Source organism: Macrotis lagotis, chromosome X (assembly GCF_037893015.1).
Source record: "Macrotis lagotis isolate mMagLag1 chromosome X, bilby.v1.9.chrom.fasta, whole genome shotgun sequence".
NCBI classification, from domain to species: Eukaryota; Metazoa; Chordata; class Mammalia; order Peramelemorphia; family Peramelidae; genus Macrotis; species Macrotis lagotis.
Window position 1 is genome coordinate 531,910,978 of NC_133666.1, and position 51,295 is coordinate 531,962,272.

General features: G+C 35.6%; 1 protein-coding gene and 1 long non-coding RNA gene across 2 annotated transcripts in view; both read left to right on the top strand.

Moving 5' to 3' along the window:
- LOC141503413 (uncharacterized) overlaps window positions 1–378 on the top strand; it is an 8,850-nt gene extending 8,472 nt beyond the window's left edge. The window contains exon 2 of the long non-coding RNA XR_012472833.1: window positions 1–378. This exon is cut by the window's left edge and continues 1,899 nt beyond it. This is a non-coding gene — a long non-coding RNA (uncharacterized LOC141503413).
- Window positions 379–25,756: 25,378 nt separating this feature from the next.
- Window positions 25,757–43,146, top strand: FAM217A (family with sequence similarity 217 member A). Its single transcript, XM_074208628.1, has 5 exons — window positions 25,757–26,403; window positions 27,831–27,936; window positions 29,776–29,860; window positions 30,747–30,852; window positions 41,582–43,146. Exons 1-5 carry the CDS (start codon window positions 26,288–26,290, stop codon window positions 42,747–42,749), a joined length of 1,581 nt encoding a protein of 526 aa, XP_074064729.1. The 5' UTR covers window positions 25,757–26,287; the 3' UTR covers window positions 42,750–43,146.
- Window positions 43,147–51,295: the final 8,149 nt, after the last annotated feature.

The following is a 51,295-nucleotide window of genomic DNA, read 5'->3' on the forward strand; positions in this document are numbered from 1 at the left end:
TCCATTTGATACATATTAAGTTAGAGACACATATGAAAAATTATGATGGACAAGAGAAAAAAATACCAGAATCTGAATGCATACTATGTCCACTTTTTTAAACCTTCTCTTATGTTTTCCTTCCTTTCTCATGGTTTTTTTTTCTTTTCCCTTAGTTCTAATTCCTCTTTGATAAAATGACTAATATGTAAATACGTTAAAACACAAATGTACATATACAACTTTTACTAGACTGGCATCATGGGGAGGGGGGAGGGGAGAGGAAAGAGGGTGGAAGAAAAATGTGGAACTTATAAATTTTAAAATGAATGAATGTTGAAAAACTACATGTAATTGGAAAAACAAAATAAAATTTCAATTTAAAAAAGAAAAAAAATATACTGGAGTCACCCTGAAAGCAATTATTGAGAATTAAAGGAGAAAGATGAAGGCTGAATATAAAGATTTGTGAGCTATATGGAAATACATGCTAGATGAAACCATCATGACAAATAAGATCAAGGGAAAAGATACATAAAGAAAACACAAGTCCTAGGACAGAACCCTGGAAAACAGCTATAATAGAGGGAAGGAAAGGATATCCTGCAAAGGAGATTGAGAAGGACTGATAAAATTCAAAAGGAGAACTGAGAGAATGAAGTGTCAAGAAAAACCAGAGAGGAGAAAATATATAGAAGGGAGTGAGTAGTCCATAGTATCCAAAGTTGCAGAGAGAAATCAAGAGGAGGAATGAAACAAGTCATCAAATATAATGTTTGCTTGGAAACCTTGGAGAGAACAGGAATAAAAATGCAAAGATCATCAGCCAGAAGGAAGATACATGCACTAATGCCCTCAAACTTTCAGTATGACCCCTGAGGGAGGAAGGCATTCAAGGGGTCACACTAGGTATTTTTCATGTTGTGGAACAACCATTTCCATTTGTACCAGCCCAAGGCGCCTTCCACTTCCTGCTGCTTCTCAGCTGTAATGTCTCACAAGATGAAACTGCCTTCCTCCTGACCAAAGCTAAGCCCTCTGCTTATTCAAGTCAATCCATTCCATCTCATTTCTTCCAACATATCTTTCTATCATCCTCACTTATCCACTTATTTTCAATCTGTCTCCCTTACCATTTCCTAGTCTTCAAAAATATGTCTTCCCATCTGAAAAAAATCCTTTACTTGATCCTTCCAAATTCACTATTGACCTAAATAAATTTCTTATATCCTTTGTGATTAAACTAACTTAAATAAATCTCTTCCACCCTCTGTGATTAAATTTCTTGAAAAGACTTTCTATAAGTGCCTCCATTTTCTCTCCTCCCACTCTTTTCTTAACCTCTTATAATCTGTCTTCTGACATTATCATTCCACTAAAACTAAAACTAATCTCTCTAAAGTTACTAATGGTTTCTTAGTTGCCAAATCCAATGGCCTTTTCTTATCCTTATTCTCTTTAACCTATCTGCAGCCTTTTGGCACTGTTGATCACTCTTGCCTCCTTAATAATCTCTTTTCTCTGGGTTTTCAGGTCAGGTTTTCAGGATTGTCATTTATTTCTGATTTTCCTCATACTTAATCTAACTGTTCCTTTCCTATCTTCTTTGCTGGTTTCTTCACCAGATCATGCTCTCTGATAATGGGTGTCCCTTGGGTTCTGTCATGAGTTCTCTTCTCCATCTCTATTCATAGATTTAATTATCTCTATGATGATGATTTTCAAATCTATCCTGCCCCTAGTCTAGCATCTCTAACTGCCTTTCATTTAAATATCCAGTAGACATCTTAAATTCAATATGTCCAAATCATAACTTGACTATCCTCAAAATCCTTTAAGCTAAGGCAACTAGGTGGTGCAGTACATAGAGCACCATCCTTGGAGTCTGGAGGACCTGAGTTCAAATTTGATCTCAGATATTTAACAATTGCCTAGCTATGTGACCCTGGGCAAGTCACTTAACCCCATTGCCTTGCAACCCCCCCAAAAAAATCCTTTAAGATAATATGTAGCTTTAGACAGATATTGCTTATCATTTTAAGGAAAATTCCCAGATTTTTCTATGCTATCAAGTGTTAACTTAAAAAAAAAGACAAAATAAGAATGGTGTTATATTTCATGAAAACTTTTTATGCATTATTTATTCTGTATTATATTATTAAAATAATCTGAATTGCTGGTATAAATCCAGACTTGTCATTGTGTTTGATCTTTGTGATAAGTTGCTATTATTTCTCTGCTAATATTTTATTTCTAATTTTTTTCATTAATGTTAGGTAAATTGATCCATAGTTTTGTTTCTGTTTTGACTGATTTATATATCAAGTCTATTTTTGCTACTTAGAAAGAATATGGTGAGACTTTTCTTAGCCTACTTTTTCAAAAGTTTATGTGGTTTTAAAGCAGTTAGGTGATATAGTAAATAAAGTGCCAGGTCTGGAGTCAGGAAGATCTGAGTTCAAATTTGAACTCAGATTCTCACTGTGCAGTCATTTATCCTCTGTCTCACTTTGCTCATTTATAAAATGAAGATAATAGTAGTACCTACTTTGCAGTGTTGTGATTAAATGGGATAATTATTATAAAGCATTTGGCATACTTCCTGTTTGGCATACTTCTTGATACACATGGTAGGTACCATATAAATGATCATTATTCATATTGGAATTTTTTAAAGGTTGGATTGAATTTGCTTGTAGATTCATCTGTTCTAGTTTTTTTTTTCTTTGAAAGTTCATTTATTACTTGATAAATTTGTTTTACTAAGCTAATATCATTTATGTATGTATTTATGTTCTGCTAATCAGAACAATTTATATTTTTGCAAATATCCTTAATTTCATTTAGATTGTCAGTGTTTTTGGCATATGTTGGCAGGTTTCTTAATAATTTATTTTTATTTCTTCATTCATTGTGAATTCACCTTTTTGAATTTTTGGTTCTATGAATACAATGTTCTTTTAAAATCACATTAACCTAGTTATATTTTTAAAAATTATTTCTAGTTTTATTAGTTCAATACTTTGAATTTTATTACTCTCTACTTGGAATTGTCAGCATTTGGTGTTTAACCAGTAGTTTTTAATTTGTTGATTTTCTAGGATTTTTAGTTGCCTGTCTAATACACTGGGCAGCTAGATGGTACTGGGAATAGATTACCAGGTCTGGATTCAGAAATACCTGAGTTCAAATCCAGCCTATGAAAATCCCTACCTGTGTGAATCTGGGCAAGTCACTAAACCTCTATTTGTCCTAATCTACTGGAGAAGGAAATGAAGAATCATTCCAGTATCTTTATTAAGAAAACTCCATTGACATCTTTGATGTGCTTTGGTCCATTGGGGTCATGAAGAGTCAGACATGACTGAACAACCATTGATCTAATAGTTATTTTACTGATGAGTTTTTAGAGATATAAATTTTACTAAATACTGCTTTGGCTGCATATTATCTCATTGTACCCATTCTCTTTAGTTTAATTCTTTCTATGATTTGTTCATTGACTCATTCATTCTTCAGGATTATCATTTATTTTTCAAATTATTTTAAATCTTTGCTTCTTTTAGTCAATGTAATTTTTATTGCCTTTTGATTAGTTATAGAGGCATTCAGTAATTTTGCTTTTGTGCATTTTTTGAGGTATTCATACCCTAAAACATTGTCAGTTTTTGTGAATGTATCATGTGCAGTTCAAAAATAAGTATACTCCTCTCTATTTCCATTCATTATTTGGCAGAGGTTTAGCATATCTCACTTTTTTAAAACTCTTTTCAGGTTCTTCGTGTTCTGGTTAAATTTATATTGGATTAAGGAGGATTCATTTGAGATGGCCACTATTATAGTCTATTGTCCCTATAACTCATTTAACTTTTCCTTTAAGAATGTAAATTTTCTGCTATTTTAGTGAACATATGTCTAATATTGATATTGTCCATGATAACTTTTAACAAAATGTTGTTTCCTGTTTGTCTCTGTTAGATCTATTTTTACTTTTGCTTTGTCAGAGATGATGCTACCTTAGTCTTTTTTAACTTCAGCTGAAGCAAAATAAATTCTGTTCCCTTTTCACACTGTATTTATATTGCTAGCATTTACTGTAAGCTAATTATTAGGTTCTGGTTCTAATTCATTTTGCTATCCTCTTCCATTTTATTCTCTATTCATATTCACTGTTATAATTACTAGCTATGTATTTCCCTCGATTTTATTCTTAATACTTTTTTTCTTGCCCCACTCTTTAAGAGTATGTTTTGTGGGGGCAGCTAGGTGGTATAGTGGCTAGAGCACCAGCCCTGGAGTCAGGAGGACCTAAGTTCAAATCCAACCTCAGACAATCATTACCTAGCTGTGTGACCTTGGGCATGTCATTTAGCCCCATTGCTTTGCAAGAACAAAAACAAAAAAAAGAGTAGGTTTTGCTTCTCCCTTAAATTTATCCTTCTTCCCCTTCCATTTCCTTTAACCCCTTTCCTTCTATTTTTTGAGTTGGATAAGAGTATTTTTGTAACTAGTTGAGTGTATGTATTGCCTGCCTTCCTTTGAGTTCTCTCAAGAACCACTTGCTCTCCCTAACTTCCCCCTTTCTTGATTTATAAATACTTGTGTATTTCTTTTATCTGAGATTTTTCCCTGCCTTCCTCTCCTTACCCTCTTCTCCTAGTATATTCCTCTTCCTTACCCATTACATTCTTCTTTTAAGAACTTCAAAATAGACAGGACTCTGGGGCTCTGAACACATTCAGATCCTGATCGCAGTTTAGGCCCCCCCATAGAACAGCAGGGCCCCCCCACCTCAGCCCCGTGGCAGAGGGTGAGGCGCATATGGTCACTCACAGACCAGGAGGGAGGACAGAGCCTCACACACTGAGACCCTTGTAGGCGTTTCCCAAAAGCTCAGGAAGCACCCTAAAACCAGGCTTAGGCTTGGAAAATGAGCAAGCAGAGAAACAAGAGGAACACCATTGAGAAATATTCTGCATATGAGCCCAAGAAGGATCAAAATACTCAGTCTGAAGATGAGAAAGCATAAGCTCCTGTATCTAAAGAGTCCAAGAAAAACAGAAATTGGGCTCAGGCTATGACAGAGCTCAAAAAAGACTTTGAAAATCAAATGAGGGAGTTGGAAGAAAAACTGGGAAAAGAAATGAGAGAGATGCAGGAGAAACATGAAAATGAAGTCAGCAGCTTAGTCAAGGAAATCCAAAACAAATGCTGAAGGAAAATAGCATGCTAAAAACCAGCTTAAGTCAAATGGATAAAACAGTTCAAAAAGTTATTGAGGAGAAGAATGCTTTAAAAAGCAAAATTGGCCAGATGGAAAAAGAGATAAGAAAACTCTCTGAGGAGAACAAATCCTTCAGACAAAGAATAGAATTCAGGGAGATTGATGAATTTACGAGAAACCAGGAATCAATACTTCAAAACCAAAAGAATGAAAAATTTAGAAGAAAATGTGAAACATCTCATTGAAACTTATATGGAAAACAGACTTAGAAAAGATAATTTAAAAATTATTGGAATACCTGAAAGTCATGATCAGGAAAGGAGCCTTGACATCATTTTCAAAGAATTACTACAGGAAAATTGCCCTGATATTCTAGAAGCAGAGGGCAAAACAGAAATGGAGAGAATCCACCAATCCCCCTGAGAAAGAGATCCACAAAAATCAACCCCTAGGAATATTATAGCCAAATTCCAGAACTCCCAAGTCAAAGAGAAAATCTTTCAAGCAGCCAGAAGGACACAGTTCAAATAACGTGGAGCTGCAGTCAGGATCACACAGAACTTAGCAACAACTACATTGGAAGCTCGTAGGGCTTGGAATATAATATACTGGAAGGCAAAAGAGATTAGAATGCAGCCAAGAATGGACTACCCAGCAAGGCTGAATGTCCTCTTCCAGGGAAAATGATGGACTTTCAATGAACCAGGGGAATTTCAAATGTTCCTTTTGGAATGGCCAGAGCTGAATAGAAGGTTTGATCTTCAGATACAAGACTCAGGTGAAGCATAGAGAGTGGAGGAGAAGGGGAAAATATGAGGGACTTAATGATGATGAACTGCATGTATTCCTGCATAGAAAAATGACACTGATAATACTCATATGAAGCTTCTCAGTTAATAGAGCAGGTAGAGGGAGCTTTTACAGTTGAAGCACAGGAGAAAGCTGAATTTGAAGATAAAATATGGTGTAAAAATGGAGTCAATAGAAAAAAGGGAAATGTAATGGGAGAAAGAAAAAGGAGAGGGGGAATAGGCCAAGATATTTCATATAATAAGATTTTTCTTTATTACAATGAGCTATTACAATGATATGAAAGGGGGGGAAGGCAGGAATCTTTGCTCTCATCAGAGGTGGTTAAGAGAGGAAACAGCATATATACTCAATGGGGTATAGGCATCTGAAGTAAGAAGGGGGGGGGACAGGGGGAAGGGGGGTAATGTGAGTGGTGGAGGAGAGGATGGACCATGGGGGGAGAGTGGTCAGATATAACACATTTTCTTTTTTACTTCTTGCAAGGGACTGGGATTGGAAGGCCTGTCCAGGACCATAGGGCCAGGTGGATGCTGGGCCTAAGGGGTGGTATGGGAGCTCGGGCCCTCTTGGCCCCAGAGCCGGGATCTGTCTGCTGTGCCATTCAGATACCCTACAGCAGAGTCAGAGTGAAAGGAGAGAGAAAATATAGTACATGGTAGTGGAGAAATACGAAAGGAGGGAGTTGCAATCAGCAATGTCAACAGTGGAAAAATATGGAAGTAACTTTTGTGATGGACTTATCATAAAGAATGTGATCCACACGCGACAGAGTTGTTGGTGTTGGAACAAAGACTCAAGCACATTTTTTATTATTATTATTTTGGGGGTGTGCAGGGCAAATGGGGCTGGGTGGCCTGCCTGGAGCCGCATAGCAGGGGGATCTTTGGATGTCTGAGGACGGAATCGGACCCGGGTGCTCCTGGCTCAAGGGCTAATGCTCTGTCTGCCACCCAGCCACCCCTACTATTATTACTATGTTATTTTATTTTGGGTCTTTTTTTCCCCTTTTTTTTGGTTTTTGCAGGGCAGTGGGGTTCGGGTGGCTTGCATGTCACACAGCTGGGTGATTGTTGGGTGTCTGCGGCCAGATGTGGGCTTGGGTGCTCATGGCTCCAGGGTTGGTGCTCCGTCCATTGCGCACCTGGCCATACCTACAATTATTACTATTATTCTTTTCTCTCCCCTTTATTGCTGAAGTGAGTCTATATTTATGGGGGGAGGGGGTATTTCGTTTACTCTTAAACAAGAATATTTTATTAATGCATAAAAAAAATTTGTACAACATGAGAATAAATATTAAACAAAAAATAAATAAGAAAAAAAGAACTTCAAAATATAATAGAATCACATCCCCCCCCCAAGTCTTCTAATTAGATTTTTGATGATCTACTTCTAAAGATAAATTTCTGAAGGGCTACATGTTATATTTTCTTATATAAGAAGATAAACAGTTTAGCCTTAATTATTCCATTATCACTATAGACTCATAGCTACCTTTTTTTTCTGCTTCTCTTGATTCCTGTGTTCTATTTCAAATTTTCTACTCACTTATGACCTTTTACATCAGGAATGTTTGAAAGTCCTTTTATTCCATTAACATTTCATTTTCTACTTCATAATATAAGAATCAGTTTTGCAGGGTATGTTATCTTTATAGTAAGCCTAGATTCTTTGACTTCTTATTCTGCTAAGATACTTCCATTACTTTTTTCATTAGTTCCTTTGATATTCCTGACTTTTCAGTCTTCCAAATGAATTATTTTGGCCTAATTTAGCAAAATTCTTTGTTAATTTAATTGGGATGGCAATGCATATATATATAAATTAGTTTAGGTAAAATTGTCATTTTTATTATATTGGCTCTGCCTACACATGAACAATTCTTTGACTTTTAATCTGATTTCAATGGTATAAAAAAAGGTTGTTGTTTTTTTTTAATTCTGTTTATATATCTTGGGTATGTTCCCAGGTTATTTTATACTGTCTGATGTTTGCCCTTTTTCTGAAGAAGAGCATGACATCAGGGAAGTGATGCAATGTGAAGCAAGTGAATTGGCTCTGAGTGAGGGAGTAAATCTCAAGGCTCACTTTCTCCTCTGGTGTCATCCATGTCCAGTGGTTGAATATGAGTCAGGACAACTGGAGATGGCCCTGGTTGCAAGGCAGAGTTAAATGTCACACAACTTCCAAGTGTCAAGTGTTTGAGGTCAGGTTTGAACTCAAATCATCCCAACTCCAGGCCTACCTTTTTACTCTCAGATTTTAAATTCTTTAAACTAATTTTTCATTTGAATCTTTGGAACTCTATCAGTTTATAATCATATCTCTAAAAAGAGAGAGGTTTTTATTTCTTTATTCTTTATTAGAATTCCTTCGATTTCTTTTTTTATTGCTATCACTAGATTTTCTTTTTTTTAATTTATTTTATTAAAGATATTATTTGAGTTTTACAATTTCCCCCCACTATCTTACTTCCCCACCCCCAACATGGAAAGCAATCTATCAGTCTTTACTTTGTTTCCATGTTGTACCTTGATCCAAATTGGGTGTGATGAGAAATCATATCCTTAAAGAAGAGACAAGAAGTCTAAGAGGTAACAAGATCAGACAATAAGATATCTGTTTTTTTCTAAATTAAAGGGAATAGTCCTTGAACTTTGTTCCAACTCCACATCTCCTTAACTGGATACAGGTGGCACTCTCCTTTGCAGACAGCCCAAAATTGCTCCCGATTGTTGCACTGATGGAATGAGCAAGTCCTTCAAGGTTGATCATCACTCCCATGTTGCTGTTAGGGTGTACAGTGTTTTTCTGGTTCTGCTCATCTCACTCAGCATCAGTTCATGCAAATCCCTACAGGCTTCCCTGAAATCCCGTCCCTGCTGGTTTCTAATAGAATAGTAGTGTTCCATGACATACATATACCACAGTTTGCTAAGCCATTCCCCAACTGAAGGACATTTACTTGATTTCCAATTATTTGCCACCACAAACAGGGCTACTATAAATATTTTTGTACAAGTGATGTTTTTACCCTTTTTCATCATCTCTTCAGGGTATAGACCCAGTAGTGGTATTGCTGGGTCAAAGGGTATGCACATTTTTGTTGCCCTTTAGGTGTAGTTCCAAATAGCTCTCCAGAAGGGTTGGATGAGTTCACAGCTCCACCAATAGTCCCAGATTTCCCACAACCCTTCCAACAATGATCATCATCCTTCCTGGTCATATTGGCCAATCTGAGAGGTGTGAGGTGGTACCTCAGAGAAGCTTTAATCTAATAATTAATGATTTAGAGCATTTTTTCATATGGTTATGGATTGCTTTGATCTCCTCATCTGTAAATTGCCTTTGCATATCCTTTGACCATTCGCCAATTGGGGAATGGCTTTTTGTTTTAAAAATATGACTCAGTTCTCTGTATATTTTAGAAATGAGTCCTTTGTCAGAATCATTAGTTGTAAAGATTGTTTCCCAATTTACTACATTTCGTTTGATCTTGGTTACATTGGTTTTATCTGTGCAAAAGCTTTTTAATGTAATCGAAATCATCTAATTGGTTTTTGGTGATGTTCTCCAACTCTTCCTTAGTCATAAACTTCTCCCCTTTCCATAGATCTGACAGGTAAACTACTCCTTGATCTTCTAATTTGCTTATAGCATTGTTTTTTATGTCTAAATCCTGTAACCATTTGGATTTTATCTTGGTAAAGGGTGTGAGGTGTTGGTCCAATCTAAGTTTCTTCCATACTAACTTCCAATTATCCCAGCAATTTTTATCAAAGAGGGAGTTTTTATCCCAATGGCCAGGCTCTTTGGGTTTATCAAACAGCAGATTACTATCATCATCTCTTGATTTTACACCTAGTCTATTCCACTGGTCCACCACTCTATTTCTTAGCCAATACCAAACTGTTTTGATGACTGATGCTTTATAATGTAATTTTAGATCAGGTAGGGCTAAACCCTCTTCTTTTTCACTTTTTTTCATTAAGCTCCTGGCAATTCTTGACTTTTTATTTCTCCATATGAATTTACTTACAATTTTTTCTAACTTGTTTAAGTAATTTTTTGGAATTTTGATTGGTAGGGCACTAAACAGGTAGTTTAGTTTTGGTAGAATTGTCATTTTTATTATATTAGCTCTACATATCCATGAGCAGTTGATATTTGCCCAGTTATTTAAATCTGGTTTGTGTGAGAAGTGTTTTATAATTGTTTTCAAAAAGATTCTGAGTCTGTCTTGCCAAATAGACTTCCAGATATTTTCTATTGTCTGAGGTTACTTTGAAGGGGATTTCTCTTTCTAGCTCTTCCTGCTGTATCTTGCTAGACATATATATAGAAAAGTTGAGGATTTATGAGGGTTTATTTTATAACCTGCAACTTTGCTAAAATTGCTAATTGTTTCCAGTAGTTCTTTGGATGATTTCTTGGGATTCTCTAGGTAGACCATCATGTCATCTACAAAGAGTGAAAGTTTTGTCTCTTCCTTCCCAATTCTAATTCCTTCAATTTCTTTTTCTTCTCTAATTGCTGACGCTAACATTTCTAATACAATATTGAATAGTAGTGGTGATAATGGGCACCCTTGTTTCACCCCTGTTCTTATTGGGAATGCCTCTAGCCTCTCCCCATTGAATATAATACTTGTTGATGGTTTCAGATAGATACTGCTAATTATTTTGCAGAATTTATTTATTCCTACACTCTCTAGTGTTTTTAATAGGAATGGATGCTGTATTTTGTCGAAAGCTTTTTCAGCATCTATTGATACGATCATATGATTTCTGATAGGTTTGTTGTTGATATAATTCAGTATACTAACAGTTTTCCTAATATTGAACCAACGCTGCATTATTGGAATAAATCCTACTTGGTCAAAATGTATTATCCTAGTGATAATTTGTCGTAATTGTTTTGCTAAGATTTTGTTTAAGATTTTTTGCATCTGTATTCATCAGGGAGATAGGTGTATAATTTTCTTTCTCTGTTTTAACTCTTCCTGGTTTAGGTAACAGCACCATATTGGTTTCATAGAAAGAGTTAGGCAGAGTTCCATCTTTCCCTATTTTTCCAAAGAGTTTATATAGAATTGGAACCAATTGTTTCTAAAATGTTTGGTAGAATTCACTTGTGAATCCATCAGGCCCTGGAGATTTTTTTTTTAAGGAGTTCAATGATGGCTTGTTAAATTTCTTTTTCTGAGATAGGGTTGTGTAGGTATTTAATCTCTTCATCATTTAACCTGGGCAACTTATATTTTTGTAAATATTCATCCATTTCACTTAGATTATCAAATTTATTGGCATAGTTGGGCAAAATAATTTCAAATTATTACTTTAATTTCCTCCTTATTGGTGGTGAGTTCACCTTTTACATTTATGATACTAGCAATTTGGTTTTCTTCTTTCTATTAATCAAATTGACCAGAGGTTTATCAATTTTATTGGTTTTTCATAATACAAATTTTGGTTTTATTAATTCAATAGTTTTTTTGCTTTTGGTTTTATTAATTTCTCCTTTAATTTTTAGAATTTCTAATTTGGTATTGGGGATTTTTGATTTGTTCTTTTTCTGTTTTTTTAGTTGCATATTTAGTTCATTGATTTCATCTTTCTCCAACTTATTCATGTAAGCATTTAGAGCTATATCCCCTGAGAGTCACATTGAATGAATCCCATAAGTTTTGGTATGTTGTTTCATCATCATCATTATCTAGAATAAAATGGTTAATTCTTTCTATAATTGGTTTTTGGTCCACTCCATTTTTAAAATGAGGTTATTCAGTTTCCAATTTGTTCTGGGTCTATATCTCCTTGGCCCAGTATTGCATATGACTTTTATTGCATTGTGATCTGAGAAAGATGTATTCACTATTTCTGCCTTTCTGCAGTTGATCATTAGGTTTTTATGTCCTAGTACATGGTCAATTTTTGTATACATTCCAAGTACTTCAGAGAAAAAGGTATATTCCTTTCTGTCCCTGTTCAGTTTCCTCCATAAGTCTACCATATCTAATTTTTCTAACAATCTACTTACCTCCTTAATTCTTATTTTATGATTCGATTTATCTAGATGGGAGAGTGGGAGGTTGAGGTCTCCCACTAGCAGAGTTTTGCTGTGTCTTCCTGTAGTTCTTTCAGCTTCTCCTCTAAGAATTTGGGTGCTGTCCCACTGGGTGCATATATATTCAGTATTGAAATGACTTTATTTTCTATGGTACCTTTTAGGAGGATAAAGTTTCCTTCCTTATCTCTTTTAATGCTATCTATTTTTGCTGCTGCTTTGTCTGAGATAAGGATTGCTACCCCTGCTTTTTTTACTTCAGCTGAAGCACAATATATTTTGTTCCAACCTTTTACCTTTATTCTATATGTATCTCTCTGCTTCAAATAAGTTTCTTGTAAGCAACATATTGTAGGATTCTGTTTTTTAATCCACTCTGCTATTTGCTTATGTTTTAAGGGAGAGTTCATCCCATTCACATTCAAAGTTATGAATACTAATTCTTTATTGCTCTCCATGCTATCTATCTTCCCTCTATTTGTTATTTTCCCCCTCCCCCCCTTATCCATATTCCCCAGTATTTTGTTTCTGAATACCACCCCTTCAGTGTATTTGCCCTCCTATATCACACCCTCCCCTTTCTTTCTCCTTTCCCTTTTCCCCTTTTCCCTTCCCTTCCCCCCTTTCCCCCCACTCCCTTTCCCTTTCTCCATCCCCCCTCCCCTTTTCCCCTTTTAATACTTGAAAGGTTAGATGTTTTATAAGTTAACTGAGTATGTGTAGGTTGACTTTTAGCCAAGTCTGATGAGAAGATGATTCAGGTGTTTCTCATCTACTCCCTTCTTCCCCTCTATTACCATAGGTTTTTTGGTACCTCTCAGTGTAATGAGATTTACCCCCATTCAATCCCCTCCCTCCTCCCGTCTCTTTCCTGTCCCCCTTTTTAAGGAGGTAGTGTTTTTTAGATCATTCTGTCTAAGTCATAGAAAATTCTGAGTGTCTATCCCTTCTAGTTCAGTATATTCTATCAAATAGAGTCAAAATTCCTGAGACTTATTAGAGTCTTTCTCCCGAGTGGGGTTAAAGCCAGTTACATACCATTAGATAGCAGTCTCATTGATAGGTCATGAATGTCCATCATTTCTGGCTAGGTATATTCTCTCTGTTAGAGTAACAATTCTCAAGATTTATGAGAACTTTTTTCCCCATGCTGGGATATAGCCAGTTTTAACTTACTGGATAGCAGATTTTTTTCCTTTTACCACCCCCCCCCCTTTTTTTTTACCTTTTCATATGTCTCTTGAGCCTCCTGTTTGATGTCCAAATTTTCTGTTTAGCTCTGGTCTTTTCATCAGAAAATTTTGGAATTCTTCCATTTCCTTAAATGTCCATCTTTTTCCCTGGAAGAGAAGGCTCAGCTTTGCAGGAAAGTAGATTCTTGGCTGCATTCCAAGCTCCCTTGCTCTTTGAATTATCTCGTTCCAGGCCCTTCGATCCCTTAATGTTGATGCAGCCCGGTCCTGCATGATCCTTACTGTGGCTCCTTGATATTTAAATTGTTTCTTTCTGGCTGCTTGCAGGATTTTCTCTTTTATCTGATACTTCTGGAATTTTGCCACAACATTCCTTGGTGTTTTCATTTTCTTTTTTTTTTTCATTTCTTTCACTAACTACTTGCCTTCTGATTCCATGATATCAGGGCAGTTTTCCATCACTAGATCCTGTAATATTAAGTCTCTTCAATGTTTTCAGGAAGTCCTATAATTTTCAGGTTGCCCCTCTCGATCTATTCTCGAGGTCGGTGGTTTTGTCTCTCTGAGTTAGGGTCTTTCCCTTCCAAGAATTTTTCTATGGATCCACCTTTCCACTGACCCTTCTTCATTTTGCTAAGACCTTGAGTTGGGGAGGGGCTGGTTCACAGGGGCTTGGGATCGCTAGAGGCTTTACTCACTGAGTGAAATTTCTCTGGCTGGCCAGTAGGAGGTGTTGGTTGCTTTCTCTGGAGTGTCTGTGACCTTGATTGAGGCCTTTGCTTGAAGTGAGGAGTTGGAGCTATTGAATTTTTCTGCCTTCAATTAATGGTGCTCTTTACCCTGGCCTGAGGTCATTCCTCAGCTGAGCTGGTTCTTCTGCTCACACACCTGGGCCTGAGGCAGTAGTTTGCATTTGTTTGTTCTAGGAAGAGGTCTGAGCTGTAATGGAGGCTGGACTCTGAGTTTCTCAGACCAGAGGAGCCCAGGGATGGTGTCCGCAGTTCTCCTGCACTGCAACTCTCCCTCCATCCCTGTCCACAAGCTCCCCTGGGGACAGCATCAACACCAGTGCCTCTATTCCCTAGTTGACTCAAGCTCCTGCCATCTAGCCCCACCACTGATCCAGCAGGTCCGGATCTCGGGCCCTCAGACTCCCGGTTCTAATTTAGCTGTTAATCTGGTTGATCTGGGGCTGATCCTCTCTCTGAGCCCAGACTCACCTGCCCCAATTCGTCCAGTGCTGCTGGGGGAGACAAATACTGAGGTAGATGTTCTTTCTCCTGGCTTTTCTTTCTGGGTTTTGTGGGTCGGATTTCTTTGAAGAGGTTTGTTTCATATGACAGATGGGGAAAGATCAGGAGACTTTAGAACTGTGCCTGTCTTCTCTCTGCCATCTTGGCCAGAAGTCCCTATCACTAGATTTTAAATAAAAATGGTGACAGTTGGCACCCTTATTTCACATCTGATCTTATTGGGAAGACATCTAGCTTAACCTTATCATCAATAATGTTTGCTGATAGTTTTAGATAAATTTAAGGAAAAAATTCATTTATACAAATACTTTTAAATGATTTTTAATAGAAATGAGCCCTCTTTCTGCCCCAGTGCCTTCTTTCAGTCCTTAGGTCTGAAAATGCTCCATTTTTTGTAGTCCTGGAAAGACCCTAATCTCTCTTTCTCTTTAAGCTTCCTGGGTTGAAAAATTAGTCATTGTGACTTTTTTTGGGCTTTCTCAATTAAGAATTTGGTATAGTATTTTCTAGATCTGTGTGGAGATATATGCTTCTTTTGTAAAAATATTACCACAATAATGTTTTTAAATGAGTAAATATAGCCCCCCCAAGAAAAAATAGAGTTTAAAAAATAGTATGCAGTGATCTGTATTCAGATACCATCAGCTCTGTCTTTGGTATGGATAGCATTTTTTACCAAAGATCCTTCAGAATTGTCTTAAGTCACAGCATTACTGAGAAAAGGTAAATCATTCACAGCCAAACATCCTACAATATTGCTGTTACTTTGTATATAGTACATTTCCCACTGCCTCTGCTCATGTAAATTTTTTACTGAGAACATCCTGTTGATCATTTCTTACAGAATAGCTTTTCTTCATAATAACATACCATGATTTATTCAACCATTCTCTAACCCATGAGCATCCCCTCAATCTCCAGTTTCTTATCACCAGAGAAGAGCTGCTATAAATATCCATATATATAAATATAATATATATATATATATATATATATATATATATGTCTTTTTTCCTTTCTGTTTTTCATCTCTTCTGGTATGCAGACCTAGTAGTGGTTCTGCTAGGTCAAAAGGTAGGCATGGTTCTATAGCCCTTTGGGCATAGTTCAAAATTGTTTTATCATTTCATATCTCCTCCAATAGTGCATTAGTCTAATTTTTTCATCCCTTCCAACATGTCATCTTCTCTTTCTGTCCTATTAGTGAATCCATTAAGTATAAGATAGTACCTCAGAATTGTCCCATATTTCTCCTATCAATAGTGAGTTAGGACATTTTAAAAAATGATTTAGATAGCTAGCATTGCTGACTTCATCTGAAAACTGTTCAGACCATTTGCTCATTTATCAATTATACCATGACTCTTATTTTTTATAAATTTGAGGGGTGGCTAGGTGGCACAGTAGATAAAGCACCGGCCCTGGAGTCAGGAGTAACTGGGTTCAAATCCGGTCTCAGACACTTAATAATTACCTAGCTGTGTGGCCTTGGGCAAGCCACTTAACCCATTTGCCTTGCAAAAACCTAAAATAAATAAATAAACAAACAAACAAATAAATAAAATTTGACTCATTTCTCTATGTTTGAGAAATGAGGTCTTTTATCACAGAAACCTGCTTTAAAATTTTTCCATAGTTTCTATTGTTAACTATATTTCCCTCCATCCTGTTCTCCCTACCCCCATTTATTCTCTCCTTTCACCTTGTCCCTCCCCAAAAGTATCTGACTTCCACAATCTTCCTGCCCTTCTATCACCCCCCACACACTTTCTTTCATCCCTTTCCCCTCTTACTTTCCTCTAGGGTAAAATAGATTTCTATACCCAATTAAGACAATTCGATGAGCGTAAGGCTCACTCATTCCCCCTTATCTCCCTCTCTTCTGCTCCACTGCAAAAGCTTTTTTTTTTGCCTCTTTTAGGTGTAATAACTAACCTCCCTATTCTGCCTCCCTCTTTCCCTTTCTCCCAGTACATTCCTTTCTTCCAGTACATTCCTTTCTCACCCATTAACTCCATCCATTTAATATATTATACCTTCAAATTCCACTCCTACCTGTGCCTTGTTAATATATGCTCCTTCTAACTGTCCAATAGATAAGGAAATTCATATGAGTTATCCACTGCAAGAATATAAGCAGTTCAATATCATTAAGTCCCTTATGATTTGCCTTTCTTGGTTACTTTTTTTATGCTCTACTTGAGTCTAATATTTGAAGATCAAATTTTCTTTCCAGCTCTGATCATTTCATCAAGAAATTTGAAAGCTTGGGGAAGCTAGGTGGCGCAGTGGATAGAGCACCAGCCCTGGAGTCAGGAGTACATGGGTTCAAATCCGACCCCAGACACTTAAAAAAATAAATAAATGAATGAATGAAATTTGAAAGCCCCTATTTCATTGAATGCTCATCTTTTTCCCTGAAACAGCATGTTCAGTTTTTTTATTATATTTTTTTTTAGATTTTTTTTTTTGCAAGGCAAATGGGGTTAAGTGGCTTGCCCAAGGCCACACAGCTAGGTAATTATTATTAAGTGTCTGAGACCGGATTTGAACCCAGGTACTCCTGACTCCAGGGCCGGTGTTTTATCCACTGCACCACCTAGCCACCCCTAGCATGTTCAGTTTTGCTGGGTAATTGATTCTTGGTTTTAGTTCAAGCTCTTTTGCCTTCTGAGCTATCATATTCCAAGCCTTACAATTCATTATCGTAGAAGCTGCTAAATCTTGTGCTATCCTAATTGTGGCTCCATAATGTTTGAATTGTTTCTTTCTGGCTGCTTGCAATATTTTCTCCTTCGCCTAGGAGCTCTGAAATTTGGCTATAATATTCCTTGATGGTTTTCATTTGGGGATCTCTTTAAGGAAGTGACAGTGGATTTTTTCAATTTCTATTTTTAGGCTATCAGGGCAGTTTTCCTTGTATATTTCTCAGGTACTCTTGACTCCAGGTCCGGTACTCTATCCATTGTGCCATGTAGCTGTCCCTTCCTTGTACATTTCTGAAAAATAAAATGATACCTAGGTTCTTTTTTTTTTGATCCTTTCAGGTAGTTCAATAATTTTTAAATTATCTCTTATGGATCTGTGTTCCAGGTCAGTTGTTTTTCCAATGAGATAGCTCACATTTCCTTCTAGTTTTCATTCTTTTGGTTTTTCTTTATTGTCTCTTGATTCCTCACGAAGTTATCAGTTTCCCTTTACTCCCTTCTATATTTTAAGGAATTATTTTCTTTAGTAAGTTTTTGCATCTCCTTTTCCATTTGGCCAATTCTACTTCTTCTCCTCGTTAGACTTCTTTTCCCATTCGACCCAGTCTAGTTTTTAAGTTGTTATTTTCATCAATATTTTTTTCCTTCTTCACCAAGCTGCTGACTTAGTTTTCATTATTTTCTCACATCACTCTCATTTCTCTTCCCAATTTTTCCTCTACTTTCCCTGTTTGATTTTCACAATCCTCTTTGAGCCCTTATGAGTCCTAAGACTAATTCATATTTTTTCTTGGAGGCTTTGGATGTAGAACCTTTGACTTTGTTTTTCTTCTTCTGACTGTGTAATTTGATCTTCTTCATGACCATAGTTACAGTTGTTGGTGGACTGAGCGCTCCAAAAACAGCTGTTGCTGTTGAATCAATGATTCCCAAGGCCTGCTACTTCTCTGCTGGGATCTGTTGTACACTTCTAAGATCTGTGCTGGACTGTGCTCTACTCTCATTCTAATGGGGAAGACTTTTCCTGATGATCTTTCAAAGTGTCTTTGGCAATCTCTGAGAGGTCTGGAAACTGCCAGGGCTGCCACTGACCGAGGTGCCCTCACTGTCTCTTCCTGGATTGCTGGGGCTGGTTTGCTGTAGTGCAGGTTGTGCTGCTCTGTGCTCCTCTTTTACCCTGGTAAAATAGACCCTTCCCACTAATGTTCCATGTTGTCTTGGGTCATAAAATTGTTTTGCTCAGTCTTTTTGTGCATTCTGCAACTCTAGAAATTTTTAGAGCTGTTATTAAAAGGTTTTGGAGTGATTTTGGGGAGAACTTGGGCATGTCCTTGACTTTGCTCTACCATCTTGGCTCTCACCTTTGCTGCTTCTTCTTACTATACTATCCTGACAATGTTCACTAACAGATTTTAAAAGGAGAAAAAAACAATTTAGGAAAAATTTAGCAACCCATTTAACCTTGACTGAATTGTTTCAAACCAATAGTCTTTTCTCTATATATAAAAGAGAGGAAATTTCAGCTTTTCTCTGAACCCAAACAGGGCAATGATAATTACATAACATTCTATTTATTTGTTCTTTCCATTTATATTATTGTATATATTATTTTCCTTGTGTTACTTCCTTTCATACTGCATTAATTCATAAAAGTCTCCCCTTCTCTGAATTTTTCATATCAGTAATTTTTTATAGATCAGCAATATTCTGTCACATACATGTTCTATAATTGGTTTACTGATTTTCCAACAAAAGTATAAAGCATCAAGAACATTACAGATTTGCCACAAATTTTACTGGAATTCATGAAAAAATAGAGCAAGAGTTAACAAAATATTATAAATAAAATGAGCTCTTGTGGAAAATATGGGAAAGATATATCCTGAGAAAATAATTGAAAGGAGAATAAGTAGCTTAGTGCAGGAGATGCAAAACCTTATTCAAGTCATAGACTCTTTGAAGCTAGTTTGTACAATGAAATATAGTAGAAATAGTAGAACTTATAAATAAATGAAAATCCTGAAAAAAATATAAGAATGTAAGTTATCCTATTAAAAACAACTGAGAATCTAAGAATCATTAGATGACCTCAATAATTAAAACAAACTCATGGGGGCGGCTAGGTGGCGTAGTGGATAAAGCACTGGCCCTGGAGTCAGGAGTACCTGGGTTCAAATCCGGTCTCAGACACTTAATAATTACCTAGCTGTGTGGCATTGGGCAAGCCACTTAACCCCATTTGCCTTGCAAAAAAAAAAAACAACTAAAAAAAACCAAACAAACTCATGCTATCATATTTCAAGCAATCAGGAATGAAAATACTGAGACCTTTTAAAAGGTTAAAATAGAATCATCTCATGAAAGAAATGTCAAAATGAAAAGCCCCAGGAATATCACAGCCTCATACAGAATTTTCAGGTCAAAGAAAAAGGGCTATAATCATTCAACAAGAAATAATTCATGCACCAAGGAGCCCCAGTTGGGATCACATAAGACTTGACATTGTAAAAGGTAGGAGACATTATTCCAGAAAGTAAAGATATAGCCTGAACAGTAAGAATAATTTACCCAGTAAAACTGTGTATAATCTTACAGGAATAAAAAAGAGAGTTTAAGTGAAATAGAGGGCTTCTAAGCATTTAGAATGAAGAATACAGGGCTGAATATATATATATATATACATATATATATATATGTATATATGTATATATGTATATATGTATATATAAATGTAAATCAAGAATCAAAATAATAAAAAAGCAAATAAATTTGAGCAATTAACTATATTATGATGATGATGTTTGTATTCTAACAAGGGGAGAAAAAACAAGTATCTTGTTAAAATTATAATATTTTCAAGGATCATAGAGGAAGTAAATAAAACAAAGAACTTAGAAGTAATTTTATTGCATTTAGATGATCTTAAGAGAAAAGAGAAGGAAAAAGAAATATTTCAGGGGCAAAAATAAAAGGGTAAGCAGTAGAACTAATTATTCAACATAAGCATAGAGCTACACATTAAAAAGACTATATCATGACCAAATAATAATTTATGCCAAGATTGTATCAATTATTAAGAAAACATTCAACATAGCACATCATGTTAACAACAAAAATAATCAAAATTAAATTTTTAATAGATGTAATTTGTTTTTACAAAATACAATATTCATTTGTTTTACACACACACACACACACACACACACACACACACACAGAGAGAAATCAGAAAGCATAGAAATGGTCCTTGAATATAGTGCATTTACAGTTATCTAAAATCAAGAGCCAGACTTGTATCTAAGATAGAAATACTACTAAGACCTTTCCAATAAAATCATTAAAACCAAGTTGTCCATTATTACCATAATATTTGACATAGTTCTAGAAATGCTAACTACAGCAATGTGACAAGACCTCAAAATTGAAGTAATAATTATAGAAAAAAGGGGCAGCTAGATAGCACAGTGCATAGAGCACCATAGAACCCTAGCATAAAGAGTTCAAATCTCATCTCAAGCACTTGATACTTGACACTTACTGTGTGACTCTGGGAAGGTTACTTAGCCCTAACTGCCTCCCAAAAACAATTTTAAAAAGTACTTAAAAAAGAAAACTAAATTATTTTCCTTTGCAGATGATATTATTGTTAGAAAAACCAAAGAGATTTAATATAATTTAAAATTAATTAAAATAAGAGCTTCAGCAAAGTATCAGGCTATAAAATAAGCACACAAAACAACAGCCTTTTAAATATTGTCAACAGAATCCAGTGGGAAGAAATAGAAGGATAAATAACATTCAAAATCACTAGAGAATATGTAACGTTTAGGAATCCATTTACAGAGATTCACATAAGAACTCTAAGAAAACAATTATGAAACACTCTTTACAGAAATAAAGACATAGTAAATACATGGAGATATAATAATTGCTGACAAATAATGACAGTATTTAAAAATGACAATACTACCTAAATTAATTTACTTATTCAGTGCCATATTAAACTGCCAAAGGATTACTTTAGAGAGCTAGAAAAAAATGACAAGATCCACTTGGGGAAAAACTATACCTTAAAATATTATTCATCAAAACTATTGGTACCTGTTAAAACATAAGAAAAGTTGATCCATGAAATTTAACATACAGAAGCAAATGAACATAGGAACAAAATGTTAATAAAAACCAAAGTTCTTAACTTTTAGGGTAAACTTCCAGGAAAACCAGAAAACGGTCTGAAAAAAATTCAGTTTAGACGAACACTTCCCACCATATACTACAAAAACTCCAAATAAATGCATAAACTGGATATAAAATTTCACATTATTTATTTTAAAAACTCACATAATTTTTAAAAAATAGAAGACTTTGCAACTATGGATAAGGATGACCTGTCAAGGAATGAAGAAGATCATAGAAGATAAATTGGAACAAAATATATCACATAAAATTGAAAAGCTTTTATATACACAAAATCAAGACAATTATTATTATAAGCAGAAGTTAACTGAGAAAATATCTGTAGTATTTTTTTCTGAAAAAAAGATCTGATATCCAAAATATAAAAAGAATTTGAATTATTTTTTGAGAGTTTCTGAATTACTTTGAGGTAAGTAGAATATAGACCATGCAGATTTTCAAATCTAGTACTCTACTGTTACATTTCATTTTATTCTTTTGTTTGTTTTGAATTAATTTTTTTCAGATAACATTTATTTTCTCTACTTCCACCTTTCAATTTAACAAACATTTTATTTTCTCTCCTAACTCCCTCACACTCCAATGGAAAGAAGAAAGCTTGTATTCATGCAAAATAAATCCCATTTTGGCTATGTCCAAAACTTTGCATCTCATTCTACTTATTTAATCTATCATCTGATGGGCAATTAGTAGCATCACTGAGCCTCTGAAATCATGTTTAATCATTTCAATTAACCAGAGTTCTTAAGTCTTTCGTAATTTTTATTTTTACTATGATGTTATTATACAAATTGTTCTCCTGGCTCTAATCATTTTGATCTGCATTAGCTCATACAAATCTTCCCAGATTTTTACAACTGTCCCCTTCATCATTTCTTACAGCACGGTTATATTACTTTGTAATCATATATCTTCACTTGTTCAGCAATTCTTTAACTGATGGGCAGCAATAGTTCCTACTTCATTGCCTCCACAAAAAAAGTCCTGCTATAAATATTTCTGAATATATAGGACCTTTTGCTTCTTTATTTTCCCCCAACCTCTGGGGTATAGGTTAATAATGGTATACTAGATCAAAAGGTATGCAGAGTTTAGTAACCTTTTTTGGCAAAGTTGCAAATTTTTCATAATGGGCATACTAATCCATAGCTAAATCAAGAGTACACTAATATGACTATCTTCACCTTCTACCTTCAACATTTTTCATTTTCCTTTTTTTGTGTTGCTTTCTTTGCCAATATGCTAACTCTGGTGTGGAACCTAAGAGTTCCTTCAACTATTCTCTAGAATTTAATCTATTCTCTTTTTTTTCTATTTCTCTTTTTACCATTAATTTGGATTTTTCATATGGTTATAGATAACCTAGATTTCTTTTCCTGAGTACTACCTGTTCAAATCTTTCTGCTAATTATCAGATGGAGAATGGCTCTTTTTCTTATAAATCTGAATGTGTTCCTTAATATCTTGAAGGCAGAAATTATCAGAGAAACCCATTATAAATTTTTTTTCTTAAGTCAATTCTCTTTTAATCTAGTTTCACTGGGTTTGTTCACAACAAATTTAATTTCATGCACATAAAATTTGTCATTTTATCATCTCTAATACCTTATTTGGTCATAAAGTCTTCCCTTTCATATATATATATATATATATATATATATATATATTTAGAGAGAGAGAGAGAGAACATGTGTCTCTTTGGACATGGTGTCCAATAAAGTGCTCTGTAAAACTAAAAGTCCCATGTAAATTCCACTATTATGATAGCAATAATAACAGCATGTTTGATATATATGTTAATATAATGACATTATAAATATATATATATATAAATTGGGTTCACTTGTTTCTATATGTTGCATACCTCATCTGTTGCACTGATCAAGCTCTTGATTTTTTTAACCAATGCTAAATTATTTTTTAAACAACCTCTTGATCAAAACTCTGAATTTTTTAAATCAGTACTAAATCAGTTTTTAAACAACTTCCTTCTAATTTGAGATCTGGTACTACTGTTAACATAGTAGATTAATGATCAAAGGTATATTGAGCAGGCAGTTCTCAGAGGAAGAAGTTCAAGCTATCAATTAACTACTGCATGAAAAAAATGAACTAAATCTCTAAATATTAGTGAAATGCACATTAAAGCAACTCTTAAGATTTCATTTCATCTATTAGATTGGCAAGGATGGGAAAACACACATAGTTGGCAGAGCTATGAATTGGTCTAGGCTTTTAAAGTCACCAAAGTGTGTTTTCCCTTTAATCCTGTGATATAATTACTAGACCCAAGCCAAAGGGATGAAAGAAGAAAAGGCTTCATATTACCAGAATATTTAAAGCAACTCTTTTTTGAGGTTGCAGAGAACTGAAAACTAAGGAAGAATGACTATTATTTGGGAAATGGCTGAATTATGGGATGTTATTGTTATTTGTCCTTATTTTCAAAGAAAAGACTTGACTTCTACATGAATTGGATTTAAGTGAGGCAATATTGCATAAAGTTGACAGCCTCACTCTCTCTTCCAGTCATTAAAGTCCAGTGGCAAGACAAAAATCAAGATGACTGGTGGGGCGGCTAAGTGGAGTCAGGAGTACCTGAGTTCAAATCTGACCTCAGACACTTAATAATTACCTAGTTGTGTGGCCTTGGGCAAGCAAAAAAAATCCTAAAAAAAAAAAAGATGATTGGTGACAGCCTGCCATACAATGGATGAATTTGGCATCTTCAGTATCAGATGGAGCTCTAAGCACTTCACAGAACCTGCTTCAGCCACCTTCATGGCTGTTGGAACAAATTATTCTCATCCTTCCATTCCACCAGGAAAGTCTTCATATGCTTGGGTGGTACTCACTTGCCCAAGTCTTGAATGGGTTTGAGGTCTATCAGTTGCCTTCAGCCTGGTTTGGTCTGTCTCCTAAAATGATTAACTGGGATGTGGCCACTTATAGGTGCTACACAGCCTCTTGGAGCCACAGTTTAGATACCTAGACACTATGAGGAGCCAAGAAAAGAGTTTGGCAAATATTCAAATCAAAAATGCTAGACCTGTTTGAACACCCATGAAATATTGAATTATTCAGTATTTTGAAATGATTTTACCTTTCAAAAGAACTCTGGGAAGATTTATATAAATTGATAGAATAAATTAAGTAAAACCTGGAAAATAATTTGTATAATAACATTGTAAAGAAAAAATATTTTGAAAGACTTCTGAATTATGAGTACAATGACAAACTTGACTCAAGAGCAAAGATGAAGGATTTTATCTATTTCTGATACTTGATGGACTCAAGGTATAGAATGAGAAAACTTTGAACATTGCAATCATGTGATTGTTTTGACTGTTAGAAAGATTGTGTATTTGGATGAGAGAAAGCATCTAGAAATACTTTTGCTGAAATAAAAAAAGTAAAGAAATGAGGGCCAATGAAGTTATTTGCACAGAATAGAAGTCCCCTAAAAACTTAGAAAAGTTGGAGAGTCTTAAAACTAACATTGAATTTATCATATATATATATATATATATATATATATATATATATATATATTAAGTCAAACTGTATGTCATAGAATTTCCCATAAAAAATCCTCTATAATATTTTGTATATAAAACTATTTATTTTAGAGGCCCTTAGGTTTAGAATAAAAACAAAAATAAACATCATTCATTTAAAAACCTTAGGTGATAAGAGATTCACCAAGTTACAGATAATCTTTTCCTCTTTTTTTATCAGCAAATATTGTTAATGTTTGTCAGATTCATCATAAAAACGATTTTAGAAGAATATAAAAGGGTGGGTAGGTGGTATAGTGGATTGAGCACTGGCCCTGGAGTCAGGAGTCCCTGAGTTCAAATCCAGCCTCAGACACTTAATAATGACCTAGCTGTGAGACCTTGGGCAAGTCACTTAACCTCACTGCCTTACAAAAAAGCTAAAAAATACCATAAAATTGTTTGATCCTAGAGGATTATGAGCGATTCTATTTCATAAAAAAACATCAAGAAGCAGAAGGAAGACAGGCTTAAAGAAAGCTCGAGTGGAAACTCAAATAGGTAAAATCATGCTCAAGTTTTCATCATTTAATGATGGAAATGAAAGAAGGGTTCGGATCTCCAGTCCCGGAGAGGAGAAGCGCCGGGAGCATCAGGGCCTGGAACAGGGCCAGCCTCGCCCCGGCCCCAAACCTAGATTCTCCGGGCTGGATTTCAGCCCAGGCCAGCGCGGGTCTGTGCCCGGGCCAGGGAGGGTGACCCCTGACAGCATAATACCTGGGCTCGTGGCGGGCAGAGGGGCTGGGCGCCCGGGCCGGCCCGCGGCCAGTGGGCGCCGCCTCCCGCCCATCGGCACGTGCTTGAGGGCCGGCGGGGACTGGGCGGCCCGGGGGCAGCGGCCTGGGGCTCCGGGCCTCCGGGGCCCGTCCGCGCCGGGCTGGCTCGCTCCGGCCCGCCCGGCCGCCTGCCTCCCGTCGAGGTGTGGGCCCGGGCCCGGCCCCGGGCGTCGGCCCAGTCGCTCCCCGGCCGGCGCCCCGGCGCAGTGCTGCAGACGCGGGGCGTCGAGGCGCCCCCCAGCCTCAGGCTCCGGCCGGCGGCCCGGGCCGCGGTGACGGCCCCTCGGGGCCCGGGGGCCCGGGGCAGGCCCCGCGAATGCTCCCGGAGCTGGTGGAACGGGGCCCCCGGGGCCGGGGGCAATTGTAGTCGCCTAGCGACCTGGGCCCAGCGCCCCGCTCAGGGGCCGGCGCGTCAGCGGCCGGCGCTCTGCCCCCCGGGCCCGGGCCGGGCGCACTCCACCGCGCCGGGCTGCACCGAGGCCGAGCGGGGCCCGCGCGCCTCCCGGCCGTGCTCCCTCAGCATGGCCGAGCCCGGCCCCTGCGCCCGGGCCTCCGTGGCGCGCCTGGACGGGGCCGGCGCCGAGGCAGGGGCCCTCCGGGAAGTCGGGGACGGCCTGTGGGCCCAGAGCCTTCTGGGGTAAGAGGGGCCCGCGCCCCCACACCTCCCGTCCAGCGCCCGGCGGGTGGGGGGCGTCCCCGCAGGCCTCACGCCGTGCCCGGGCTGGCCGTGCCCGGGCTGCCCGCCCCGGCCTGCCCGCCCCGGCCGTGCCCAGCTCGGGGCCCTCCTCCTGACACGGGCCTCCATCTTGCCCACACCAGAGACCCCTCCTTATTTCCAGTGCGGCCCTTGAAGCGTTTTGTGCAATTCTAAACCAAAATGCCAACCGAGAAGGCGGGCTGTGGGGTCGCGGGGTGGCACAGTGGACAGAGCACCGGCCCTGGGGTCAGGAGTCCCTGAGTTCAAATGCGGCCTCAGACACTTAACCCCATTGCCTTGCAAAAACCTTTTTAAAAAAAAATGCCTGGTAGTTTTGCATGGTGGCAAGAGCTGGAGGGGGGACTATTTCCAACCATCAACATTTACCGGTTGCTCCATGAGTTCCAATCACTGTATTGGGTTCTTTTGGAAGAATACAATGAAAAAGAGCAGAAGCCAAAGTTGGGTTGGATTCAGGAAACTTGGGTTAGGTCTTCACCACCTACTAGCTATGTGTATCACCTTGAACACTGATTTTCCCTCCTAAATCCTGTTTTCCTCATCTGTAAGGATGAGCATCACAACTCTTTTATGGACTACTTCACAGGGAGATAGTTTAGTAGATATTTACAACCTAGGTTATAACAGATTATAATGCAAAAAAGAGATTATAGGTACAGCAGAATTATAAACAAAATTGTTCTTTTTTTAAAAGAAGGGAAGTTTTAGTTCTTCTAGAAGGGAAGAGATCTTTTAGGTAGGCATGCCTTTAGTACCCCTCATATTTCTTGGAGTACCTTCCCTATTGCTAATTCTTTGACACATGTAGATCATAATGGACTTAAGGAAAGCAAAACTCATTACTTTTATTAGTTCCAAATAATTCATTGTTTTACCTTTTTTTTCCAGAATTTATCTCCTTTCCCTTTCCTCTTTGATCTGCTGTCAACTTGACCTTTCCTCCCTATTGCTAGCAGTCTCCAAAGCTTCTCCTTAATTAACTTTTTTTTGGTTAGATTTTTGCAAGGCAATGGGGTTAAGTGGCTTGCCCAAAGTCACACAGCTAGGTCGTTATTAAGTGTCTGAGGTCAGATTTGAACTCAGGTACTCCTGACTCCAGGGCCGGTGCTTTACCACTGTGCCACCTAGCCATCCCCTTAATTAACTATTAAGCAACTAATTACTAGTAACTAAAATTACTATTAATTTTCTTTCACTGGCTGATTCCTTACAGTATCACTTGGCTTCTCATCTGTTTTGCCTTCTTAGTATTTCCTTATCCTCTTTTAAACAAGGAGTGAAACTTATGCTTCACTTTTTGGTAAGATAACACTTAAATAAATGTACCCTGATCTCCACTTGTATAGGAAGATTTTGAGGAAACGGAGGAACAACTTCAGCATAATGGGGAAAAGAAATCCATTCGGTGGAATCTGTAGCAGTCATCTTCCTATGGCAAACATCCCTCATGAGGTATGACATCATTTATAACTTAAAATAATTTGTGAGAATAGTAGCTTCTATTACCAAGTGGACTTACACTGTTAAGAATCCTTTTTTTATTTCATTCCTAGGTGTAATTAAATTTCTACTGATTTGGATTTGGTAAATGAAGAGAAATCAGTTATTCTTGGGTTCTAAACATATTTCTGATTGTAGTAAGAATAAATTGAAATGGTCAGGCAATGTTCTTTTTCTTGTTTCACTCTTCACAACAAAGAACTTAAGTCAGTCAAGAAATCAATGAGCAATTTTTTTGGAGCACCTGTTATCTTATTTACAAGGGCAAATATCTGTGAGAGATAACCAAAAAAAGATAGATCAAATTACCATAATACAATCTGGTTAACATGATACCATATATGGATAGGATATAATGGTTGATTGATGAATCAACCTTCTAACTGTTAATAGAAGGCAAGACTAGGTTTTGTCAAAAAGGTTCCCATCTGATCTCAGTAACACAGTTCACAAACTTCCCTTTACAAAAAGATTTCTGCTTGCTCCTGCTGGTAGTGTACTAGAGTAATAAAAAAAAATCCCCTAAATTGAAAGTTAACTTTGAAAAGTCAGTCATAATCACATATTATCCCAAATGGAAACAAAGGTCTTAAGTTAGTCAAAGGAAAAGAAATTCTGAGTTATTTTTAGTATTTCCATTCCATTGTTGCATAACTAATTCTTCTGTTGGGACACTAACCTAAGTACTTTATCCTATTTTGAAGCTGTCTTCATGCCATTCATATTCAGTGGAGATAAAGGACAGCTATCCTAATCTTTAATTTACTTTAAAAAAATCATATCTCAGTTCTTATTTTACTAGAATGAATTGTTCGTTGTTTTTACTTTTTTCCAAGGATTTTATTCTTTAATTTTCTAGTCAATTTTATGATTCCTTTTTGAACTTTTCCTAAGTTTTCCTCAAATTATGGAGTCCAGTAATAGTAAGGGTGTGACCAGTGCTGAATATTATGGGAACATTGGGCTTAAATATGGTAAGAATTTTGTGTCATCTCAGATCTGTTAGTAGTCCCCAGATGCAGAAGATTTAGTGAACTGCCAAGGTATTGAAGGAAGTGAAACTATTTGTAATACAGCTGTGATAATTAAAACATTGTTCCCTATGAAAAAACTATTCCTGGGGTGGCTAGGTGGCATAGTGGATAAAGCACCGGCCCTGGAGTCAGGAGTACCTGGGTTCAAATCCGGTCTCAGACACTTAATAATTACCTAGCTGTGTGGCCTTGAGCAAACCACTTAACCCCATTTGCCTTGCAAAAATCTAAAAAAAAAAAAAAAAAAAAAAAAGGAAGTATAGCATGGTGGGAAAAGAGAGAGTTGCATTCTTGACTAGGAATCCTAGATCTGAGTTAAATTTCTATCTTTGATCTATCCTGGCTGTGTCCCTGGGCAAGTAATTTAACTTCTCAGTGTGCTTGGCAACTCTTCAAGACTAAATTGCAGAGAAGGTGCCTATTTGCATTGGCAGAAAGATTTTTTTCATCTGAAAGTTCTCTACATTAATAAAATCATAGGTCCAGTCCCTATCTTCTTTCCGTTGGATTAAAAGATTTCATTGAGTGTTTCAGGTTTGTATTGTACTGATAACAATATTTGTCTGCTCCCCAACCAAAGTAATGAACCACAATGTATAGAATAAGCACAGGGCAAAGGAAGTATTAAAGCATTATTGCTTACTAAAGTTTCTATCTTAGTGTATTTAGTGAATGATAAAAATTGCATTGAGAAAATGTAACTTAACTTCTTTAATACTTAGTTTTAAGTCTATTCTAAAAACAAATATTGTTATAGAATTTACCTCAATGGACTTTGGAATCAGATGTCTTCACTCCTGAAAGTAAAAACTTCCCACCTGGAAGGGAGAGTGCAACAGGTGGTAAGCGATTCTAGATGTACATATTTCTCTTAGGAAATAACTCATTTTAAAGGGGGTTTATTTTTAATGTACTACCAAGCTTATGTAAAGACTAACTCATTTTTTTCATACATGTTCTTTCAGGTAAGCTGAAAAAGGTAAGGATAAATAAGTTTAATTTTTAAATAATATGCAAAGCATATTTCCATAAGTGTTTTTAAAATATTTTTATCTCAGTATATTGTTTTAAATTTCAGTTCTTCAGAATTCTGAAATGTTAGAAATATTGGTAGACTTACTAAAACTACAGACTAGTCATTGTACGTCTAAGGCTTGATTGATATGTTAAATTTTCATTAGATACAACAATTCTATAAGAGGAAATTAGTATTAATAAGACAAGCTCACTTTCTATTATTTTCAAAAGAGCAAATAGCTTTGTAGTCTAAAATTTGAGATTATTGTAAGTCATGATTTTATAAAAATACATTATCCTTTTAATTTTAATGAAAATTAAAACTAAAATAAGAACTAATTTTAAATCTACTTAAGGCTCATCAGTTAATATTTCATTGATGCTTATGTGTGAAAGTTTTAAAACAACAAATAGATGTAATCCTTTCTTTTTCAATATATATATATTATTTCACCTAGAATCAGTAGAAATTATGTGTATGTGAGAAAAGGGTTTTACTGTGTGTTCTTTGAAATAGCACATTAGTTGGGATCTGAGATACCATTGTATTATTCTTTTTTTTTTAATGTTGTTCTGCTTTAAGAGTCATTTGGAACTTCCAGCAGAACAACTGATAGAACTTAGTTTGTCAGAGAATTCACAGAAAAAGTCAAAGGTGAGATATATTCAACACAAACTAAAGAACATGATTTAATTTGTTTTGTATTTTAGCTCTTTGTGAAATACTAAATTTTTTTGGTTATCAGGACAATAGTAAACTAGGGATGTTTCAATTCTGGAGCCACCCTCATAATGAAGCAATAACTGTGGAGAATGGGTAAGAGAAATTTTATTATTCAAAGCTAAATTAAATGAAGCAACATTGCTATTTAGATGAACTAGCTAATTAAATATGAAATCTTCAAGATCAATAAATTTCTAAGTTTTGAACTGAAGGAGGAAAGCATATTGGCATGAATGAAAATAATAGCTCATATTTATAAGCCACTTTAAGGTACACACACAGAGAATGTTTTCCAAACTAATACTGTGAAGTAGGTGCTCCCCCCATTTTACAGTTGAGAAAACTGAGACTCAAGAGAGGTTGTGACTTTCTGGGCTTGAAATTCAGATCTTCTGACTCAGGTCCACCCTTTCCAAGAGAACAGCATTGAAAAATGCCCCTTTCAGTAATAGGAAAAATCATGTAAACACTTCTTGCATGGATGATTAAGAATTGACCATTGAGGATAATGTTTTCATGTGTGTTTGATAGGATTTGATTTACTGCACAGTTGTGATCTGGTTTTTCTCTTCTCCCTTTCATTCCAACTAATCCATCCAGGCTACTAGAAAGCTCAGATTGTTTTTTCTTCTGTGTCACTGACTACTTGTGCTGTCTCCCTACCTCTCTCTTACATTTTTCAGATCAATTTTTGCCTCCTTTTGAATTTCAGCAATACTTGATGTATTGTGGGCACTTAACATTTTGTTGATCTTTCTAGTGTAAAGGAAAGACTTCTGAAATCTAAACTCTTTCAGAGCCCTAACAAGATAGAAGTACTATTTAAATGATGCATAATAAAAGTATTATTTAAATTTCTGTTTCTAGAAATAGTAAACTAATTACCACAGCTCACAAATTGACTTTTTCATTGTGTTCTTTCACTTATACATACATAAGCATGCATATCATTTTAAGATGAATATTTTAGATGAAAAAGTTTTATTTCACAATCTTCATGAGTTTTGAAAAAGTGACATCTCCATAGTTAACAGATGTCTACATAATCTTCCTTTGGACCACACTGGATAGTGGAACTACGAGAAAAAAAGGTACTCTGTAGTCGAAGTGCTCTATTGCTTGTCATATCGGAATTTTTCATTCATGGTGACAATTAAAAGGAGATTTGGTGGTATGTATGTGCTTATGTGCGCACGCACACTCGTGTGTGTGTGTGTGTGTGTGTGTGTGTGTGTGTGTGTGTGTGTGTGTGTGTAAATAGAGATTTCCTGTTAGGGGTTAGAAAGAGCTACTTTCAAGGTGATGGGGCTTTTTGATAGATAAAAATTTTTATAGTAGAAAGACTTAAAATGCCCTGTAATGAAATGTTCTAAAAGTTGAACTTTATTCTGGGAATAGAGAAGTATAATTTATTACCTTGGGGGGGGGGGGGTAACGGGACAGGGTAGGGAGGATGTAATATTACAGAAAGACAAGCTTCATTGCAAGAATCAGTACTTAAAGTTCTTCCCTTCTTTCTCTCCACCCCCACCTAATAGCAGTAGATAAACTTAATAGAATGTTTTAAATGACTCTTCAATACTTATTTTTCTGAGATGAGACCAACATAGTAACTGACTTATGTTCCAAAAAATACTTTTTTCCCCTTTTAATAGAAAAATTGAAATTTTCAAAAATTTCAGACAGATCTGATATAGACAGGTTATGTTTGGTTGAGGAAAGATGAATTTATAAGCAGCAAGAAAATGCTGCATATTGCTAGATGATGAGTTCATGTAATATCATTATTTCTACCTTGCTTAGTAAATAGAAAAGCCAAAGTGACCATACTTATTTCCTCACATTAATCTCAAGATTCTGTCACAAAGTCTTTGTTGCTTTCATTTTATTATCATTCCTAGTAATAGTACTCTAAACAAAATGAAATTATACAGAGTGGCTAGGTGGCTCAGTGGATAGAGCAGTGGCCCTGGAGTCAGGAGTACCTGAGTTCAAATCCAGCCTCAGACACTAATTACCTAGTTGTGTGGTCTTGGGCAAGTAACTTAACCCTGGTGCCTTGCAAAAAAAAAAAAACCTTAGAAAAAATGAAATTAGCAAGTATCTAGTAGCTGGTTAGTTATCCCTTTGTTTTGGATTTTTCTATAAACTTTTGGTTTTCCTTTTAAATTACTTGAATGTTTTTTAGAATACATTTTTAAAATCATACTTTGGCATAACTGGAGATAAGATTAAATAATCTCAACTGCTTCAATGTCTCTCCTTTTGACCGAAGAAGGAAAAATTTTCAATGTGGCTTCAATTTGAACTAGTCCTTTTCAGCTATAATAGTTGAAGAATCTTGTTTATATACAAGAATGAAGGAGGGAAGTGAGTATAATTAGCTGCTTTTGTTCTAATGACAAACTATTTCTGTAATTACCTATGTTAAGGCACTTAAAAGTTTGCATCAATTAACATTTTATGAATCATTTTATTTGCAGATCAGACAATATTGAGCATCATTTGAAGCTCAGTGTAATTCTAACAGTTCACAAGAGTATATTTTAGAGCTGTAAGGACATACAAGGGAGCCTTTATCATTAACTTGTGATAATCAGCTTGTAATTATTCTTGTCATTATGTGTCATTGGTGATATTCAAATATTTGCCTTACAGAGAGAATGAAAATAATAAAAGTTTATACATTAGAAAAATAAGTAAAAACTAGATACTCCACTACTATTGTCTTTCATCTTTTGTAAAAGACAGGTTCTGTGCTGTAAAGCAAATCCTTTCTTCACATTGCATTGAAAAATAAAGGTATTCTCCCACAGAATTAATCTCTTAAAAAGTTGAGGTAAAAATTTTTGTCAAAGAAAAAGTTAAGATGTTATCCAGCATATTCACAACATATTGATTCAACTTTCAAAACAACTTAGGAATGCATTGGCACCACACTTCATCATGCATTATTTTTATGGATGAGGAAAAACTTGATGTGAGAAACTTAAGTGACTTGGCTACTATTGTCACATAGCTTATATATAGGAATCTGAGGCAAGAACTGAATTTGTGTCACTTTTGAACCTAGCATTTTTTCCATTATTCCATGTTAACTTTTTAATTAGGTTTTGAGTTTTGTCAATTATTCATTCTCTCAAAAATTTTATAAAGCATACTAATTTAAAGCAAGTAATATCAATACCAAACTCTTGGCTATTATTTTATAGAGCATTCATTCTGTTAAGAAAGTCAGGTTGTTTGAATCAAAAATTAGCCACTTTTTGGAATTTTTTTTGTTTATTTGTTATTTGGGGTTTTTTACTTTTGTTTTTTTGAAGACCAAGTAGAAATGAAGTCAGGTTCTCCTGACTCCAGAGTCAGTGCTATGTCCACTGGGCTGGTACATGGTAAATGCTTGTTGATTATCTGAGGTCTTGAGTTGATTCCAGGAATTGAAAGTATTAGTATCTCTACTGTTCTTGAACCAGGTCTAGTCCAGCAACAATCTTTATCCTGCCCTGACTTGGTGGTAATGTGAAGCCTGCTTGGAGGATTATTTCTGTGGTTGCTACTGTGCTTTTCAGCAGAAGAATTAGCATACTCTGGGAAGGTAACTTGTAATCATTTAAATTTGAGTAACTAGATTCTGGATTGTTAAAAATCATGTCACATTAACAGAACAGTTCCAGAATCGTATAATTTTGGCATAGAAGGAACTTCAGAGGGCAACTAGTTCAGCCTTCACCCAAACAGGCACTCTGATTCTTTAGTTATCTAACTTGAAGACATCCAGTGAGGAGAGAGGAAGGGGTGTATTCTGCTTACTTCTCAAGGTGGCCTATTCTACTTTGGACAGCATTAATTGTTAGGAAGTTATTTCTTCTGCTATGTGGACATTTCTCTATTTAATGGTCTTTCCTGACTTCAGTGCCATGGGAACTTATGTTTACTGGGCGGGGGGGGGGGGGGGGGGGGGGGCGGGTCCAGATGTCAGAATCATGGGAGATTTATACCTGAAAGAAGGATTTGTGTAAGGAAGCACAAACTTTGAAAAAGAATAAAATAGAGAGAAAAACAGGAGATATAGACCAGTGACTGTACCTAGAATGAATCATCATTAGACTAGTCAAGATAGTATCATTGCATATAATGAGTAGTTCCTTTAGCCTCTTTCTACCAAATGATTGCCTTGAAGTCTGCTTTTCCCCTCAATACCCCCCTTTACTTGGGGATTTCAGCATACATGTTGATGTTCCCTCAAATATCCTGATCAGCAAGTTCATCAACTCCTCATCTCCCATATACTTTATCTTCTCTCTACCTTACTCACACACAGGAATAGTCAACTTCCATGATTAAAAACTGAATTTTCTCTTATCTGACCAAACTCACCTAACCTATCTGTTTTCCTTCTTTACTCTTAAATTTATTCTTCATTCACTGTGACTTAATCTCTTCAGTATCTTCCCAGGCTATCACTCTGTTCTAGTTTCACTTTCTTTCCTTCCTAATCTATTCTGTTATTAAGTTTATTATTACATTGTCTTCTATTCTCGAATCCCTTGTTTCCTCTATCTTTTTTGTGCATGCTTTGCTAAATCCAAACCCTTGGCCCTTCTCACCATTTTTGTGTTTCCTTCCCACCCCCTCTCCTTACATTCTTTCTGTCCTCCCTCTGCTTATCTTCATACTAAGTTGGGGAAAAAAATATTTGCTGAGAAAACAGAGGGCATTTACTATAAGCTCCCTCTTCCCCATTCTTAATACCCTTTAACATTGTCCCCATTCTCTCTTCCTTTGCTCAAGTTTCTGAGCATGTGGTGACTTTTCTTCTCTTATCCCCAACAAAGTCATCCAGTATACTTGCTCTCTTGGATCTACCCCTTCCTTTCCCCTTTGGCAATCATTCCTTTCTCTTTTAATCTCTTCTTGGAAATATTCTTCCCAGTTGCCTACAAGACAGCTAGAGTCTACCCTGAAAAAAAAATTCTTACTTGAATCTACTTTCCTCTCAAGCTGTTATCCAATGTCTCCTTTATATCTAAACTTATAGTCAATTATAGTTATTACTTCTTCCTTTCTTTTCATTCATTTCTCAACCTCATGCACTCTGATTTATACTTCATTACTCAACTGAAACTACTTTCTCCAAAATCTTTTCATCTGCCTTTGAAAGAAAGTAGCATGGATCCCAGAAATTCCTTGAGGCATGTTCTCAAACTGGTCAAAATCTACTGGGGTATGTCCAAGATGGAGATCCTCTTTTTCTAGGGGACCATTTGCTCACATTCAAAACTAAAAACTACTTGCTACCTATCAGATTGCTGAGGGCATCTCAGATTGACATGACATACACATTAACTTTTCACCTACTTAAAGTTCAATAATCCACAAAAAAATTAATCTTCCACATTCTGCTACTGTAGATGATAGTGATTTCAGACTTTATGATGATATAATTGATTCTAATTGGTTTCTGGGGTCTTCCATCTTCTCAAGAGCAATTTTACAAATCCTCTCTTGGAAAGGTTAGAAGTCATTGATATTAATTGTGTACATTGATCCATGAACATATCCTTTTTCCATTAATATGGTGAAAATACATTCTCAGGTTGTTTCTTCCTCAGAGTGATTATTCTTCAGCCACTGAAGAATTCCCAAAAGTTAATTTTTCTGATTCTATAATGGGGCTGAAGGGTTTAGTATTTTCTTTGATATCTTGTCTAGCACCATATTCTGTCTTGTAGACTTTATTTAGCACAAGAGCCATGACTCTTGTGTTGCTCATAGGCTGAACTATACTTATTTCCACAAGTTCTTGTCTAGGACTTGAAAACAGACTGGAACTAGTTCCAGTTTACAGACTCCTGGAATGTTTTGGGAGTCTAGGTCAGAGTCGTCATATCCATGTCCCAACTGTAACCTAGGAATTTCTTTGGGATTTTTAAGTTCACCCTGTCCTAAATATTAAACAGTCCAACTCAGTCTACAGAGGTCTAATTACTGTACAATTAAATGATTCCGATATCCTTCATAAAATTCAAGACCTACTAGATATTTAACTTTTTCAGTCCTCCACCAGCACTACTGTACAGGTCCTATGACTCTAGTAGAAAGAACTTAGGAAAGATTTCTAAGACTGAGATGATTGTCTTGGGGCCTAAAGTCTCCTTCCCTGGCCTTGTCTGTTTCCCAGTGCCAGAAGACCAGTAGAATTCAGCTTCCAATAAACTCACGTGGATTCCTCTTTCATTGATTTCATATTGCACAAGGGATCTACAATTATATGAGAAGGAAATTTAGCCTCTTTGGCTCTGTTTTCTTAGTCTTGTGCTCAAAATGGGTTGCCTTGACTTCTGATCCCAATTTCCTAAGCTTTGCTCTTACAGCAATCTTGGCTTGAGCTCCTTCAGTGAAGTCAACTAGAAAAGAAGATGGCTTCTTTTTTTGTTCTCAGTAATTTATACTTGAAGCCATTTTCCTGGATTTATGGGGCCTAATTTTCTTCTTTTCTGCCACTTTTGTCCACATCCTTACCTATACTCCTGACCAAGTATATCAGCTATAAATAACTCACTGCTTGTTCATTGATAAGATGATTTCATCATTTGCCAACTCCCTGGCCTTTTCAGTCAATCTAACATAGTTCATCAGTTCTGTAAGCACTACCCCATCCCCCTAGAACAGTCTTTCTAACCTTAACAGAGCTGAAGGCTCTTCTTCTCTTTCATAGTAAAGAACTCAGTACCCTCTCCTGTACCATCAAATTGGCCAGCCAACATTTGCAAGCATTCTAGTACCGTGATCTCAGAGCTGTGCATTTTGAAGAACTGAACAGTATGCTGTCAAAAGCAGATCCCTTGACACTCTACAGTAGTCTCTTCTATTTCTACTTATCAGTATTCCCTGCATTATTTCTGTGTCATGTCCTGGCCAGGACCGAATAACTTTTTTCCTTGTAGTCAGAAATATACTCCTAAAAAAGCTTTCCATGTTGAATTCCATGTAACAATACTGATAAACTATGTATAATCTATATCAGATTGCTTGCTGCTATGGGGAAGGGAAAAGGAAGAGAGGGAAGGAGGTAGAAAAATGTGGAACTCAAAAGCTTACAAAAAGATGAACGTTTAAAATTATCTTGGCATGTAATTGAAAAAAAATAAAAATAACATTGAAAATAAAACCCAATACTGGTAGACTGACATTCAGCAGCAAGCCTTGCTAATTCCATCTATGCCACTAAGCTATTAGTTGCCCATAAAGTACTGGTGACTGTGGAATCACCACCAGCTTCACCTCTGTAGGATTTTAAAGTCATTTTCAGTCCACACTTTTCTCAGCTTTTAACTTGTTCATCAACTCCTGTTCGTAAAACTTTATACTATCCTGTGTACACTTTGAGGAAATGTCAGATACTGATAAAGGTATAAAGAAAGGAAGCCAGAAATACTAGTAAGAAGTTTGCTTGGAAACTCTAGATACTAACTGGGCCTTGTCATGTTTTTGTATTCAAATCCCTTTACCTGCCCCTACTACAGTCTTCTGTGTGCCTTTTTAAAAATATAAATTGATTGATGATTGATGATTTTTTTTACTATGCACATTTGTTTCTTTAGGCAGTGGTACCTTTTTCCCCCTCAGAATCATTTTTTTCATAAACATTTAATTCTTGAGTTTCTCATCCTTAGACAGATGTAATTTTAGAATATGAGATCTTTTTTCTGAATTATTTCAAATTTAGGCTTCCATAAAGCCTCACTGCATGTCAGACTATGTCTTGCTTTCCTCTTTTTCATTACTGTTTATCAGATAGAGTGGTCACCTTGCTTTGAAAGTTAACATAATTTTGACATTAGTAATCACTTCTTCCTTATTGGTTAGATTTAGATATTGTAACTTATTGTAACTCATTAAATTTCTACATTTTGTGAAGTTAATGGTCTACCAGATATACAATTAGCTTTCCATCACTAAGCTTTGCCAGCTTAGCACCAGGTTTGTCATATTTTCTGAATTCTGTCTGTTCCCTTCTTTTAAAGGAATTTGTAATATACTCTCACAACCTTTTATTTCTGTTTCTCAGTTGATCTTTTCTACCTTATCTCTTCTCTCAATTTTTTCCTCTTTTCTGTTGTTTTTGGGTTTCCTCATTTGTGTTTGTTTTCTGAATATATGATGCTACTTTACTGTTCCTTTTGAATTAGATAATCAATCTAATTGAATTAGAGAGTAGTTTTGACAATGTATAAATACATAACATTGTACTAGGGTTTGAACTACAGAAGAATTACTTAAGTTCCATAGTAATAATTCCATTACAGTAATAAGTCTAAACCCACTCAGTGTTAAGGATAGCATATGAATGTTTGAATTTGTCTCCATCTGGGTTGCTAGTTCACCCTAGTAATTACCCATATATTTTGCATTCACTTATAAATAGCCAAGGCTCTGAGTTTCGTTGACAATTCTTTTCTTGAATATAAGATTCCTTTGAATATTGGTGCCTCTACTGCTATTCTTATTCCAGTATTGTAATTGTTCTTTCTGGGGTTCTACTGCTTTTTTCAGTTTAAAAAGTCATTCAATTAAAGGAAAAATATGTATTTTATCGGTGTTTGTTAACCCATTTTAAATATTTTAAGCCATGTTCCAGAATTCTACATCCTATTTTCGGTTTTCTCAAGAAGCTTTTCACTTTCTACATCTGTCTTTCTTCTGAAATTTCTACTTTTAGTTGACAATAGTAATATAATGCCACTTTTATAAAAAGAAATTTAATTCAGTGTCCTTTTCTTTATTTGTGAGTGCATAATACATTACTTTAGTTCCTCTTCTTAATGTTTTATAAACCTACTCTTAAATTTTCCTGGGAGTGGTAAAGAAGATGCATCCAAACATTTAGTATAGTGTATTTAAAAAATCCCTGATCTGGGTTGAGGTTAATTTTGGCTCTGAGTTTAACATGCTATATAACTTTGGGTAGTTCACCCATATCTTCCTTTCCTCATCATCTGTGAGAGGGTTGGATTAAATAATAACAATTCACACTTGTTTCATGCTTTATGATTTGCAAAAACCTTTACTCATAACAGCTCTGTGGAGAAGACAATCTAGGACTTGAGGAAGTTAAGTACCTCTAAATGTCATAGAGTCAGGAATCGAAGGAACCCATTATGATTCCTTTATTTCATGCTGCTTTGACTTACTAAAGTTCTTTCCAGCTCTAAATTCTGTGATTTAGATAATGCAAATGAAGTGGGAATTAAGCAAATGGGAAGAGATGTGTTTACATGTACATATGCATGAATACATAAAAGTGCATGCATGCACATAGGTCTTAAAAAGTATCACATTCTTTTTTGATTTGGTGAAATGTATAATAAAGTATACTTTTAGTGCTGAGCATAGGCAGCACACAGGAGTGATTGAACTTAAGAGGAGATTAGGGGATACCTTCTAGAAGACCAGTTGAGCCAGATTTTGAAGAAATTCTGCATTCTACTGGGAGAAATAATAGTTTGTGCAAAGGGCCAGATGTAAGGATCTGCCATATTCCAAAGGATTCTAGTCCTGGTCAGCCCCATCTAGAGAAGGTGTGTGCTGGCTGCCACACTTTGGTAGGACTTTCCCAAGAACCTTAAAGAAAAGTGATCAGGATGAGGATGTTTTCAGAACTATGTCATAAGGATATAATTTGAAAGAACTGGAGATATTAAGCCTAGTGAAAAGATTCAAGTATTAGAAAGACTTAGAAGAATTAGATGTGTGTACTGCTGCCCTGGAATACAGAACAGGAAAAAAGTAGATGAAAGTTAGAGGTACAAATTTCTGCTCAATAAATGGAAAATCTTCATAACCAGAGCTATCTAAAAGTGGAATGGGGCTGCTTTGGCAGGAAATCCTTAAGCCCAAGTTAATTGATGACTTTTCAGGGTTGTTTTATATACATATATATATATATATATGTATATATATTAGGTATTAGAGAGGGTACTATATGACCTCTGATGCACCATCAAAGCTCTTAACATTCTGTGATTCTAGGGCAGTCAGCAAATGTGAGTGATCATAATGGACGTTCTGTATTGGCAAAGGTTTGGATTAGATATGAAATGTGATAGTACCCTATCCAATAAATAGTAACTGACATTTATATAGCAATTTACAAAGGCAGCTTTGGTATTGTGAAAAGGATACTAGTTTTGGAATAAGACCTGGGATTTTAGTTCCACCTATGGAAACTTGCTAGATATGTGAAGCTAGGCAAGCCACATCTCTTGAGGCTCAGTGTCCTCATTTGGAAAATGGAGATAATGTTTATATTTCCCCTACCCTATGGGATTTGTAATTCTTAGAACACTATATAAATGTGAGCTCTTATTGATATGTGCAAACATCAGTAGTTAAGATGCTATGTCTAGTTATGGTACTTTGGGTATATAAACTTTTGGTACCTCTAATCTAACCTAATCTAGGATTTACTTAAATTCATTAATTTAAAGATAATATATTATTCCTTGAATACCAGGTTTAGCTATAATTGAAAATAATAATTTTACTTTGCATATTTATGCAAAATAATAAAATATTGGCCTTTAAATAAAAATGTCGACCAATATAACTTGGTCAACAAGATCAAGCAGAATACTTGGTTAAATCACAATTATTGAGGATTCTGAAAGTTAACATATTTCTCTATAGTTCTGTGTCTATATAACATTCAGAATTGATCTTTGTCAGTCTTTTAGTTTGGTAACTTATCCATATTACTATGTTCATTTCTTTAGCATTCTAATTCTAGTAACTAAATATAACATTAATTAATTTTTTAAAGGGATTTTCAAAAATCTTCAATGGAAACTGACTTTCCTGTAAATAATCCTTTAAGACTCCTTACTCTGAACCACACACTAATGAGTGCTTCAGCTGACAAACAAGTTGGTTCTTACTCTGGACTGCAACAACAGATGCCATTAAGTCTCTGCTGGCCCTATGCTGATGGAGACTTTTGTAAAGATAACAGTGAGCCTCAGAATAACTCATATCCAGCTATAGAAAGCAACAACAATGAAACTTTATCTGCTTCAAATTGGAATACGAAATATGGGAACAGCAGCATGGAAGAAAATTTTACTGATCAAAGTGATTTATCAGAAAATGAAAAAGTAAATGATACATTACTCACTTACTTTAAAAAAATGGACTTGAACTTAAAACCAGAAGTAATAGAAGACTTTGAAGAATCTTCTTTTGAGCAACCAAGTGAAATATTTTCATATCCTGATTTTCTCCCTCCACCTTTTAATACTCTAGACTTGCACAAACTGGCCTTCTCAAAATCTGATAATTGGAAAGTGATATTAGATCCAATAGAAAGCTCCACTGAACAGTTGATAAGTCGTTTATTAGAGATGGAAAGAATACAACATCTGACTATACAAAAGGAGAAGCCAAAGGCATCAATCAGCTGCCCTACTCAGGTCAATACTGAATGGCCCAGTTCTTCCAAAGGCTCATCCAAGCAGAAGCCATCAAGATATCCTGAAAACTTCCCCTTTCAGACAGCTTGTGTAGATAAAAGTAGAGAAAAAAGGAAAAACAACTCTACTTCCTGTAAACATGAGCAGAATGCTTCAAAATGCAGTTGGAACAATGTTGGTAAATATAAGTGGGATTCCAGAACACTATCTATCAGAAGCTCTTCTACTACAAAACAAATCATTGCTACTTATGATGACTTTAAAATTCCTAAAGGTTCCTCTTTAAGTCCATGTCAAGAAGTTTCATCCAGACTTACTTCAAGCCATTCCATTGCTCAAACAACTCATCCATTGGTTAAAATGGTTTCAACAAAATGTTTACAGCCAAAGTCTCCACTACCTGTATCATCCCTAACTCTTTGTTTGCCTGAGGCACAAGAAAGTAAACCATCAAGAAACAAAAAGAAACTCTATCGGAAAAATATAGCAGTAAATAGACCATTACATGTTCCTAAGAGATAGTTTATCTCCTTCATTTACAACTAAATGTGAGAAGTGCTCACATGTGGATCAAAAGTAATATTTTTTTTCCTGTCTTATTTCTTATTGGGAACAAACTTAATACACCAAACCAGTTGAAATCTGATTCCTAGTTCCAGGTAATCAAAACAAAATAACAATAACAAAAAAAAAAAGATTACTTGAAGTGATGTGAAGTAAATCTTGTGAAAATCACTACTTTGTCCTTAACATAAATTTTGGAGCTTTTTATGATGACGACAGGGTTTTAATAAACCTTTTGTGTTTTGTCACTGAGAAATATTTTCACTGAGTAAACCAGATTTTAAACTGTCCTTTTGTTGTGACTTTTCCAGTATAATTATATCAAACATCAATAAATTGGATAAATTGACTTTAATTCTGTAGTTATTAATTTCATTGGAATATTCATATGCTTTATAACTGAAAATTAATAGTTTGTAGTATATATTGATGTTATAATTGCAGTGGTACTCTGCCCCCCTCCCCCTTCGAGTGCATCTTCTTTTTTATCTCCCTTCCTTACTTTTTTTTCCCCATTCCTTTTTAACCCCTTCTCCTTTAACTGTCTTTTGCCCATGCAATCTTAATGGAGTTCAGGTGATCCATATTAGCACTTAAATCTTAAAGAGATTGCTAACTCATGGGCTAAATTAATACCATCTCCTCCTTTTAGGCCCTTTGAAAACTATTTCTCTGTGCCTTGTCAGATATTTTAAAAAAGGATGCTAGGGGCGGCTAGGTGGCACAGTGGATAAAACATTGGTCCTAGAATCAGGAGTACCTGGGTTCAAATCTGGCCTCAGACACTTAATAATTACCTAGCTGTGTGGCCTTGGGCAAGCCACTTAACTCCATTTGCCTTGCAAAAACCTAAAAAAAAAAAAAGGATTTGAGATGAGGAATCAGAAAGATTTGAGATTAGGTCCACTTGATTCATGGAGACATTAGGAATAAGCAGCTATCTCTGATTTAGTCATTGAAAGGAATGCAAACATCCCCTTTCATTCCTCCAATGCTGTCCAGTAATTCTGTAGACAAGTCATATGTAGAGTTAACTGAAGTCCTAGAGTAACACAGATGGGAATTCTCAATGACAGGGTTTTCGTGAACCTTGGTTTGCCCCAAGAGGAATGAAGCATGAAATAACTGATCCTAACCATTTTCTTACACAAGTGAAACTCAATGTATGCAGCCACTTCCTGCTTCAAACCCCAATTATTTAATGGCATGAAAATGTAGAGAGAAGTAAAATGTGAAGTCACCACCTTAGCAAATTAAAGTGATCAACCAGTCCTCCCTTCTCTATGACTCTGCACCTTCTATAATAGTAGGATTATGCAAATACTTTATACTTTATACACTGCTAGAAATATATTTCCATTCTATGGAAGCAAAGAAAGGGTGGGATCTGCAATAAATTAGTGAATTAATAGATTGACAAAAAGGAAACCTAATGGAAAATTTTAAAAGGTGGGGGTGGAATTGAAAGATGACTACTGCATGTCAGAAAAAAAGAACTGCAGAAAGGCCAACTATAGTGTAGCATCTCTTTTCCTCTCTCCCTTGTGTGTAAAAAACACAGTCAGTTCCTATTATTATGGACAAGGAATCTAATGTGTTGCTCAATTAGAACATAAGGAACATTGTATTCCTTCATAATTTCTCCTTTTAACCTGGCCATCGATCTCTACTTTCCTCTCCTTCATCCAGGTAAACCTTACTCATGTTCATCATCTAGTCATCTTCCTTTCTATTCCTTCATCCTTGTTCTGACCACCCCATCCTACTTTTCCTAGATAATATACTTGACCATGCCTTGCTTCACTCCCAAAGTATTTGGTTATAGTTGGTGCTCAAGCAATGATAAATTGAATTTTGTTTTTCCTACTTCCAAACCTTAGCTTGGTTATTTCCAACATTCCTATTTTTTTACTGTCCTCCCATTATCTTGCTACACATAAAACTTTTATATTTACCAGATTATATATGAACTTACATGTTAAACTTAAGCAGTTAAATTTCAACTTTTTCATCACTTTCAACAGGAGTAAATTTGTGATGAGTTGTTCCACACTACCAAAAAATAGACCCAAAGGGTAGTATAAAGTATAAGGAGATAGATTTTGGAATGATGTAACGTAAGATGGTATTTAGAATTTGTATGTCTCAGGGGCGGGGTGGGGGGAGGATGTCTTTCAAAGGCTAATCTTTATCAAAAGAAATATATTTAATTTGAAGCTGAATGATCATTCTTGATGTATGAGGGATGCTGTAGCAGGGCTTCTTGATACATAAAACAGGTTGGACTGGATGGCCTCAAAGGTCTTGTGTGGTCTTAAAATTCTATGATCCAGGTAGCAGTGACAAAAAAAAAATGTCCTTATGCTTATAAGAGGTGATGATAGTGATTAGCTTTTATATCTCCTTCATTTGGAATATCACACCAACTTTTAAATAAATTACTAATATAATTTATAAAATAATTTAGCAATTGCTTTTCAAATTTGCTTTAAAAATTTTCTTTAAGCAATCTTAATTTGAAAAAACTACCTTGTCTTGACTATGAGAATACCTACAATAGTGCAATACAAGGGACACCTCTATTGAATGAGATTTTGTAATTAAAATCTTACAGAAATTTTCTTGAACTCCTAATGTAATTGTGTTACTTTGTAGTAACTTTGGAGAGACTGCAAACATGGAAATTTCTTTACTTCATATATGGGGGGGGTTCTAATGAAACATTTCCACATAAAATTTTCGAAAGCCAAAGGTATAAATGATTTATACTGTAGATGGTTAAGATTTTTACATTCTAAATGTAACTGATAGGCTGACACTTCACTCCAAATATATGTAATAGTCCCTCTCTATACCTTATTGGACCATTAAGTTGCTCTGGCCAACACACTGATGAGACTTTCTAAACTCCCAAGGACTGAGCACTATCAGCTCATCTAGGTACATTTATCCTTTCTAACTAGGTTAAGACCCATCAGTTTAACCTTGGTCTTCAAGAAACCAGGGTTACTTTCATGCTACAGACTTTAGAGTAGGATTTTAGGAGTGAACTCCCTATGTAAAAAAAGCAATTAGCAACTCAATCTTCATTGCCTGGGGCAGCCTGAGATTAGGACCACTAAAAGTTGGGTTTAGGATCCCAAATCTAATGGACTTCATTAGTTCGTTACCTCTCCTTTACATGTAAAGATCAAGCAGGGCATGATGGCACGATGGCACATAAAGTACCTGTTAATAGGGAGCTTGAGGCTGACAGGGGATTGATTCTGTAGGCCTTAATCCAATCAGCTGACTGAATGGGTTGTTTCTTAGTTAATGGCCAAATCCCTAGTAGTAGACTTGCTAGGGGAGGGAAATACTGGCTCAGATGGAAGGTTAGAATGCCTGTGGTCATCAGGTGGATGGGGGCCAATTAAGCGATATTTACATAGAGAACAATAGATTGTGACTTGCTAGGAGTTTATATATATATATATATATATATATATATATATATATATATATATATATATATATATATACATATATGTATATATATATACATATATGTATATATATATATATACATATATATATATATGTACACATATATATATATTCTTGACTCCCTTGCACAGAACGGCTTTTGTTGCTACCTGCTTACTAAAAATGCCGGTTGACTGGGCATAAATCCAACACTCCTGTTCCTCTGAAAGATGTAACTTTCCTAGCTAATAGTGGATTCACATAAACAATGTTAAAGCAGGGCTCAAAACTTCCCTGATGCGTTTGAATGCTTTTGTTTTCCATTAAGACGCAACTTAAAAAGTCTTCTGACACTCCCCCAACTCCTGCATTATTTGTAGTGTGGATGTTAATCTTTTTCAGAAAAATAAGCTCCTCGGAGAGCAGAGCTGATGTTTCATCTTTGTATCCCCAGGAGTTAACGCAAGTGAGTACTTGATGTCTGATAGCCTCTTCACAAACAGATGCCATTGTCCTATGTTTCAGGATCCTTAAAGATAGCTCTATGGAAAGGAAACTTTCAAATGGCTGCTTAGGAGATGGATCAAGCTAATTGTTTGAAATTCTGAAATGATTATACAAGCAGCTCCATTCCCCCACATCCTTCTAACCCCACTCTAAATAATTAGAAGTCAACAATGGAAAAAAAGGGTGAAAAGGATATTGAAACTTTGAGAGAAATTAGTTCATTTGATTCAATCATGAAAAGAAAACCCCAGCCACCATCAACCCCATTCCTTAAAAACAAACAAACAGCATGTTCAAGAAAAAAGCATATTTATTTAGAATTGGATTCAGAAACTCTTACCATGGTTATACAATTTAAACTTATAGAAGCAGAAATCTTAAATTTTAAATGTTTGATTCCAAAGAGCTTACATTTATGTCCTTTAAATTTTTAAGTTCAGTTACATTTTCTTGTTGATACTCTAGTCTTTACAGTTATAAAATATGGCTCAATGACCAAAAGATTGCAATTATCCATGCTTGAAAGCTGATTCTGTTCAATGCCAAGTATAGCATATTTAAGGGTTTTTACATGAGTTCCCATAGGCTCTTCACTTGATTAGCTATAAAGCAAATAAGCACAATAACCCAAATAAATGAATAGGTGAATCAAAATCTAAAAAAATGACTGGATAATCAATTTTAAAACAAGAATAAAGAGAAAAAGCCTTAGGATGCTCCAATTTGTGGTTTTCATAAGTGTCCTTATAAAACTTGGAAATATTTTATGTCTCCATTTCCACCTAAATATGGTACACTATTTGTTTTACATCTTTTTGTTTGTAAGCAGTTGGCTTTTTCCATTCATTTCAGTGGCATGAAAAAAAAGATTACAGATATGAAATCTATCCTTCCAAAGCAGATTTTTAGGACCTTAATTTTAAAACTTATAGGCTGTGAAATATATGATTAAATACCTTAAAATACTTATGGTTGTACAGTAATAAGATGACAAATTTTACATAATCATAATGGAGTTTTACAGTAGTCCATTGCATTTATTTGAAAAATAAAAAAAAATAATTCTAAATAAGTTGTGAATTTTAACTTAGGTTGAGAAGACAAAATCCTCAAAAACTTTGTTGAGAAATTTGTTCATTTTAGTTTTGGGGCAAAAGATAGGATTAAGTTCCCTTTCTAATCCCCAAACCTGGGCTTTTTGAGCAAGCATGGCAGTAATAAGTTTTCCATTTCTAAATTTTAAGAAATAGTTATCATCATTTCCCCCAGGCACTCCTAAGTCCAGACAGGAAAAGAATAAACGCATCAATCTCAAGATCAAAGTTAGCAAAAATGTTAAAAGCAAAAGTGTGTTGAAATCATCTTCTTTCTCTTGTCAAGAGTGTCCTTTGTGGAAGAAATGTACATTATTTTTGTTTTTGATATTTTTCCCTTGATGCTAAAAATTTGTAATGATCTGATTTAGGTTCATGTAAAAAAATGAGTATTATCTTTGCAAACTATTTTTGGGACAGTAAAAGCTAAACAGCAATATTTGAACACCTAAACTTTTTATTAAGAACTTTAAGTTTTACAGCATGTTATTTTTGCTACTGTGGGAAACAATCAAGTATTTAATAGCATATCAAAAAGGAATAAAACATACAGAAAATACTTAAAACATGTCTTGTCACTTAGAAGTTTGGAAGTGTTGTTTTTTGAAGATCATCCTTCTAAAGTAGAGGCATACAGAATACCAAATTCAAATGGAGAAAAAAAGACTATAGGGTAAAAAATAAAGGCACATTTCATTAAATGACCCATAACTAAGCCAAAAATGTGCTCCTTAATATTTATTCCAGTTCAATATGTCATGAAATAGTTAGGATGTATCTTCAACATTGCAGAGACAGGCTCCCATATCTTGATCATTTAAATGCAAAAGGTTCTTCTGAAGAATAGTCACTTACCCTATACACGGAGGGAAAAGAGAGATTAAGAAAGAGATAGCATGCTGTTTTACCTACAAAAATGACTGCAGAGTACTTTATAAATCAACTTAAGAATACATTATGACACAGTAAACACAAATGAACTTGGTGACTATTCCAATAAAATAGTACATTCCATCCAGAAGTAAAAGTTTAAAAACCATGCTTTTGGCAGGTGGAGAATATGGTTAGGCATGTGGTAGAATGTAGTACTGTTCAAATCTCTAATTTCATGTGGTATGCCTCAAAAAGGAAGCAGCTATACCTCTTCATCAACAATGAAAAGGACAGTATATTTCTTGTCCTAAATTTGTGTTATGCAAAGGATTGTTTTTATGACAGCCACAGTGCTTCTGATCAAGTACTCTGAAAATAAAGTACAAGTAAAGCAGAGTATGAGGAAAGCAAATGTTGGAATGAAACAGAACAAATTTTATGTCTTCTCCATGACATTTTGACAGATTAATTTGTCAATACTATAAAGCTGCCCATGGTTCAAAACCATTTACTAATATCATTGAGAAGCTGAACTCTTAAAATCTGGGATTTTTAAAATTAGCCTGAAAAATGGGTCATTAGAGTACTAGGAAGTCAGCACGGCCATAATTAAAGATAAAAGTTAAGGATAACTATAGGGGATTGGCAGGAAATGGACAAGATCTTCCTAAATGGAAGATATCCAATGTCTCTGAACTTTTCACATCTAGTTAAGTAACAGAATTTATAGCTGTGAAGAAACAATAATGCTTGAAAATCTTGTTTTATGTGAAAATTTCAAGACCATTAATGAAATACTTTTTTAAAAAATAAGACTATTAAAGATTAATATAGGAGGTAAAGTTGTTTCCTTATCTGCTTAATCTCCCTCACACCTAGCCTAACTAGTGAACAAAAGTTAAGATTGAAGTTGCTTAGTTGAAGAAAAGATAAGATTCTGGAAATGGATTCTTCTCCCACCCCCACCCCAATAATTCTTGGTTAATAGTTTTTAAGTTACTATTTTAAAATATGTAATTTACATAAGTAATTTCAATACTGGTTGCCTTTCAAAAGCAAAAAATGTAAATAATTTTAAATGAAAAAATCAAAATGACAGGATCATAAATTTAGAGCTGGACCTTAGGGGTCACAATTCTGCTCCATTGTATGCTCTTCCTTCATTCCAAACAAAGAAAAAGCACAACCATCAAACAAGAACACCTTACAGATGAACATCACAATAGTAGTACTATTCTAGGAATCATCAAGAATACAAAAACATGAAACCTAAATCGGAATGCTGAAAACTAAAAAATTAGACAAAACTAAATGGAGAGTATTTTTTGTATCTTTTATAGGACAGAAACCTTAGCTCATGTCTTCTGGTTGTCATCATCTTCCTTGAGCTGCACCTAGAACACAAAGAACAAGTAAACAAGCAACTTTATGTTTTTAAGGAATAGTTAATATGCTTTGAAGGTATAAGGTGAAGTGTTTCTAGTGAATGTTATCACATTTCATTACTAAATAATGATGTAAAATGGTGCTATGAAATCAGCAGAAGCATCAATTTATATCTGTGGGGAATTGTTATGAGAAGACTCAAATGTGCAGCATGTAATCACCTATGTAAAATCAAGGACACTGGAAGAACTACTGTTAGTAGTCCATAAAAAAGTCCATAAAAGCTGCATTTTGGGCTGTCTTAAAAAGATATAAAATAAAAATTGATACTGGTTTTAAGGACTATATACTGTGAAGAGACAGGTTGTAGGTTCAAATAGCTATGTTACATCACCCATCACCTGCCTGTTGTAGTTCATGTCCTTAATGGGGCACAACCCATCAGCAGAATGCCTGCTGTTGATTTTCCATCCTTGAATGCACCAAATTGTGCATGTTTGTTGTAATTACGTGCCTAGGTGAACAAAAAAAAAAACCCATTTACTATTTCTTAAACTATTTTAAAAATCTAAAAAAGTTGATTTTCCATACTTGTCAGGTAAACAAGTACTTTTGTAAAAATACTGCTCAACAAAATACAAGATACTATATTTGATATTTCCCTATCATTTAAAAAACTATACTGAGCTTTTACTAAGTTCTTGTTTCCTGGTATTGAAAAACCAAATTGATTTAAATGATTCTTTTAACTTTTTGCTAATGTTTATCTACACATGCTGTCAGAAATAACCTTGTTAAGAAGGTGAAGTTGGTGTCTCAGCAAATCAGGCCCCCTGGAGAAGGCGTTGAATGGCCTGTGCCCCGCTTTCTTTTTTTCTCTTTCAGCACCATCAAAAGGAAAAGTGAGAAAACAGCAGAAACATTAGTTATATCCTGAATTAAACCCCATAACCTACAGGAAAAAAAAAATGCACTACAATGAAAGCTCACAGTATCAGTAGGATTTTATGAAAATAATTAGAATTCTAATTATTTGCCTCACATGAACTTGGCAAGATTCACATCTTTACTAATCCCTTTAGAAAAAGGATTTATAGAAAAATGGAAGGTTGCTTTCAACTTTTATGGATTATCTGACTTACCAGCAGTGAAGACAAAAACTTTTAAAAATGGCTACAA

Bases quoted from the DNA above. Each gene is read 5' to 3' on its own strand.
- FAM217A (XM_074208628.1), top strand. From the start codon at position 26,288: ATGGCCGAGCCCGGCCCCTGCGCCCGGGCCTCCGTGGCGCGCCTGGAC. The intron at 26,404-27,830 runs GTAAGAGGGGCC...CCACTTGTATAG, and splicing joins TGGGCCCAGAGCCTTCTGGG to GAAGATTTTGAGGAAACGGA. The intron at 27,937-29,775 runs GTATGACATCAT...ATATTGTTATAG, and splicing joins TGGCAAACATCCCTCATGAG to AATTTACCTCAATGGACTTT.